Raw genomic sequence first — 72,089 nt, 5'->3', positions numbered from 1 at the left:
TATATAGGAATAGATCCCTCTGTGCGTAATGATTCTATATAATATATAGGAATAGATCCCTCTGTGCGTAATGATTCTATATAATATATAGGAATAGATCCCTCTGTGCGTAATGATTCTATATAATATATAGGAATAGATCCCTCTGTGCGTAATGATTCTATATAATATATAGGAATAGATCCCTCTGTGTGTAATGATTCTATATAATATATAGGAATAGATCCCTCTGTGCGTAATGATTCTATATAATATATATGAATAGATACCTCTGTGTGTAATATGACTCTATATAATATATAGGAATAGATCCCTCTGTGTGTAATGATTCTATATAATATATAGGAATAGATCCCTCTGTGCGTAATGATTCTATATAATATATAGGAATAGATCCCTCTGTGCGTAATGATTCTATATAATATATAGGAATAGATCCCTCTGTGTGTAATGATTCTATATAATATATAGGAATAGATCCCTCTGTGTGTAATGATTCTATATAAGATACAGGAATAGATCCCTCTGTGCGTAATGATTCTATATAATATATAGGAATAGATCCCTCTGTGTGTAATGATTCTATATAATATATAGGAATAGATCCCTCTGTGCGTAATGATTCTATATAATATATAGGAATAGATCCCTCTGTGCGTAATGATTCTATATAATATATAGGAATAGATCCCTCTGTGCGTAATGATTCTATATAATATATAGGAATAGATCCCTCTGTGTGTAATGATTCTATATAATATATAGGAATAGATCCCTCTGTGCGTAATGATTCTATATAATATATAGGAATAGATCCCTCTGTGCGTAATGATTCTATATAATATATAGGAATAGATCCCTCTGTGCGTAATGATTCTATATAATATATAGGAATAGATCCCTCTGTGCGTAATGATTCTATATAATATATAGGAATAGATCCCTCTGTGCGTAATGATTCTATATAATATATAGGAATAGATCCCTCTGTGCGTAATGATTCTATATAATATATAGGAATAGATCCCTCTGTGTGTAATGATTCTATATAATATATAGGAATAGATCCCTCTGTGCGTAATGATTCTATATAATATATATGAATAGATACCTCTGTGTGTAATATGACTCTATATAATATATAGGAATAGATCCCTCTGTGTGTAATGATTCTATATAATATATAGGAATAGATCCCTCTGTGCGTAATGATTCTATATAATATATAGGAATAGATCCCTCTGTGCGTAATGATTCTATATAATATATAGGAATAGATCCCTCTGTGCGTAATGATTCTATATAATATATAGGAATAGATCCCTCTGTGTGTAATGATTCTATATAAGATATAGGAATAGATCCCTCTGTGCGTAATGATTCTATATAATATATACGAATAGATACCTCTGTGTGTAATATGACTCTATATAATATATAGGAATAGATCCCTCTGTGCGTAATGATTCTATATAATATATAGGAATAGATCCCTCTGTGCGTAATGATTCTATATAATATATAGGAATAGATCCCTCTGTGCGTAATGATTCTATATAATATATAGGAATAGATCCCTCTGTGCGTAATGATTCTATATAATATATAGGAATAGATCCCTCTGTGTGTAATGATTCTATATAATATATAGGAATAGATCCCTCTGTGCGTAATGATTCTATATAATATATATGAATAGATACCTCTGTGTGTAATATGACTCTATATAATATATAGGAATAGATCCCTCTGTGTGTAATGATTCTATATAATATATAGGAATAGATCCCTCTGTGCGTAATGATTCTATATAATATATAGGAATAGATCCCTCTGTGCGTAATGATTCTATATAATATATAGGAATAGATCCCTCTGTGCGTAATGATTCTATATAATATATAGGAATAGATCCCTCTGTGTGTAATGATTCTATATAAGATATAGGAATAGATCCCTCTGTGCGTAATGATTCTATATAATATATACGAATAGATACCTCTGTGTGTAATATGACTCTATATAATATATAGGAATAGATCCTTCTGTGTGTAATGACACTATATAATATATAGAAACTAGCTGTAGTACCCGGCGTTGCCCAGGATAGTAACTGTCTCTCTGTCTCTCTCCCAGTCTCTGTCTGTCTCTTTCCTTGTCTGTCTGTGTCTATTTCTCTGTCTGTCTATTTCTATCTCTGTCTGTATTTGAATCAGTCTATCTCTGTGTCTGTCTATCTCTTTCTATCTCTGGGTCTGTCTCTATGTGTGTGTCTCTCTGTCTCTTTCCCCGTCTGTCTCTTTCCCTGTCTGTCTCTTTCTAGGTCTGTCTCTTTCCCGGGTTGTCTCTTTCCAGGTGTGTCTCTTTCCCCGTCTATCTCTTTCCCTGTCTGTCTCCTTCCCAGTCTGTCTCCTTCCCCGTCTGTCTCCTTCCCCGTCTGTGTCTTTCCCCGTCTGTCTCTTTCCAGGTGTGTCTCTTTCCAGGTCTGTCTCTTTCTCCGTCTGTATCTTTCCAGGTCTGTCTCTTTCCAGGTCTGTCTCTTTCTCCGGCTGTCTCTTTCCCCGTCTGTCTCTTTCCCCATCTGTCTCTTTGCCCGTCTGTCTCTTTGCCCAGCTATCTTTTTCCCCGTCTGTCTCTGTCTGTGTCTCTGTCTGTCTGTCTTTTTCTGTCTCTCTATCCATCTCTCCACTGACATCATATGACCTCACACATAAGCTTCAACTAACAGTTTATTTTGTTCCTATAGCAACCACTAACAGTTGCTATTAATAACCTATAGCTCCCATCTCCATTCAGTTTAATGGCAGCAGGATTTTAGAGACTAAGGGGCACTTTGCACACTGCGACATCGCAGGCCGATGCTGCGATGCCGAGTGCGATAGTCCCCGCCCCCATCGCAGCAGCGATATGTGGTGATAGCTGGCGTAGCGAAAATTATCGCTACGCCAGCTTCACACACACACTCACCTGCCGTGCGACGTCCCTGTGGTCGGCGACCCGCCTCCTTGTTAAGGGGGCGGGTCGGGCGCCGTCACTGCGACATCACACGGCAGGCGGCCAATCGGAGCGGAGGGGCGGAGATGAGCAGGATGTAAATATCCTGCCCACCTCCTTCCTTCCGCATAACCTACGGAAGCCGCGGTGACGCCGGTAAGGAGATGTTCCTCGCTCCTGTGGCTTCACACACAGCGATGTGTGCTGCCGCAGGAGCGAGGAACAACATCGGACTGTCGCGTCAGCGTAATTATGAATTACGCCGACGCTGCACCGATGATACGATTACGACGCTTTTGCGCTCGTTAATCGTATCATCTAGGCTTTACACACTGCGATGTCGCCTGCGACGCCGGATGTGCGTCACTTTCAATTTGACCCCACCGACATCGCACCTGCGATGTCGCAGTGTGCAAAGTGCCCCTAACTGTAAAGCGCGGGTTTAAATTTTTCTGTCAAAACATAGTCTACGACGTTCCCTGGGTCACATGAGGCGTCTGTGCAAAATTTCGTGATTGTAAATGCGACGGTGCAGATTCCTTTAGCGGACATACACACGCACACACACACACACACACACACACACACACTCAGCTTTATATATTAGATAGATTCCTCTGTGCGTAATGATTCTATATAATATATAGGAATAGATCCCTGTATACGTAATGACTTTATATAATATATAGGAATAGATCCCTCTGTGCGTAATGACTCTATATAATATATAGGAATAGATCCCTCTGTGCGTAATGACTATATGATATATAATAAACACCTGAACTAGATCCCTCTGTGTGTAATGACTCTATATAATATATAATAAACACGTGAAATAGATCCCTTTGTGTGTAATGGCTCTATATAATATATAATAAACACGTGAAATAGATCCCTGTGTGTGAAATGACTATATAATATATAGCACAGCGCCACCTATTGGAAGTAGCGATCCTAAAAGTCACAAGTGGATTTTTAACAATCCTTTGCATATGACTTTGCATATATATGCCAGATCAGCATCCCAATTTGCAGACACGGTGTTTCGGGGTGCTTGCCCCTCGTCAGTGCAAAATATGGGGTGTCTGATCTGGCTCTGAGAAGCATAGGAATAGATCTCTCTGTATGTAATTGTGAAGGTAGCCTGGGCTATAAATTGTTTGTTCAAATGTAATAAGATTATCTGTGTATGTAAATAATCAAAATATAGATGTCATTTCATAATTTTCATAATTAGCTGTGTCTCTATATGACAATTGCACAGATGCCATAATATGGTTCTAAGCTGTATATTCAAGAAAGAGTTAACCAAGGTACAAATGAACAAACTATGAACAAGGGAGATATTCATTAAGTTAATTGGGAGCCTTATCAGTAAAATTCAAAGGAAAAGGAATGTAATATTTTTAGGATGAGGCGGGTGATCCCATACTCCCATGCATCACTCCTACAGAATCTCATCGTCGCTTACCGTCTTCAAAGTGTGAGAAAGGAATGTTTTATCTGGGATGATGTATGATCTCATGCATTCCCCCAATGCTACCTATACGCACTCCCCCCTAATTATTCTTTATCAGTATGTGTGAGCAAATGGAGAAGTTTTGTAAATATGTTTCAAGGCTGAAATGATGTGTTAATATTTGAGCAATTGAATACTTATTGAGTCTCATAATATCTGTATAGATGGCTAATTTGGCCCGTACCTCTGGATTTGTCCTGAACTAAGACTCCATTAGCAGTCTTACCCAAATTTCTCCCTTGACAGATGGCGCACCAGCATGGAGCCCCTCCAAGGATGCATTGCCGACCTGGAAATAGAGATGGTTTGGACGTCACGGACTGAGACCTCCCTCCCCTCCAATTAGGCTGATCACCTACAGTCCTCGGTAAGTGTTAAATACTTTATATTCACTGCCGATGTGGTTGTTCTTGGAGAGGAGGGAGTGACGGGCTGTGTGTCCTTATCGGTGTTAAAAGGTACCTGATTGTGACTCAGGGGTAGTGCCCGCTGGGGCTCAGTAGCATGATCCCAGCCCTGAGGTGTGGCTCGAGAGTGTCACACGGGATCCAGAGGACGGTTGTTAGGGCAGGAAAGATGGTGGTGGCCGGATATAGCTAGTTAGACTGACCCGGCCTGTAATTAAAGATACGGGGAGGGTACACCATTGATTTGCTGTTTTTGGAAGATCAGTGACCTACTTTTTAGGAAGATCTGTGACTAAGTTTTTGGGCAAGTTTTTGACCAATCTATGAAAGATCAGTGGGCTAATTTTTAGGAAGATCTGTGACCAGGTTTGGGAGATATTTAGCTGAGGAAGCTGCTAGTGTAAAAGTGTGGCATTAAGTTCCGGCCGGACTATAACGCACACCGCATAGTCATAAATTAGTGAAATCCGGACACCACCAAGATAGCAAAAATGTTCAGACAGAAAGCTGAGAGGCCTGAAGGTAACAAGAGATTGTTGATTGATGCGGAATTGTTTGGCAGAGTAACGCAGATATTGCAATCAGAAGGATACATGAAGGTCGAAGATGAAGATGAGCAAGGGAATGTTGTGTTTTACTATAGGTCACCCAAGTCTGAAGATGGTTTTAGGGGCACTCGGGAAGGTTGTTTTGTTGCTACTTCGCAGCCTGATCCTGGATAACTCTGGAGCTACTCACAGATGCTGCGGTCCTACCCACTGGCCAGAATCCCTTAACTCTTTCTGTACTGCCCACACCAGTTTTGGTTCCCTCTGTCCCAGCACCCACCTCACAGTTAGTAGAGCCACCCCCCACAACCCGACATTGACCCCGCCCACTCCTGCCTCTATTTATCCTGAAGCACCAATTGAGAAACTGTTTCCATACGACCCAGCCCGCTGCACATGTTACCAGTGTGGCTACCAAAACATAGACTGAAGAGATGGTTGTAATAATTGTGCAGCTCACTGCCCACACCTAAGTCATGGCCATAAGCCTGTCCCAATCTTCCCTGTCTTAACTGCGGAAGGAGGTTACTATGTGACTCCTCTACATCAGAGAACAACCGAGCAGACTCAGGAGTTGTTATCCACACCCATACCCCTAGCCTCTCCCATACCTGCAAAGCCATCTCTCCCCCCACCGACCAGTCTGGCGTCACGCTCTTCAGTTACCAATCCCCTCTCTTTGGATCCCCTCCTTTCTCTAGGACGCACAGTGAGCCTTACCGCGAACCTGATGAGGATCAGCCCTCACCCAAATATGCCCCCTTCAACCCCACCCAGTCAGCAGCATTAATCCACCCCCTTTATTGGAGGTCTGCAAACAGATCTTAAGGACATGGTGATATCCACTCGACCCAAGGTCATAAATCTTCCTACCAAAGATACTATCCTGGTTGTTAAAATTTAGATAGCCTGGTAAAGCATCTGTCGCGGGCGGAGGAGGGGACGCTGCGCTCTCCCACTGCTCGGGTCCGGCTGCCGCTGCTGCTGCGGCCTCTGCTGCTCGGTGGCTCGAGCGATGGGCCGGATCCCGGGGACTCGAGCGGCGCTCCTCGCCCGTGAGTGAAAAGGGGATTGGTTTTGGGGATTTATTGTCCGTGACGCCACCCACGGTTGTGGTGATTGTGTGGACACCACCGCTGCTCTGTATGGGGAGCAGATTTGTTGTTATTTCTCCCCTCCGTGGGTAGGGGGTTGGTTGTCCCGGGGCCCGGTGATGGGGTAGGGGTGGAAAGACGGTTCCCACGGACGGCTGCTGTTGCTTTTCCCCGGTAGTTAACGGTGACTGTCTCTTTCCCTGCACCTATGATCAATGTTGGTAGCGATGGGTTCCCACCGGTAACCCGCTCCCCGACTTGGATATGGGCCGGAGGAGCCCCTCTTTGCCCGGAGGCGCTGGCCCTGAGAAACTGGTGCCTTGGCGGTGGCAGTGTCTCTCTCATACGGTTGGACGGTTGCCTTCAATCGGGACTTAGTTGTTTGGAGACCAGGAGGTCCCCTTCACTGACGGATTTGGCAAATTCACGGCGACTCCAAGCCTTGCCGGGATCCGAAAGGCCCCTGCCAATGGTGCTGACTTCTCTTCGTATACCGGTCCGGTACCGCCGGGCCACCACCTGTCCACGGTCCTTTCGGCAACCTCCGATCAGCCTCCACTGCAGACGGTCACCGCCGTCTGCTAACCTTGCTGTCTCAGTCCAGGGCACACACCCGGACCAACTTCAGGCTGCTCTTTTACTACTTTCCTAGCTTCACTCTAACTCCTTTTACTTCCTCCTCCAAACTCTATCTGCCTGTGTTTTCCCTCCTCCAGGACTGTGAACTCCTCGGTGGGCGGAGCCAACCGCCTGGCCCACCCCCTGGTGTGGACATCAGCCCCTAGAGGAAGGCAACAAGGATTTCAGGTTTAGCTTAGGTGTACCTAACCGGGGTGTAGGGTGTGGTGGTGTCATTACCTGTGACCCCTGGCTTGCCCAGGGCGTCACTCATCCAGCCCCAAAATCCAAAAATAACGCCCAAATATTGGTCTATACAAACACGCCGGTGCAGCCCCCACCACAGCCCATGCCCCAACAGGGCCCAAACCCCGTATATGTAGCTCCCAATCAACAAAACCAGCAGAGCTAGCAGCGGAATTGTTGGCATTGTGGTCAGACCGGGCACTTCCGGAGAGGATGCTGTGCCCCACCATCCAAGTCTCCTGTCCCTGTCCCAAAACCAAAGCCAACCGCCCATAAATTTATGCCGTGATAGTCAGATTAAATAAGTATTGCAGGGGTCTTTTTCAAATATATAGTTAACACTGTTGTAGCCAATTCCATTGATAAAGTGTCTGATGTAACTCCCGACCATATTTTGCTATTATTGCCCCAGTGGGAGTTGCTGGTTTGCCCACTACTCATGCTATCACCATCCATTTATTTTTAATTTTTTGGTTTTGATTCTCTGTTTTTTGGTATATTGACTCCGGACCGTGACGTAACAACGCTTTGTTTTTTCCTTTGGTTTCTGATATGCTCTCCTGGTATCTGATTTCGGAATGTTTATGGAATGTTTAACTACCTTCTATCACGGTTTATCTGAGAGTAGTATATTTGTGTTAATGTCGAGTAATTCGCACGGTACTCGTGTGTTACTAATTATTTTTCTATCTGTAGGACCCTTCCCGGAAATTCATAATCAGTCCGTGCTGTTAACATCTTCCCCACCGTGCTACTCTCTATACCCTGTGCTAATGCCACTAATATAGACCATAATGTAGTTTTTAACAGTCCCTGATAAATTATGGTCAAAAGGGCCTAATGTTGTGGGTAAACTCCCTGTAGATCCAGTAATGATCTACCTGAAGTCAGGTGTGCCTTTTCCCAGAATATCACAGTATCCCTTTAAATCAGTCCCAGGAGATCCCCCAAGATACCGCCCACAGTCCGGGCTACACCCACGGGTCTGCTCCAACTTTCCCTAATGAAACAGAGGTTAGCCCCGGACTGCTTGCCCCCCCTCCTCTCTGCCCCCCTGTGGTTCGCCCGTTAGCTCCAGTGATCCCGATCCCAAGCCACCCGTCCTAATGATGCCTTCCATTCCACCCCATCCATGTTAAAGCTTCTGTGATATATGTTTCTGTAATGAAAGTTCTGCCCATGGCCCCTCTTGTATCTGTCTCTCCCCACCAGCCGTGCTGACACCATGCACCCTGACTCTGGCTGCCGGCAGCGAGACGTGGGAGTGACAGGGAAAGGTGGGCGCTAAGTCAGCTCCTAAGAAGAAAAAAAACTGACGAAGTAGAGAAAAAGGAAAAAAAATGGTTTCAGCAGAGATTTGCAGGGCTGCATGTGTTTCACTCCTTACTGATGAGTGCTTTTCTCGGCTGGTAGGGTGGGTTTTGTTTAACCCTTAAAGTTCAGGATTTCACCAGACATTATTAATAGTGTCCTGCTAATACCTAAATAATTAAATTAATTTTACAGGAAAAATTAAATTTCTTGAAGTATGCAAATTATTTTTTTTTGTTTTTATGGTTATATTTTGATTTTGAGTTTCTGCATACAGACTGCCCGTATTAATTGGTTTTCCTATCTTTTATAGAACTGTGTTATCTATTGTAAGGTTTCAAAATTCCCCAGTAGTGTACATGTTATATTTATTGGTTGTTTAATTATATTGTCTGCTGTTATAAAACGATACATTTTGCCAAATTGATATATAAAAACAAAAAATAAAGGGGGGGGGAAGATATATATTGAAGAAGATATCAATTCAGTCTCCAGGCTCCTATCCTCCTATCCTCTTCTCGACCTACCACTTGCCCTACTGATCCCTTCCCCACACCTCTACTCCAGTCCCTCTCTCCGGTTGTCACCACTTGCCCTACTGATCCCTTCCCCACACCTCTACTCCAGTCCCTCTCTCCGGTTGTCACCACTTGCCCTACTGATCCCTTCCCCACACCTCTACTCCAGTCCCTCTCTCCGGTTGTCACCACTTGCCCTACTGATCCCTTCCCCACACCTCTACTCCAGTCCCTCTCTCCGGTTGTCACCACTTGCCCTACTGATCCCTTCCCCACACCTCTACTCCAGTCCCTCTCTCCGGTTGTCACCACTCACCTAACTAAAATCTTCAATCTCTCTCTCTCTCTTCGGGTATCTTCCCCTCCCTCAAACACTCTATTATTACTCCATTATTAAAAAAAACCTTCTCTCGATCCGTCCTGCACAAGCAACTACAGACCAGTCTCCAATCTCCCCTTCATCTTCAAACTCTTGGAGCGCCTGGTCTACTCTCGTCTCACCCACTACCTTTCCACCCACTCGCTTCTAGATCCTTTACAGTCTGGCTTCCGCCCCTTACACTCAACAGAAACTGCCCTTGTCAAAGTGACCATTGACCTATTGACAGCAAAACGTAACGGTGACCACTCTCTACTTATCCTTCGTGACCTCTCTGCAGCCTTCGACACTGGTGACCACCATCTCCTTCTATCTATGCTCTATTCTATCGGCCTAAAGGACACTGTGCTCTCCTGGTTCTCTTCCTATCTTTCTGACCGCTCATTCAGTGTATCATTTGCTGGCTCCACATCTTCTCCTCTCCCTCTCACTGTTGGGGTCCCTCAAGGTTCAGTCCTTGGCCCTCTTCTTTTCTCCCTCTACACTGCCCCAATTGGACAGACCATCAGCAGATTTGGCTTTCAGTCCCATCTTTATGCTGATGACACACCGCTATACACCTCATCCCCTGAGCTCACCCCCGCTGTACTACAGAACACCAGTGACTGCCTGACTGCAGTTTGCAATGTCATGTCTGCTCTATCTGAAACTTAGTAAGGAAATGGTATCTTCAGCTCACCTGCTGCCCGGACTGCTCAGCCTTGCGGGTGCCTGGAATCCTTCGGTCTATCCCAACCGGTAACAAGCAACGTAGAAAGAAAAAAAGAGGGCGATCCGGCACAAATCCTCCTTATGTTAAAACATCCAAGACTTTATTAAGACATTGTTAAAAACATCGTGAAGGCCGAAAAATCCACTTAGATGGTAAAGGTAAGGGTCATGATAGCTTAACGCGTTTCGGACTATTAATAAAAACAAAACAAGTCCTTAATCATAAGTGTCTCATGAACACGGCAGAGCTACTGAAATAGAGTTGGTAAGAGGGAGGGGTAAGATTATGTTAATTACATACAAAAAGGCAGGTGAGTATCTGAGTCTATATTGTCCTCCTTCAATTGTAATTAAAAGTAAAAGATTAACAGATAGAACTTAATCATACATGACAAATTCTGTATAAAGATGAAAATCAATGTCAGTTGGACCGATATATGCTACTACTCCCAAGTATAAGGTTCCTCCGTTCAAAGAGTTTTATATATCCCCATCCATATGTATTTAATCAATTTATAATAAACAAATTGTTCTTCATGAATATACAATATATATCCTATTTCTCCACACAGAGAGGATACAAGCAAGCACAAAAATCCATGCAGTATCAATCATATTAATTATATTTATGCGCTAAAGGTAAAAAATAAATAAATAAAAAACCCCTTTTACTCTCTGTCTTATAAATTGAGTAAATGTAGAGAAAGGCTCATCTTATAACTTATTGTGTATATTATTTTTATTTTTTATTTTTTATTTATTTTTTATTTTTCATACTTTTCATATATAGGCAAATAAACCTAAAGATGAAAGGTGATGTTCTTTAATGGAAAAAATATGCATAGATCGCTAAATAGCATTACACATGCATGCATAGACACGATCTCAGTCTAAGAACAAAGGAGCCTTGTTCCCCATATTAGTATCAAATAAAAGGGTGGATATAATCCCTAAGGGAAAGAAGAGGGGGACGGAACGGGGGAGGGGGGGGGAAGGGGGAGGCAAAGGAAATGGAGGAAAGAGGAGTGCATGTGATTTTGATATCCCCTATCAACTGACATCGAATTATATGTCAGAAAATGTAGATCGCATTAGATGAGAAGCCTATAGTGTCATCCACGGTGGCAGTGTCTCACTATGTATATGCCACATAAGTCCTGATGTCTGTTATCAAAAAATGAACCGTAGGTCAGAGCGATAATTGGATCCATTCGGATATCTAGAGTCTAACTTTAAGATCCATTTGGCTTCTGCCAATAACATGGTTTTAAACCAGTCACCTCCACGTGGAGGTCTGGGAATGTATTCTAAGCCTGTGATCCTCAATGTTGAAAAATCCGCAGCATGACACTCGATATAGTGCCTGGTTAACCCTGATAGGGAGCGTTTTCTAACTAGTGTAGCATAACCCAATGAGGTTTTATCCTGGGCAGCTGAAGGGATACGGATATGTTCTGAAATCCTGGTTCTTAAAGCTCGGGAGGTGCAACCTACGTAATTTTTACAGCAAGAAATGCATGTAGCTACATAAATTATGTGTGTGGAGGAGCAATTGATGAAAGATTTGATATCAAAGCTCTCCCCATTATTTCCTAGGATGGATTTATTGTTTAGCATGAATTTGCAGAGCCCGCACCTGCTAGATCCACATTTATAAGAACCTTGGATATTAAGCCAGTTCTTATTTGATCTACCCGAATTCTTAGGGGCATATCTACTAGGTGCTACTAATTTCCCTATGGTGCAAGCCTTCCTGGCTACTATATTAACTCCTGATTGGAGAATGAGGTTCAAAGTGACATCTTGGCATAGTAAGGGGACAAAACGTAAAATAGCTTGTTTAATCTGAAAAAAGTCTGTGCTGAAGGGTGTGGAAAATGTTATACGATCTTTACACTTGGGGGGTGTGGGGCGATCCTCTAACAGTGTGACCCTAGTCCGATTTTCAGCAATGGAGGAGGCCCTCCTAAGGGTCGATTCTGAGTAGCCTCTTCTACTGAGTCTCCCCTTAATGCAAGCAGCCTCTTTTTGGTAGGCATCATCTGTAGAACATAGACGTTTGGCTCGTAAAAACTCCCCCACAGGTAAGTTTTTCAAAGTGTGGGGTGTATGACAACTGGTGGCATGAAGGGAGGAATTCCCACTGATAGGTTTTCTATATAAGGTGGAATGTATAGAACCAGTAGTTGGGTCCCCAGATAGCAGGACGTCCAAGAAGGGAGCTGCTTCCATGTATAAATTCATTTTGAACTTCAGATTGAGGGTATTACTATCAAAATAGATATTAATGGTTTCCATGGCCTCCTGGGGGGTACTAGATTGACTTCTCTTGCAGATTAGTATCTGGTCGTCTATGTACCTAGCATACCAGACCAATGTATCCATAAAAGGATTGCTGTCTATATAAATGTACCGTTCTTCCCAGTAGGCCATGTAGATATTCGCCAAAGCACAAGAGAAACTCGCCCCCATCGGACATCCCGCTACCTGGAGAAAGAAATCACCATTAAATTCAAAGAAATTATGGGTTAATAAGAAACCCGTCACCATGAGGATGAATTCCTTAAATGTATCTTCTAATGGACTATATTTTTCAAGATGATAGTAGAGGGCTTGAATGGCTTCTCTATGTGGAATACTAGGATATAGTGACACCACGTCACTCATTATCCAATAGGAGTCTTCAGTCCATGGAATTTTTTCTAAATTTTGCAATAGACTTTTAGTGTCTCTAATGTAGCCTACAGTACGCTTCATTAAAGGTTGGATCTGGTGATCTAGCCAGTCACTCAGATTACTCAATAGGGATCCTGTACTGGCTACTATAGGTCTAAGCGGAGGAGGAAACAGATCTTTATGAACCTTAGGGAGACCCTGAAAAATGGGGCATATAGGAGAATCTACATGAAGGTACTCTTGAATTTTTTTGGTAAGAATACCCCATTCAAAGCCTCTCAGTAAGAGGGCTTGCAATTTAGATGAAATCTCTGTCGTAGGGTCGCATGATAGCTTCTTATATGTGGATTCATCACTCAAAATTCTATTGATCTCTATTTCATATAAGGCGCTATCCAGCACCACTACTGCACCGCCTTTGTCTGCCCTGCGGATGACAATGTAATCGTTATTCCTCAGATCTTTTAGAGCTTTTCTTTCTCTAGATGTAAGATTGCCGTAAGCTTGGGGTTTCTTGGTTAATATATTCCTAATCTCTGACTCCATAAGGTCTTGGAAGGTGTCCATAATGGGAATTCTTGAGGCTATAGGGTAAAAACTGGGGTTCTTGGTGGTAAAGTTCAGGGGTTCCGATGTTCTAATGCAGGTATTACCCAATTCCTGCAAATGTGTAATAGCAATTTGCTCCTTTAAGCTCAAGGATAAAGGTATATCCGTAAAATTAGTGGTTAGAGGTTCTGGTGATTCATGTTCTGGTTCTACATTTGCTTCTTTGTCAAAAAAATGCCGTTTGACTGTGAGGTTCCTCATGAATTTATTAATATCAGTAATGGTTTGAAATAAGTCCGCTCTGTTACTGGGTGCAAAATTTAACCCTCTTTGAAGGATACTAATCTGAACGGGGTCCAAAATCGAAGCTGATAGATTCACAACTGTAATCTCTAGGGGATCCTGTTGTTTTAGTTCCTCCAATAGCGGCGTTTTCTGGATCTGAGGTAGTATCTCCTCCCTCCTCCGTCTATGTTTCCTACCGCCTCTCCGTGAGCCGCGTTTCTTGTTGGCAAGTTTTTTGATAAGTGTGGAGGGTGGCTATTTCTACTAGATTCATATGAACTGGTACTGTCATTAGCTGATTCATTTTCCGTAGAGGAAAAGTAAACAGTCTTCCCACTATGTTGTACATGACTCTGTTTCTTCAGAATAGACTTGGATTTAGTATTAAGATGCCAGGTATAAACCTGGTTAGATTCGTAGTCCTTGGTGTCTCTTCTATATTTATTTTGTTTTAAATCCATTATGTCTGATTCTACTTTATCGACAGCATTTCTGAGTCGTACATTAAGTCTATCAAAGTCTGTAGGATCATGTGTGTGAGGTAAATCCGGAGATATGACGATAAATCATGATATTCAAGTATGTCAGGAAGCCCTCTCCTGGTGTCCCCCCCCCCCCTTTCCTTCACACAACTGGTTTAGCAACAAATCCCATGGCCATGTCCTGTGATATGGAAATGAGGTGGTGTGGGAACAATGGACACAGGATGACTCCCTGCCGTCACCCTGTAACAAGAGTTGTATCTCATTAGCAAGGCTATGGAAATAGCCAGACAGAACGACTCCAGTAAAAAATGGTTCATATCTCGCAAGCCATATTTCCGATAAATATGGCAACCATAAAAATGGTGTCTCCGCATGCAGACGATGCCGGCACACCCTTTTTATGGGAGCAGGACATTGGGAAATGCCCCAGGCGTGATATCAGCCAATGGGGAACTGGCAGACAGGTCATGAGTCCCCTCGTTCTGTAGCTAAATTCATAACTGTCACAATGAGAGCATTGGCGTCCGCCTACGACGCTCCCAGGCAAAGTTATGGCCAATATCCCCTTTGCTGGATAATTCTGATCCATGCAGGGGGAGTGGCAGTGCTTCCCTGTGAGGTCACTAAGGTAGGAGGGGACCTGGATCTGCCCAGGTTGATAACCCTACTTCGGCCATTTTCCAGTGTTCTTCTGCTCGGGGGCCTGGTTGGGAAAGACCTGTGAGGGAGTTCCTGGAAACCTGGTCTACAGCGCCCCCCTGTGGCCAGACGCAACAAGGTAACTGCTGGAACTGTGTATGCCTGTTTGTAACCCATGCTTTGATTGTAACTGTACTCTGACATATGTATATTCTGTAGATTCCCTATTGTATATATTGTAGTTTCTAGTGTGCTTTAGGCTGATTAAATTATATAATTAATCTTGGGCTGTTCTGTTATCTCGATCTTGAATCCCACGTCTGTGTGTTCGGCTAATAGGTACCGTGAAGCGGTTGGTGGCAGCGAGTTTGTGCCAAGGATTATTGTGGGGAGGCCAGTGAGATTCGGGGAGATTTTATATATTCCGCCCGCGGAGGTCGGGGGAATATATACCCTACTCTCACTGGGGACCCTTCAATAATCGGCATACGTAGTATAGCGGCCTCCTTGCTTATTGTCGGGCAATTCCATAATTGGCCTGACTATAAGAGGGGCGCTAGAGAGCGCGTCACGTGCTCTGTCGGTCGGGAGGTATAAAGGAGGGGTGACCCCCACTTGTTACCCCCCGATTGTGACGTACTGGTAGCCAGCGCGGGGGATTTCTGAGTGACCCCCCCGGTGGTTTGTGACATATTGGTGGCATAGCGGTGGGATCGAGATAATAGTGTGTGTGAGTGTGAGACCCATACTCCCAGACACTAAAGACTGCCTGCAGCAGCTGTGGCTGCTGGGGTCTTCAGACTAGCTCAACACTAGAGTGTCAGAGTGCAGATACTGTAAGGTGTGTGGAGGCATCAGGTGTCAGTTCTGTGTCAGTGACCAAAAGTCTGCAAGAATGGCTGATGGCACCAGGAGCAGAGCTATGCAACTGGCCAATGCTAAGGCAGGAGCCGAAGAGAGGGAGGACGGTGCTGTGGACAGCAATGAGGAGGTTGCCCACGAGTCCTCCAGGAGCTCGACGCCAGAAAACCGTTCTGCCGAGGACATTGCGCAACCTGGCACTGCTGGACAAGATGAGGAGGAGCGCACCCAAGGTTCCTCAACGAGCCAGATGCCAGCCCTCCGCTCTGAAAGGGACAGTGAATCGCCTAGCTCTGCAGCGTGCCGCAGATCACCACGTGCCATTCCACCGAGCCTGGGAGGCTCGGATAGCCTTCTTCAAATGGCTATGGCCCTTCTCCAGGCTGGAGACCAGAAGGGCTACAAGGAACTCCTGGCAGAGCGCAGGGCAGAGCGGCAGGCAGCGCGTGACGCTGAGGCTGCGGAGCGGCACGCAGAGCGTGAGGCTGCGGAGCGAGAGCGGCAGGCAGCGCGTGAAGAGCGAGAGCGACAGGCAGACCGTGACTACCAGCTGCAGCTAGCTCAGCTCCGGCCCTCATCAGCCACATGTGACCTTCGAGACACCAAACTTCCAAAGGTCCGTGTTGAGGACTTCCCAGTGCTGGAGAAGGATGGAGACTTGGACTCTTTCTTGACTGCTTTTGAACGGACTTGCTTGCAGCACCATCTGGACAAGGACCAGTGGGCCAAATACCTGACCCCCCGTTTAAGGGGTAAGGCCCTGGATATCCTTGGGGACTTGCCTGCTGAGGCAGATCAGGGCTACGACACCATCAAGCGGGCCCTGATCCAACAGTACAACCTCACTCCAGAGTCCTACCGCAAGAAGTTCCGGAGCCTACAGAAGGGACCAAAGGACTCCTGGGCTGACCACCGGCGGGCACTTGCCCGAGCTGCCGACCACTGGACCCAAGGCCTGCAGCTTTCCACCGGACCGGAGATCCTGGACTTGTTCATCACGGAGCAACTCTTGTGGAACTGCCCTGAGGATCTCCGCCAGTTCATCCGAGACCAGAAGCCAAAGGGGTCCACGGCTACAGCTGCCCTGGCCGATGACTACACCAACAATCGGGCTCCGGAAGCCAGGAGAGCAGCCACCAGCAGCACCTGGAGAGGGGGTAAGATGAATTCTGCGACTGCCCCACCTGCCCCTAGACTGCAGGGGGTGTCCCCCTCAACTCCCCTCTCCAGGCCCGTGGCAGAACCAAGACGGTGCCACCAGTGCAACCTACCTGGACACTTCAAGGCCATGTGCCCTCAGCGTCCCAAGGCCCCGGCTCCGTCCCCGTCCCAAGGGCCGCCCAAGGTGTATTGTGTGGGTGGGGGTGGTGGTAGGTCCCTGGACAGCTTCCAACCTGTCACCGTCGGCCGGTCTGTGACCATAGGACTGCGAGACAGCGCCTCGGAGGTGACTCTGGTGCGGCCTGAGATGGTGTCCCCCCAAGACTTGATCCCTGGAAAAACCCTCGCTGTCTCCGGGATTGGAGGCACTGACCCGGCGCTGCCTGTTGCTGACATTTATGTGGACTGGGGCGCAGGGCGAGGGGTGAGGGAGGTGGGGGTAACTGATCGGATCCCTGCAAACGTGCTACTTGGGACAGATTTGGGGCAGATAACCTCCCAGTTTGGGCCCCAACCAAGGGCTGAACCTTCAGCCAGTACGGACATGACTCCTGACAATGTTAATGTGTTATCTATGAATGATGTGAGAGAGGGGGGAGTGAACTCTGATATTTCTGCTTGCACAGACACCATAGACACACACACAGCTGCAGCTGTGACAGGGGAGGGGGTCAGAGAAAGGTGTGACAATGCCTCTACAAGTAATCAGCCTGTGAGCTGGGATCTGTTGCCCTCTGCAGGGATAAGCAGAGAGCAGGGTGCTGCAGGGGGAGGACCAGTGTGTGGGGTGGGGGCTACCACAGCAAATGTGGGGTCCCCAGAGATTTCACAGCGGGGTTCTGTTGCTGCAGGAGGGGAACAGGCAGGTGAGATTGGGGCCGGTCCAGGAGCGGAAGTGCTCCCAGGTAAGATCTCGGTGCATGGTTCCCCCACAACCGGGGTGTCAGGAAGCCAGGTAGGTCTGCCTGAACCGGCGACTTGGTCAGGAACGGAGGAGGAGCAGGCACGACCCACGGTCGCAGCAGCTGTGGCCGCTGTCACCCGCAGTGGGAGTGCTGGAAGCCAAGGGGCCTCCCGGAGGTCCGATAGCTCTTCCCCTTCTGACCAAGTGGCAGCCGAGTCAGGTGGAGGCCAGGACACAGGTCCCGGGGTACTGACTGAAGATGTGACAGTCTCGTCGATTCTGGCCACATCTAGTCAGGGGTTTCAGGCAGCGTTAGAAGCTGACGACAGCCTGAAAGCTCTTAAGGAGCAGGCGGCACAGCCTCCCTCGGACTCGGACCCGGAGCGAGTGGTCTGGGACCAAGGACGGCTGTACCGGGCCACGGTCCAGCAGGGTTCACCGGAGGCGTGGCCCAGGGACCGACAGTTGGTGGTACCCTAACCGTTCCGGACGGAGTTGTTGCGGATCGCACATGAGATTCCGATGGCCGGACACCTAGGGATCGCTAAGACCAAGGCCAGGTTAAACCAGCATTTCTACTGGCCAAAAATGGGGGCCGATGTGGCTGCCTACTGCCGTTCGTGTGAAACCTGTCAGAGAGTGGGGAAGGCGGGGCCACGCCCCAAAGCCCCACTAGTATCTCTGCCAATCATCGATGAGCCTTTCAGGAGGGTGGCTGTGGATCTGGTCGGCCCGCTGGCCATCCCCAGCAGCTCCGGGAAACGCTTCATACTGACGGTAGTGGACTATGCCACCCGGTACCCAGAAGCAGTGGCCTTGTCGTCCATTCGGGCTGACAAGGTGGCCACCGCATTGCTGGAGATTTTCTCCCGAGTGGGATTTCCCCAGGAAATGCTCACTGACCGGGGGACCCAATTCATGTCCCAGCTGATGGAGGCCCTCTGTAAGCAAGTCCAGGTGCGACATCTGGTGGCCAGCCCGTACCATCCACAGACTAATGGCCTGTGCGAGCGGTTCAATGGCACCTTAAAGCAGATGCTTAAGATGTTGGTCGACTCCCATGGGCGTGACTGGGAGCGGTATCTCCCACACCTGTTATTTGCTTACCGGGAGGTTCCACAGGCCTCAACAGGATTCTCACCGTTTGAGCTCCTGTACGGGCGACGTGTGCGGGGCCCCCTGGCTCTGGTGAAAGAGGCTTGGGAAGGGGATTTGGCCACCCCTGGAGTGTCGGTTATCGAGTATGTCATGCGCTTCCGGGACAAAATGCAGGCCTTGACGCAACTGGTACACGACAATATGGCTCAAGCCCAGGCCGATCAGAAGCGTTGGTACGACCAGAACGCTTGTGAGAGGACCTACCAAGTGGGTCAAAAGGTGTGGGTACTGGTCCCCGTACCACAGGACAAGCTTCAGGCAGCCTGGGAAGGCCCATACCTCGTGTACCAGCAGCTCAACCCTGTAACGTACCTGGTCACCCTGGACCCTGCCCGTGGAAGGCGGAAGCCCTTCCATGTGAACATGATGAAGGCACATCATGAGCGGGAGGCATGTGCGCTCCCCGTGTGCAACCTGCCCGAGGAGGGAGAAGCGGAAACCCTCTTGGATATGCTAGCCCAGGTTAGGGCAGGCGGATCCATTGAGGATGTGGAGGTTGGCCACCAGCTCTTGGAAGACCAACGGTCCCAGCTGTGGGCCACCCTCCTCCCCTTCCGGGGGTTGTTTACCAACCAGCCCGGAAGGACTGACTTGGCTGTCCATCACGTGGACACTGGGGATCATCCCCCGATCCGGCGTTCAGCATATCGGGTCTCCCTGGAGGTGCAGCAACACATGCGCCAGGAGATTGACGAGATGCTGAAGCTGGGGGTGATCCAGGCATCCAACAGCGCTTGGGCCTCGCCTGTAGTCCTCGTCCCTAAGAAGGACCGAACCACTCGGTTCTGCGTGGACTACAGGGGGCTCAATGCGGTCACGGTCGCCGATGCGTACCCAATGCCACGCATCGATGACCTGCTCGATCAGTTGGCCGGGGCTCAGTACCTGACCATCATGGATCTGAGCCGGGGATATTGGCAGATCCCCCTGACTCGCAAGGCCAGGGAACGCTCTGCCTTTATTACCCCATTTGGACTGTACGAGTCCACGGTGATGCCATTCGGGATGAGGAATGCCCCTGCCACTTTCCAGCGGATGGTCAACACCCTGCTCAAGGGACTTGAAGGGTACGCGGCCGCGTACCTGGATGACATTGCCGTCTTCAGTCCCACCTGGGAGGACCACCTAGAGCATCTAGCACAGGTGCTCAGGCGGATCCACCGGGCAGGTTTGACCATCAAGCCGGGAAAGTGTCAGCTGGCCATGAGCGAGGTCCAGTACCTCGGTCACCGGGTAGGTGGGAGAACACTGAAGCCCGAGCCTGAGAAAGTGGAAGCCATCGCATCCTGGCCCACCCCCAGGACCAAGAAGCAGGTGATGTCCTTCTTGGGGACCGCTGGGTACTATAGGAGGTTTGTTCCATGCTATAGTAGCCTGGCAAAGCCCTTGACGGACCTCACCAAGAAGAAGCTGCCCTCTGCAGTCGATTGGACAATGGACTGCGAGACAGCCTTCCGGGCCCTAAAGGACGCCCTGTCCAGCCCGCCCGTGCTACAGGCAGCCGACTTCACGCGGCCGTTTGTAGTACAGACCGACGCCAGTGACTTCGGCCTCGGTGCGGTGCTCAGCCAGGTGGACTCTGCGAGCCAAGAGCACCCAGTCTTGTACCTGAGCAGGAAGCTGTTACCAAGGGAAGTTGCCTATTCCACGATGGAGAAGGAGTGCCTGGCCATAGTGTGGGCCCTGCAGCGTCTGCAACCCTATCTATACGGGCGCCACTTCATCGTGGAGACGGACCACAATCCCCTCAGCTGGTTGCACACCGTCTCTGGGACGAATGGGCGATTGTTGCGATGGAGCCTTGCGCTCCAGCAATACAACTTCACCATTCGCCACAAAAGGGGCCGTGACCACGGTAACGCAGACGGGCTGTCCCGACAAGGAGAGGTCGCGGACGGGCGCACGGGGGAACACCGGAGTGTGCTGCCCCCTAGCGCCCTCAAAAGGGGGGAGGTGTGAGGTAAATCCGGAGATATGACGATAAATCATGATATTCAAGTATGTCAGGAAGCCCTCTCCTGGTGTCCCCCCCCCCCTTTCCTTCACACAACTGGTTTAGCAACAAATCCCATGGCCATGTCCTGTGATATGGAAATGAGGTGGTGTGGGAACAATGGACACAGGATGACTCCCTGCCGTCACCCTGTAACAAGAGTTGTATCTCATTAGCAAGGCTATGGAAATAGCCAGACAGAACGACTCCAGTAAAAAATGGTTCATATCTCGCAAGCCATATTTCCGATAAATATGGCAACCATAAAAATGGTGTCTCCGCATGCAGACGATGCCGGCACACCCTTTTTATGGGAGCAGGACATTGGGAAATGCCCCAGGCGTGATATCAGCCAATGGGGAACTGGCAGACAGGTCATGAGTCCCCTCGTTCTGTAGCTAAATTCATAACTGTCACAATGAGAGCATTGGCGTCCGCCTACGACGCTCCCAGGCAAAGTTATGGCCAATATCCCCTTTGCTGGATAATTCTGATCCATGCAGGGGGAGTGGCAGTGCTTCCCTGTGAGGTCACTAAGGTAGGAGGGGACCTGGATCTGCCCAGGTTGATAACCCTACTTCGGCCATTTTCCAGTGTTCTTCTGCTCGGGGGCCTGGTTGGGAAAGACCTGTGAGGGAGTTCCTGGAAACCTGGTCTACAGCGCCCCCCTGTGGCCAGACGCAACAAGGTAACTGCTGGAACTGTGTATGCCTGTTTGTAACCCATGCTTTGATTGTAACTGTACTCTGACATATGTATATTCTGTAGATTCCCTATTGTATATATTGTAGTTTCTAGTGTGCTTTAGGCTGATTAAATTATATAATTAATCTTGGGCTGTTCTGTTATCTCGATCTTGAATCCCACGTCTGTGTGTTCGGCTAATAGTTACCGTGAAGCGGTTGGTGGCAGCGAGTTTGTGCCAAGGATTATTGTGGGGAGGCCAGTGAGATTCGGGGAGATTTTATATATTCCGCCCGCGGAGGTCGGGGGAATATATACCCTACTCTCACTGGGGACCCTTCAATAATCGGCATACGTAGTATAGCGGCCTCCTTGCTTATTGTCGGGCAATTCCATAATTGGCCTGACTATAAGAGGGGCGCTAGAGAGCGCGTCACGTGCTCTGTCGGTCGGGAGGTATAAAGGAGGGGTGACCCCCACTTGTTACCCCCCGATTGTGACGTACTGGTAGCCAGCGCGGGGGATTTCTGAGTGACCCCCCCGGTGGTTTGTGACAATGTGTCTCTACCAAATAAATATGTACTTTTTTAATTTGGTCATCAAGACTCTGAATGCATTTCTTTTCCTCTGTAATGATCAAGTCCATTAATTTCAACGAACAAGATGAGAGGACTGAATTCCAACTATCCATGAATTCATCTGAGAAGGGAAAGGTGGGAGACTTTTTGAGCCGTAAACCCCTTGGAATCATATTTTTCTCCATGTATTTGTGTAGGGTCATAGAATCCCACCAAGTTTTCAAACGCTGGATGGAAAGTTTTTCTAAATCCCAGAAGGTATATGTTGATTCATTCTGCTGGCGGTTAGTCTGTGTGTTACTCGAGTTTGTTTGTCCTGAGAAAACATCCTCCAACCTCTTTTTTCGTTCCTCACAATCGAGGAAACCCAAAGTGTCCATATTAGGAGTAATGGATTTATTTAAATGATTCTCAAAGTAGCTTGCAGAAAAACTTTTACTTAAAAAAGTGTATATGTTCTAAATATAATATTATAGAAAGGTCTTCACAATTAAGCAAAAAGGAGATTCAGTAGGATATACTGTGTATTACCGCAATAAAGGCTCTAAGTATATATAAAAATATTCTTGAATATACTAGACACAGTCCTTTCTAAGGGCTGCAGGGAGCACTTCTCCATTTGAACTGATTTATCCCTCTCTTGCGTGCTCCCTGCAGCCCTTAGAAAGGACTGTGTCTAGTATATTCAAGAATATTTTTATATATACTTAGAGCCTTTATTGCGGTAATACACAGTATATCCTACTGAATCTCCTTTTTGCTTAATTGTGAAGACCTTTCTATAATATTATATTTAGAACATATACACTTTTTTAAGTAAAAGTTTTTCTGCAAGCTACTTTGAGAATCATTTAAATAAATCCATTACTCCTAATATGGACACTTTGGGTTTCCTCGATTGTGAGGAACGAAAAAAGAGGTTGGAGGATGTTTTCTCAGGACAAACAAACTCGAGTAACACACAGACTAACCGCCAGCAGAATGAATCAACATATACCTTCTGGGATTTAGAAAAACTTTCCATCCAGCGTTTGAAAACTTGGTGGGATTCTATGACCCTACACAAATACATGGAGAAAAATATGATTCCAAGGGGTTTACGGCTCAAAAAGTCTCCCACCTTTCCCTTCTCAGATGAATTCATGGATAGTTGGAATTCAGTCCTCTCATCTTGTTCGTTGAAATTAATGGACTTGATCATTACAGAGGAAAAGAAATGCATTCAGAGTCTTGATGACCAAATTAAAAAAGTACATACTTATTTGGTAGAGACACATGATCCTACAGACTTTGATAGACTTAATGTACGACTCAGAAATGCTGTCGATAAAGTAGAATCAGACATAATGGATTTAAAACAAAATAAATATAGAAGAGACACCAAGGCGTGGCCGGAGCTTCATGGAGTAGGACGCCTGAGGGTTGAGCTCCTCTCCCCGGGTGAAAAATAAGCACTTTTATAATAGCTTGAGAAGAGGAAGCCCCATAAGGCCACCAGGGACCCGGGAACCCCAGCACCGCTTACCATGGACGCCTTCCTGACGAGAGAGGGGTCCGGGGAACAAGATCAGGAGGACGCCCAGGCAGCCGGAGCAATGTCTCACCGGCCTTCACAGACGGCGGCAGTGCAAGGCGATACGGAAGGCAGAGGACATGGAGCGCCAGTTCACGCCGCAGATGGGAGGAGAGGTGAGGGGCCAGAAGAGACCGGCGGCGCAGATGAAGGAAGAGCCGGAGGTCTCGCGGGCGCCGGCGGGAGGGGAGCCGGCCTCGTGGACAAGATGGCGGCGGAGGAGAAGACGCGGGGCGACCTGCATTCCCGCGGGCGGGAGCGAGACTGCAGCGAGCTGGCCGGGAGTGTGAGCCCAGGAACTGCAGGAACAGACACAAGGTACGGGTTCTCCCTGGACGCGAGCTCCGGCAGTCCCATAGAGATAGTGGAGATGCCGGCCCTCCCCCCTCTGGAGATCCTAGAGAGAAGCGGCGGTTGGAGCCCATCGGCCCCTATGGAACATTCACAGGGGGAGTCTGGTGCCATGACCCGGCGCAGCGGGAGTGGAGAATGGGGGAGTTCAGATAGTGGGATGTTGGATGGCGGAGGGGGGGACTGGGGAGAAGCACAGGAGGGGGCTCGAGTGGCCAGAAATGAGGCCCTGCAGCCTGCTGCAATCCCCCAGCCTGTGTGGGAAGACCCTGGGTCTCCTGGGAGTACCCCCCTGACCTCCCCACTGGGACCACCAATATTGCAGAATGAATCTCTCCCCCCCAGACCCCAAAGAAACCAGAACCTGTCTGGAGATACAGGGTCAGGGAGCCCAGCTCCAGTGGCACAGCTTGCACAGCTTAAAGAGACCTCTGGGACCCCACTGAACTCGCCTGCTAGAGAGGCTCCCAGGAAGAGAGCCCCAGAAACCCTGATAGCAGCACCCACACAGCCTCCATGTCCTCCAGCAGATTGGTGGGAATTTGTACGTCAGCTTCCTACAAAAAAGGACTTCCAAGCACTTATTTCTGAAGTAAAGGACACCTGTAGGTCTGAAATAGCGTCAGTCCGCCAGGATGTAGTCTCTATCTCCAAAAGAATAAACCAGCTGGAGACCGACCATAATGATGCTAGAACAACCATTCGCCACCTCCAGTCCCACACCTCCTCCCATGCCGACGTCATAAGAGAGCTACAACGTCATATTGAAGATCTTGACAACAGAGGCAGACGTCACAATATAAGGGTCAGAGGTGTCCCTGAGGCCCAAATAAAGGAGGACGTTACGAAAATCCTGCAGACCATATTTACCTCGCTCCTCCAGCGCCCTCCTGATAGCCCAATTCCTATGGACAGAGCGCACAGGGCCTTGCGCCCCAAAAATCTAACAGGGAACCCGAGAGACATTATCTGTCATATCGTGGACTTTCAACTTAAGGAGGAAATAATGTTTAGAGCACGACCGCCGAAACAAGTGATGTACTGAGATACTAAGGTCCAGCTGTTTCAGGATCTCTCATGGTTGACGCTACAGCAATGGAGGGCCCTCCGACCATTACTGTCTTCCTTAAAGGCTAATAATATCCTCTACAGATGGGGGTTTCCGTTCAGCCTTTCTGCACGGCGGGGGGAGACGTCGGCCAGTCTTCGGTCCCCTGCGGACTTGGAGTCTTTTTGCCGGGCATTTGACCTTCCTGTTCCGGATCTGCCAGACTGGACTTTGCCCCAACAGATACCGCAACTCCGTCAGACCTGGCAACCAGCCACAACAACACGGAAGCGGCGACCTAGAGGCCCGGGAACAGAAAGACCTACCTGAGTGTTCTCCCCTGAGACTTTAAAGTCATTTTTGATCTCATATGGGAACCCTAAGGGGTCAGCTGGTCTGCCTATACTGCTTCCCTTTTTCCTGGGACTTTCTCCTTCTAAAAAAATCCCGGGGGGGGAGGTTTGGACCCCTAGTCCGGTTTGTGAGGTTCCGCCACTCACCCTTCTGCAGAGTCGTACCAATTGATTCGCACTTTGGTTTATAGTGCAGGGTGTATTTAGTTAGATACCTTTAACTTTAAATAAAAAAAGTAAGTCGACTCTGCGGGTGGGGTAGTGGACGGTCGGGGTTAGGTCCATACCCCTATTGCATAATTGAAGAGTTTCTATTTTGTAGTAGAACATAAGTATGTTTTGGTTTAATTTTTATTGTTCTGGGTGTACACACGGATATGCAACTTACTATAGTAGAAGCGCTCTGTCTCAGAAGGGCCCAAGGAGTATGTCTACCTTACATAATAAGCGACAGTTTCAGACATTAGTCCTTACACTAGCTTACTTTAAGGCATTGGGATGGCTACGTTGATGAGCCTTAACGTGAAGGGGTTGAATTCTGATATTAAAAGGAGGCTGGTTCTTCAGGAGATGAGAAAATCAAGGGCGGATGTGGTGTTTCTGCAAGACACACACTTCACGAAAAAAAGCTCTTTTAATTTTGCCCGCCATTGGTTTCCTCAATCCTTTTCGGCCACAAACACAAGGAAGAAAGCTGGGGTGGCTGTATTAATTTCTCGTACTTGCCCACTTCAAGTGAGTAAGTGGGAGGCTGATCACTCAGGTCGTTACCTGATCATCCAGGGCACGCTGAATGGGATGAAATTAATCCTTTGTAACCTCTATGCCCCAAACTCTAATCAGATTAGATTTGTCTCCTTGGTCCTTTCACGCCTCCCGTCAGACCGGGGGGTCATGCACATTATAGGGGGGGACTTTAATATGGTGTTTTCACATAGAGCTGATAAAATGCTAGCAACCTCACACTTCACAAGCCCGGGTAAATCTTCTCCTCTGTCTACGGGATTTCGCAAACTGATCCATAAACACCAACTATTTCATTTGTGGAGAATTGATAACCCGACAGCGAGACAATACACCTTCTTCTCACACCCTCATAATTCCCACAGCTGAATTGATTATTTCTTTGGTAATGTTCTCACTCTTAGAACACTCCGACAAGCACAAATAGGCAGTATCACATGGTCAGATCATGCCCCCTTACTACTACACCTTAATTTAACAAATGTTCCCTTAAAAAGAACCCACTGGAGAATAAATGAATCCCTACTCACTAACCCTACTTCTCAAGAATCTATCTGTAGGGCTGTACAGAATTACTTTGCGGAGAATTCTCAGACCCCTCCATCTTTCCCAGTGATATGGGAAGCCCACAAGGCGGTTATTAGAGGGGAGTGCATAGCTATTTCTTCCAAGCTCAAAAAGGACTCACAGCATCTTTATCATCAGTGTGAGACGGACCTCCGAGCAGCAGAGGAACACCTTCGCACCCACCCCTCTAAGACTCGCCTGAAAGCGGTAATAGATCTTAGAACTAAATTAAAAGAGATCTCACACGGGAAAATTGAAAAGCTATTACGTTACTCACGCCAGAAGTATTATGAGTATGGCAATAAATCACATACGATGCTGGCCAGAAGGCTCCGGGACCAAACAATAACTTCCGCTCCTTGCGCCATAAAGGATACTTTGGGTACCCCACATTATGATCCCACAAAAATTGCACAACTTTTTCACGCATACTACACATCCTTGTACTCTATCCCCCCGTCACTACCAATGTCCCACCCAGATAGAACAACAATAATGAATGATTATTTGGCTGAATGTCACCTACCAAAACTGTCCCAGGAGGCTCTGGAGGATCTCAATCGAGAAATAACTCCGGATGAGATCCATCAGATTGTTAAAGATCTCCCTAACCACAAGGCTCCGGGCCCTGATGGGTTTACTTAACTATACTATAAAACCTTCCTGGGAGAACTGTCGCCTCATTTGGCTCATCTTTTTAATCTTTTCATGAAGGGTGAGGACATCCCAAATTCTTTTTTACACTCTTACATAACTGTCATACCTAAAGCGGGTAGGGACCCCATGGAATGTGCGAGCTATCGCCCTATCAGCCTCTTAAACTCTGATCTCAAAATATTCACCAAACTGTTGGCGGACCGCCTAAATAACTGGCTCCCACAGCTGGTCCATAAAGACCAAGTAGGTTTCGTTCGCTACCGTCAGGCGGGGGACAACACCCGGAGGATCCTGGATCTGGTGGAGGTGGTAAATAGGGAGGGAGTGGAGGCACTTCTTTTGGGACTAGACGCGGAGAAGGCTTTCGATAGGCTGGATTGGTCCTTTATGTTTTCTGTGTTGGACCACTTCGGCCTGTCGGGACCATTTGTCTCAGCCCTGCGGGGTCTGTATTCTCTCCCCGCGGCGACGATTCGCCTTCCTCATGCACACTCTAATACCCTGCCCATTCGAAATGGAACTAGGCAGGGCTGCCCTCTGTCCCCTTTGCTATATGTCCTAAGCATTGAACCACTGGCAGCACATATCCGACTTAATCCGGACATTATGGGGGTCAAGGTTCGGGATAAATCCTTTAAAGTGGCCCTATTTGCGGACGACGTTCTGTTGTCCCTGACTAATCTCGTCATTTCCCTACCAAACTTACACGCAGCACTAACTCAATACGCTAGACTCTCGGGCTATAAACTTAACTCCGATAAAACAGAGGCCTTGCCGCTTAACATCCCAGACACTAAATTACAGATCCTTAAACAAAATTTCAAATATTCCTGGCGTTCAGATTCCCTGCGATATTTAGGAGTCAAAATAACCCCTAGTTATAAAACATTATACCAAGCCAATTTCCCTCCCCTGATACGCGAAGTGGAAAATAGTCTGAAAAAGTGGTCGTCACTTCAGATTTCCTTTTTGGGTAAAATCGCTACAATTAAAATGTCAGTTATCCCTAAATTTCTGTATATGTTTGAAACACTCCCGGTGCGGGTTCCCCTGGGGGTACTGAAAAAAGTCCAATCAAAACTCTTGCAATTTATATGGCACTCAAGTAGGCACCGCATCCCAGATTCAGTATTATCCACACCACGTACAAAGGGGGGCTTGGCGTGTCCTAATCTTGAGCTTTATTACTATGCCGCACACCTGCGTAGCCTGGTGTCATGGACGACTTTACCGGCTTATAACAGGTGGACGGAGATAGAGAAGCTTTGGATGGCACCTTTCCACCCTAGCTCTCTAATATGGGGACGTCCTAGTGAAACCCCATCCAGAGAGCTCCTGGGTCCGATGGCATTTACAAGGGAGGTGTGGCGGCGGTGTAGAATGAAGTTCCAGCTGGCCTCACAGTCTTCCCTGTTGACCCCTTTCTTGTTCACACCACATCTGACAAAGGGCATGAACCCGGGGGTGATGGGGCAGTGGGCGAGGGCGGGCCTCTACTGTTTTTGAGACCTGGTCAACCCGGCTACGCTGAAATTAAAGTCATTCTCAGATTTACGATATCAATATAACTTACCCCTTCGCCTGTATTCCTCATACCAACAGGTATCACTTTTTTTCACAGACATTATGGGACGGACGGGGGTGCGGCGTCCCACAGCATTCGAAATCCTTTGTTCAGGAAGGACTTCAACCAGGGGACTGATCTCGGCCATTCATAACATACTGATAGTCGGGGACCCGCCGGAAGTATTGAAGCACTCATACATGAGGAGATGGGAGGGATGGGTTGGACGCCCTATTTCAGATGCACTTTGGTCAGTCATATGGGCTAGGACATTTAGGTCCTCGATTTGCACTCTTTATAAGGAAAACCAAGTAAAGATCCTTATGACATGGTACCACACACCAGAACTCCTACACAAATTTAACCGTGCCTGTCCAGATGTGTGTTGGAGATGTGGCCGTGGGGGAGCGTCCCTGTACCATATATTCTGGACATGCCCGATCATTGAAGGCTTTTGGGAGGAAGTGGAATCCTTGATTGGTAGGTTGGTGGGGGGTAGCGTGACCAGAGACCCGGTAGTGTATCTGCTGAATGCCCTCCCGTCTTCTCTTAGCAAACCTGAACTACAGCTTTTACTCCATGTCCTTACTGCGGCCAAATGTCTGATTTCACTGTTCTGGAGAAGGGTAGCCCAGCCCTCTGTCTCAGATCTATATGCCAGAATAAAAGATGTTAGGAATATGGAAAGGCTCACGGCGCAGCTCCATAATACAATGGATAGGTTCACAGTGACATGGTCTCTTTGGGATGCTTTAGTGGACACATACCAGATGTAGGGTCGGATACAGGAATGAAGCGATGGATGTTCGGGGTTTAGACCGATATCAGGGGACACCTTCTACCTTCTATTTGACGCTTGGATCGTTGGTGATATAGTCCATTAATGAACATGCATGTGAAATGGTGTATCTATTCGTGTAACTGCATATCTGTGTGTTATTCTTTTCTTGTTTGCTGTACAATATGTTTTAAAAAAACCTTTTTCAAAATAAAAAGTTGAACAAAAAAAAAGAGACACCAAGGACTACGAATCTAACCAGGTTTATACCTGGCATCTTAATACTTATTCCAAGTCTATTCTGAAGAAACAGAGTCATGTACAACATAGTGGGAAGACTGTTTACTTTTCCTCTACGGAAAATGAATCAGCTAATGACAGTACCAGTTCATATGAATCTAGTAGAAATAGCCAACCTCCACACTTATCAAAAAACTTGCCAACAAGAAACGCGGCTCACGGAGAGGCGGTAGAAAACATAGACGGAGGAGGGAGGAGATACTACCTCAGATCCAGAAAACGCCGCTATTGGAGGAACTAAAACAACAGGATCCCCTAGAGATTACAGTTGTGAATCTATCAGCTTCGATTTTGGACCCTATTCAGATTAGTATCCTTCAAGGAGGGTTAAATTTTGCACCCAGTAACAGAGCGGACTTATTTCAAACCATTACTGATATTAATAAATTCATGAGGAACCTTTACAGTCAAACGGCATTTTTTTGACAAAGAAGCAAATGTAGAACCAGGGCATGAATCACCAGAACCTCTAACCACTAATTTTACGGATATACCTTTATCCTTGAGCTTAAAGGAGCAAATTGCTATTACACATTTGCAGGAATTGGGTAATACCTGCATTAGAACATCGGAACCCCCGAACTTTACCACCAAGAACCCCAGTTTTTACCCTATAGCCTCAAGAATTCCCATTATGGACACCTTCCAAGACCTTATGGAGTCAGAGATTAGGAATATATTAACCAAGAAACCCCAAGCTTACGGCAATCTTACATCTAGAGAAAGAAAAGCTCTAAAAGATCTGAGGAATAACGATTACATTGTCATCCGCAGGGCAGACAAAGGCGGTGCAGTAGTGGTGCTGGATAGCGCCTTATATGAAATAGAGATCAATAGAATTTTGAGTGATGAATCCACATATAAGAAGCTATCATGCGACCCTACGACAGAAATTTCGTCTAAATTGCAAGCCCTCTTACTGAGAGGCTTTGAATGGGGTATTCTTACTAAAAAAATTCAAGAGTACCTTCATGTAGATTCTCCTATATGCCCCATTTTTCAGGGTCTCCCTAAGGTTCATAAAGATCTGTTTCCTCCTCCGCTTAGACCTATAGTAGCCAGTACAGGATCCCTATTGAGTAATCTGAGTGACTGGCTAGATCACCAGATCCAACCTTTAATGAAGCGTACTGTAGGCTACATTAGAGACACTAAAAGTCTATTGCAAAATTTAGAAAAAATTCCATGGACTGAAGACTGCTATTGGATAATGAGTGACGTGGTGTCACTATATCCTAGTATTCCACATAGAGAAGCCATTCAAGCCCTCTACTATCATCTTGAAAAATATAGTCCATTAGAAGATACATTTAAGGAATTCATCCTCATGGTGACGGGTTTCTTATTAACCCATAATTTCTTTGAATTTAATGGTGATTTCTTTCTCCAGGTAGCGGGATGTCCGATGGGGGCGAGTTTCTCTCGTGCTTTGGCGAATATCTACATGGCCTACTGGGAAGAATGGTACATTTATATAGACAGCAATCCTTTTATGGATACATTGGTCTGGTATGCTAGGTACATAGACGACCAGATACTAATCTGCAAGAGAAGTCAATCTAGTACCCCCCAGGAGGCCATGGAAACCATTAATACCTGTTTTGATAGTAATACCCTCAATCTGAAGTTCAAAATGAATTTATACATGGAAGCAGCTCCCTTCTTGGACGTCCTGCTATCTGGGGACCCAACTACTGGTTCTATACATTCCACCTTATATAGAAAACCTATCAGTGGGAATTCCTCCCTTCATGCCACCAGTTGTCATACACCCCACACTTTGAAAAACTTACCTGTGGGGGAGTTTTTACGAGCCAAACGTCTATGTTCTACAGATGATGCCTACCAAAAAGAGGCTGCTTGCATTAAGGGGAGACTCAGTAGAAGAGGCTACTCAGAATCGACCCTTAGGAGGGCCTCCTCCATTGCTGAAAATCGGACTAGGGTCACACTGTTAGAGGATCGCCCCACACCCCCCAAGTGTAAAGATCGTATAACATTTTCCACACCCTTCAGCACAGACTTTTTTCAGATTAAACAAGCTATTTTACGTTTTGTCCCCTTACTATGCCAAGATGTCACTTTGAACCTCATTCTCCAATCAGGAGTTAATATAGTAGCCAGGAAGGCTTGCACCATAGGGAAATTAGTAGCACCTAGTAGATATGCCCCTAAAAATTCGGGTAGATCAAATAAGAACTGGCTTAATATCCAAGGTTCTTATAAATGTGGATCTAGCAGGTGCGGGCTCTGCAAATTCATGCTAAACAATAAATCCATCCTAGGAAATAATGGGGAGAGCTTTGATATCAAATCTTTCATCAATTGCTCCTCCACACACATAATTTATGTAGCTACATGCATTTCTTGCTGTAAAAATTACGTAGGTTGCACCTCCCGAGCTTTAAGAACCAGGATTTCAGAACATATCCGTATCCCTTCAGCTGCCCAGGATAAAACCTCATTGGGTTATGCTACACTAGTTAGAAAACGCTCCCTATCAGGGTTAACCAGGCACTATATCGAGTGTCATGCTGCGGATTTTTCAACATTGAGGATCACAGGCTTAGAATACATTCCCAGACCTCCACGTGGAGGTGACTGGTTTAAAACCATGTTATTGGCAGAAGCCAAATGGATCTTAAAGTTAGACTCTAGATATCCGAATGGATCCAATTATCGCTCTGACCTACGGTTCATTTTTTGATAACAGACATCAGGACTTATGTGGCATATACATAGTGAGACACTGCCACCGTGGATGACACTATAGGCTTCTCATCTAATGCGATCTACATTTTCTGACATATAATTCGATGTCAGTTGATAGGGGATATCAAAATCACATGCACTCCTCTTTCCTCCATTTCCTTTCCCTCCCCCCTCCCCCTCCCCTTCCCCCCCCCCTCCCCCGTTCCGTCCCCCTCTTCTTTCCCTTAGGGATTATATCCACCCTTTTATTTGATACTAATATGGGGAACAAGGCTCCTTTGTTCTTAGACTGAGATCGTGTCTATGCATGCATGTGTAATGCTATTTAGCGATCTATGCATATTTTTTCCATTAAAGAACATCACCTTTCATCTTTAGGTTTATTTGCCTATATATGAAAAGTATGAAAAATAAAAAATAAATAAAAAATAAAAAATAAAAATAATATACACAATAAGTTATAAGATGAGCCTTTCTCTACATTTACTCAATTTATAAGACAGAGAGTAAAAGGGGTTTTTTATTTATTTATTTTTTACCTTTAGCGCATAAATATAATTAATATGATTGATACTGCATGGATTTTTGTGCTTGCTTGTATCCTCTCTGTGTGGAGAAATAGGATATATATTGTATATTCATGACGAACAATTTGTTTATTATAAATTGATTAAATACATATGGATGGGGATATATAAAACTCTTTGAACGGAGGAACCTTATACTTGGGAGTAGTAGCATATATCGGTCCAACTGACATCGATTTTCATCTTTATACAGAATTTGTCATGTATGATTAAGTTCTATCTGTTAATCTTTTACTTTTAATTACAATTGAAGGAGGACAATATAGACTCAGATACTCACCTGCCTTTTTGTATGTAATTAACATAATCTTACCCCTCCCTCTTACCAACTCAATAGATCAGTCTATTTCAGTAGCTCTGCCGTGTTCATGAGACACTTATGATTAAGGACTTGTTTTGTTTTTATTAATAGTCCGAAACGCGTTAAGCTATCATGACCCTTACCTTTACCATCTAAGTGGATTTTTCGGCCTTCACGATGTTTTTAACAATGTCTTAATAAAGTCTTGGATGTTTTAACATAAGGAGGATTTGTGCCGGATCGCCCTCTTTTTTTCTTTCTACGTTGTCTATCTGAAACGTAACCTTTCCAAAACTGAACTTCTTCTTTTTCCTCCATCCTCCAACCTACCTAAACCTGACATCTCCATCTCTGTGTGCGGCACCATGATAAGTCCTAGGCCGCAGGCCCACTGTCTGGGGGTTATACTTGACACTGATCTCTCCTTCACCTCCCACATACAATCTCTTGCCCGCACCTGCCGCTTGCACCTCAAGAACATCTCTAGAATCCGCCCCTTTCTCACTATGGAAACGACAAAAACCCTCACCGTGGCCCTGATCCACTCTCGCCTTGACTACTGTAACTCTCTATTAATTGGTCTCCCCCTAACTAGACTCTCCCCTCTACAGTCCATCCTTACTGCAGCAGCCAGGGTCACCTATCTGGCTAACCGCTACTCGGATGCCTCTGCTCTGTGCCAGTCATTGCACTGGCTGCCCATATATCACAGGATCCAATTCAAACTGCTTGTTCTCACCCACAAAGCTCTCCACAGTGCGGCACCCCCCTACATCTCCACCCTCCTCTCTGTCTATCACCCCACCCGTTCTCTACGCTCTGCAAGCGACTTTTGACTAACATCCACACTAATTCGAACCTCCCACTCCCGGATCCAAGACTTCTTCCGAGCTGCACCAACCCTCTGGAACGCTCTACCCCAAGAAGTTAGGACAATTCCCAACTTACTCAGCTTCAGACGCACCCTAAAGATGCATCTTTTTAGGGCGGCCTATCACACTCCCTAATCAGATTCGATTCACATAGTCCCTCTACAACTTCTCAAAACATAACTCCACATCAAACTCCATGGCACCCAAAGGCATCTCAAGGCTCTGGCCCACTGGTCGAGGAAACCATTATCTATCCCCCATGTCCGTGAGATGGCTGGATTGTCATTGTAAATAAACACTTGAACCTTGCCTCCCCCCCCCCATCTCATTGTAGATTGTAAGCTCTCACGAGCAGGGTTGTGTTTTTTCTTTTTTTTCCCTCTAAATATTGTATTTATATAACTGTTACTTGTTTGTATATGATCCTCCTGAATTGTAAAGCGCTGCGGAATATGTTGGCGCTATAGAAATAAAGATTATTATTATTATCAATTATATTTTTCCAGCAGTAGAAGGCACAGCAGACATATTGGATAGATGATCTAATGTATACCGTATTTTTCGGACCATAAGACGCACTTTTTTCCCCCAAATGTTGGGGGAAAGTGGGGGGTGCGTCTTATGGTCTGACTGTAGCTGCGGGGAATGAGGGTGCTGCGGTGGAGCGGGTCATCGGGGGCACGATCAGGCTGTAGCAGCCTGCCGTGACCACGTGGGCCCGCTCATTTAATATGCGTGGAGATTAGCGGCGCGCACAGCGATGACGTCATCGCTGTGTGCACGTGTCCACACACAGCTGCCGGCACAGACCACCGGAGGACATCGCAATGCTGCAGGGGAACGGGGACGGTTCCACTCAGCGGTGCTGCCGCTGACATAGACGGGAGGAGGAGTAGTGCTGCAGGGAGTGAGGTGAGGTAAGGTGAGTATGAACGTTTATTTTTTTAGGTGCCACAGGATGCGGCCATACACCAGGATGATGGGGGTATATGAGCAGGATAGGGGTATATTATGAGCAGCATGGGGAGTATATGAGCAGCATGGGGAGTATATGAGCAGCATGTGGAGTATATGAGCAGCATGGGGAGTATATAGCAGGATTAGGGTATATTATGAGCAGCATGTGGAGTATATGAGCAGCATGGGGAGTATATAGCAGGATTAGGGTATATTATGAGCAGCATGGGGAGTATATGAGCAGGATGAGGGTATATAGCAGGATGGGGGTATATGAGCAGGCTGGGGAGTATATGAGCAGGCTGGGGAGTATATGAGCAACATGGGGAGTATATGAGCAGCATGGGGAGTATATGAGCAGGCTGGGGAGCATATGAGCAGGCTGGGGAGTATATGAGCAGGACATTACCCCATAACAGTGTCAGCAGCAGATCCTCGCCCCATAAGTGTGTCATGACCACATTTTTTGCTTAAAATTTTAATTTCCTCCTCTAAAACCAGGGTGCGTCTTATGGTCCAATGCGTCTTATAGTCCGAAAAATACGGTATTTCTTTTAGTTTTTGTTTTTATAGATGGAACAAGATGCTGGTCGATTCTGCACTGGATATGCTACAGTTTACACAACATGAGGTAGTCTAAATTTGAACTACTCTCTCCCCTCCTATCTGTACAGGAGAAAGTGACGTATTAATGCCTCTCTAGATGGGTGGAGCAGAAGTAGGTAAGATAGTCAAAATGTGTATGTAGGATGTAGATATTTCCTGTTGTCAAATGAACTAGGTATGCTAAAGATAAAGTCTAGATCTGGGCTGATGGAATCGGATGGAGATCCACGCACAGGTGCAGCTGACCAAGAAGCAGTGAACGTGCCTAGAGTTGAGGAGTCCTTTACCAATGCATATGGACCATACCTCCGTGGAACCTGTCACGTCATTGACTTCTGTCACTCCTTGTGTTCTTAAATCCCTACAGGAACAAGCAAATCAACAAGGAATGGAGTGTGAGAGCTGTGACCAGACAACATGCGGTCTAAGGAACTCTCAATTGAGGTGAAGCAGAACATCCTGAGGCTGAAAAAAAAGAAAAAATCCATCAGAGAGATAGCAGACATGCTTGGAGTAGCAAAATAAACAGTCGGGTACATTCTGAGAAAAAAGGAATTGACTGGTGAGCTTGGGAACTCAAAAAGGCCTGGGCGTCCACGGATGACAACAGTGGTGGATGATCGCCGCATACTTTCTTTGGTGAAGAAGAACCCGTTCACAACATCAACTGAAGTCCAGAACACTCTCAGTGAAGTAGGTGTATCTGTCTCTAAGTCAACAGTAAAGAGAAGACTCCATGAAAGTAAATACAAAGGGTTCACATCTAGATGCAAACCATTCATCAATTCCAAAAATAGACAGGCCAGAGTTACATTTGCTGAAAAACACCTCATGAAGCCAGCTCAGTTCTGGAAAAGTATTCTATGGACAGATGAGACAAAGATCAACCTGTACCAGAATGATGGGAAGAAAAAAGTTTGGAGAAGAAAGGGAACGGCACATGATCCAAGGCACACCACATCCTCTGTAAAACATGGTGGAGGCAACGTGATGGCATGGGCATGCATGGCTTTCAATGGCACTGGGTCACTTGTGTTTATTGATGACATAACAACAGACAAGAGTAGCCGGATGAATTCTGAAGTGTACCGGGATATACTTTCAGCCCAGATTCAGCCAAATGCCGCAAAGTTGATCGGACGGCGCTTCATAGTACAGATGGACAATGACCCCAAGCATACAGCCAAAGCTACCCAGGAGTTCATGAGTGCAAAAAAGTGGAACCTTCTGCAATGGCCAAGTCAATCACCAGATCTTAACCCAATTGAGCATGCATTTCACACTCCTAAAATGTGGAGTGTTTGTAAAGAAATGTGTACAATTCCTACAATTTCTATCAGATATTTTTGTTCAAACCTTCAAATTAAACGTTACAATCTGCACTTGAATTCTGTTGTAGAGATTTCATTTCAAATCCAATGTGGTGGCATGCAGAGCCCAACTCGCGAAAATTGTGTCACTGTCCAAATATTTCTGGACCTAACTGTACCTATACAGTCTCAGACCATCATTGCCAAAACAGTTAGAAGAGAGGACTTAGAGAACCTTAAGACAGGGGGAAAGTCCAACTACAAAGGGTGAGGACTCGCCTAGGTGTCCTTGGTCTCAAACCGGTGAAGAAAACCTTTCCCCTCTCCATCCATGCCTCAACGTTCAGTCAGGCAGGATTTCCCAACAGATCTTTCTTTCTCTTTTCCTAAGGGAATGCAGTACCCTTAGTATTTGGAAATGGCAGAAGTGAGTCTAAAGGCTTCTTTACACCTTACGATTTTGCATACGATATCGTATGCGATCGTACCCGCCCCCATCGTATATGCGGCATGTTCAATTTGTTGACCGTGTCGCACAAACGATTATTTCCCGTCACACGTACTTACCTTCCATACGACCTCGATTTGGGCGGAGAACATCCACTTCCTGAAGTGGGAGGGACAATTGGCGTCACCGCGACGTCACACGGCAGCCGGCCAATAGAAGCTGAGGGGCGGAGATGAGCGGGACGTAAACATCCTGCCCACCTCCTTCATTCCGCATTGCCGGCGGAGCCGCGGGACGCAGGTAAGCTGCTGTTCATCGTTCCCGGGGTGTTACACACAGCGATGTGTGCTACCCCGGGTACGATGAACAACCTGACGTTCAATTGTTAGTGATTGAACGACGTGCGTGCGATCAACGTTTTAACGTTCAATCGCAATCGCACGGAGGTTTCACACGCTACAATGTAACTAACGATGCCGGATGAGCGTCACTTGCGACGTGACCCCGCCGACACATAGTTAGATAAATTGTAGCGTGTAAAGCGGGCTTAAGGGGGAACTGTTGAGGGTACGAATTGAGTGATCTAAAATACTTACCGTATTTTTCGGACCATAAGACGTACTTTTTTTCCCCAAAAAGCGCAGGGTACAGTGAATCAGTACACTCACCCGTCCCCGTCTGTGGAGCCATTCCCCTGCAGCACGCGATGTCTTCCTGTCTGTGCCGGTCAGCTGATCTGTGCTGATCAGCTGATCGGCACAGACAGGAAGACATCGCGTGCTGCAGGGGAACGGCTCCACACACACAGGTCATTGCCGCTGAGAGGAAGATGATCGGTGCTGGAGGGAGTGAGGAAAAGGTGAGTATAAACGTTTATTTTTTTTCCCTGTGCTATAGGATACAGGCCATATACCATGATGGTATATGAACACGATGGGGGCATATAGCAGGATGGGAGTATATGAACAAGATGGGGGGTATATGAGCAGGATGGGGGTATATGAACAGGATGGGGTATATGAACAGGATGGGAGTATATGAACACGATGGGGGCATATAGCAGGATGGGAGTATATGAGCAGGATGGATGGGGGGTATATGAACAGGATGGGTGTATATGAACAGGATGGGGGTATATGAACAGGGTGGGGTATATGAACAAGATGGGGGTATATGAACAGGATGGGGGTATATGAGCAGGATGGGAGTATATGAGCAGGATGGGAGTATATGAGCAGGATGGGAGTATATGAGCAGGATGGGGGTATATGAACAGGATGGGGTATATGAACAGGATGGGGGTATATGAACAGGATGGGGTATATGAACAGCATGGGGGTATATGAACAGGATGGGGTATATGAGCAGGATGGGAGTATATGAGCAGGATGGGAGTATATGAGCAGGATGGATGGGGGAAATATCAATAGGATGGATGGGGGTATATCAATAGGATGGGGGTATATGAACAGGATGAGGGATTATGAGCAGGATGCTGGTATATGAGCAGGATGGGGGTTAATAGCAGGATCATATACAAGGCAGGAGGATCATTACCAGGATGGGGTACCTTAGTAGAGAATTTGGGGACATTAAAGTGTCAGCAGCAGATCCTCGCCCCAATACAGTGTGTCATGACCACATTTTTTTGCTTAAAGTTTTATTTTCCTACCTTCCTCCTCTAAAACCAGGGTGCGTCTGATAGTCCGGTGCGTCTTATAGTCCGATAAATACGGTAATTCAGCCATTTCACAAACCCAAAAATGTAGTCTAGTTGATGTAACCTAACAATCTATAAATGTTTTTGTTTTCTACTAACTCATATATGAATATTCAGTAATTTTCTTTAATACAAAATGCAAGCTATGGACTCTCTAATCTCGGGAAAAGTTTTGGAAGAGCCTATCCCATCAGGCTGATGTCTCCCTGGCCTAGTCTGCTGAGCACTGGCAGTGACACGCGAGTTAACGTCACATCTCAGAAACCAAGGACCTAAAACAACCGAAGCAGAAAGCGGCCGCTATTCTACCCATTATCCCAGAAGGTTTCTCTAAGTCAGTGCCACAAACTGTTCACATGAAGAATCATCATGTTTGGTACTTTATCAAGAGCAGATCACCAAGGTTCATGACATGGCCCTAAATGGACTAGCACTGACCAAGTATCCTCCTTTTTGTTTCATCTCCAGAAAGAAGAACCATAAACAATCTGTAGCAAATGTGTTTTGGTTACGTGTTAATTTTAAGATAAGATCTAAATTCAATTTTCCTTGGTCAGGAAAATGTGCCCTAATGAATGTAATAACGCCAATCCTAATAGCCCCTATAAATTATAAAGTTATTTTTAATAAATAAAATAAGTATTTAAGGGGGGAGCTAAAGCCTGTAGTAGTGTATTAAACAACAATCTCATGGAAAGCCCATATATATATATATATATATATATATATATATATATATATATATATATATATATAAGTTCCAAGGGGGGTGAGTCACAAGTAAGTTCCAAACAAAATATATCTAAATGGGGAAAATTTTAAAATTTAAGGTTAACAACATCCACAGATATCTTATTAAGGGGGGACTGTGAAGGTAGCCTGGGCTATAAATTGTTTGTTCAAATGTAATAAGATTATCTGTGTATGTAAATAATCAAAATGTAGATGTCATTGCATAATTATCTGTGTGTCTATATGGCAATCGCACAGATGCCATAATATGGTTCTAAGCTGTATATTCAAGAAAGAGTTAACCAAAGTACAAATGAACAAACTATGAACAAGGGAGATATTCATTAAGTTAATTGGGAGCCTTATCAGTAAAATTCACAGGAGAAGGAATGTAATATTTGTGGGATGAGGCGGGTGATCCCATACTCCCATGCATCACTCCTACAGAATCTCATCGTCGCTTACCGTCTTCAAAGTGTGAGAAAGGAATGTACCATCTGGGATGATGTATGATCTCATGCATTCCCCCAATGCTGCCTGTACGCACTCCCCCTAATTATTCTTTATCAGTATGTGTGAGCAAATGTAGAAGTTTTGTAAATATGTTTCAGGGCTGAAATGATGTGTTAATGTTTGAGCAATTGAATACACGAGTTCAGACGCTAGCCTGAGCTCAATCAGAGAACATGTCTTGTGTTTATTGATTATTGAGTCTCATAATATCTGTACAGATAGCTAATTTGGCCCGTACCTCTGGATTTGCCCTGAACTAAGACTCCATTAGCAGTCTTAGGCCTCCATCACACATCCATTTAAAACACGCACGTGCTGCGAGACACGTATTTTCCCTGCGTGTTGCGTGAGGTTAAGTACGTGTCTCCGGTATGTGCGGTCCATGTGTGTTCTCCGTGTGCTATCCGCGATAGCACACGAAGAAACGGTAATTTGCATACTCACGTTGTCCGCGCTGCTGTCCAGGGTCCTGATCTTCGGCTCCAGCCCCGCCCACTCCCCGCTGACACTGCTTCCGGCCGAGCGGAGGGGTGGAGATCAGCGCCCGTGACAGCACGCCCACCTCCTTTACACGCTCATAACGAGCGGCGGCCGGCAGGAACAGGTTGCAGCGGTAGAATCTGCGGGGCTGGTGGAGGTGAGTATTTGGTTTTTTTTATTTTTAAATTACTGACACGTGGACATGTCACCATGAGGAAATCACGGACGCACTTAAGTATGGAACCGACACACGTTCCATTCCAAAATACTTATGTGTGTCCAAACAATAATGACAACATAGGTCCACGTGTCTCCGTGCCGCCGGTACGTGAAAAAACTGCCAAACACGTACCGGCGGCACGGATGTGTGTTGGAGGCCTAACCCAAATTTCTCCCTTGACATAATGACTTTATATAATATATAGGAATAGATCCCTCTGTGTGTAATGACGCTATATAATATATAGGAATAGATCCCTCTGTGTGTAATGACTCTATATAATATAATAATATATAGGAATAGATCACTGTGTGTAATGACTCTATATAATATATAGGAATAGATCCTTCTGTGTGTAATGACTCTATATAATATATAGGAATAGATCCTTCTGTGTGTAATGACTCTATATAATATATGCGTTTCCCTTTTTGTATTGAATTACTGAAATAAATTAACTTTTTGATGATATTCTAATTTATTGAGATGCACATGTAAATCTTCATCGAAGTGAACACAAACCAACGACGCTGCACATTGGATGTGATATAAAATGTAGAGATGCAAAAAAAGAACGTTTCATAATTCTTTATTGATTTTCATCTAAAAAGAGCTCCCAGGAAAATGCATCAAATAATATCACATTCTTTATAAATTGCTGTCAGTAAGACCAGTTACAGAAAAGGCACAGAGGAATCTCGATGGGGACAGAGGAGTCTGGATGGGGACAGAGGAGTCTGGATGAGGACAGAGGAGTCTGGATGGGGACAGAGGCGTCTGGTCTGGATGGGGACAGAGGAGTCTGGATGGGGACAGAGGAGTCTGGATGGGGACAGAGGAGTCTGGATGGGGACAGAGGAGTCTGGATGGAGACAGAGGCGTCTGGATGGGGACAGAGGCGTCTGGATGGGGACAGAGGCGTCTGGATGGGGACAGAGGAGTCTGGATCGGGACAGAGGTGTCTGGATGGAGACAGAGGAGTCTGGATGGAGACAGAGGAGTCTAAAGGGAATGAAGCCATTGCCACCTCTGATACGTCTTAGATGTGAAGCCTGAGGAATGTTTGTAACCTCAGACCATCATTGATTTCTGGAAGGTTCCACATCTCACGTGTCTTTGCATCCTCTTGCAGTCAGTTTTAGCCCTTTTCTCATTAATCGCTCCTCACCTTCTGAGAACCATACCTTTTTTCGGTGCCTCCGTTTTACCACTTAGCTGCCATTATAGTTATCGACTGTAGAATCAAAAGAATGAAACCGCCAGGATCAGACTCATGTCCAATCCCAACTGATCCGCCAGGATCAGACTCATGTCCAATCCCAACTGATGCCGCCAGGTTCCCCCATATACTATAGCGGACACCTGCTGCAGATGGCGAGAAGCTGAGTGTGCATTGCACCGGAAGAAACCAGCATCTCCTGGAGACCACAGTGTCTCAATATTATAAAGGGCTTTATGCATTATTGATGTACTTCTTCTAGAGCAGAGGTCCTCAACCTTTCTGACCTTGAGAGCCACATCCAGCCCCCCCCCACAGTAGTGACACCCAGAGCCCCCATTTACTGGTATAATGGCAGCAATCACACCAAGGCAGTTCACCGAGATCCAAGAGTTCCTACCTTACCCCCTGTAGTGCCCAGGGAATGGGGTACTCGGTCCAGGGCAAAATCTGTATATGGGAATGTCACTTCTAGTGGCCGTTGCCCGTTTCCGTGCCCTGTGCCCCTTTTGTTAATGAGGGGGTATTTACAGGGGATAAAAGTTTTTGTCATGTGACGCCACCTGCGGGTTGCGGTTAAGGATGGGAACCGCCGCTGCTAAATGTGGGTACTCCCTGAGCTGACGGTAGATGACAGCAATGGTGTTGGGCCCTCCGCAGGCAGGGCTGAGTCTGGGAGATGTAGGGTGTATAATGATGGAGACCACACCAGATTGACTTTAACAGTCTCTACTCACATGGACCCTCGGTATGCTGGTTCTGGTCCCAGGAGTATCAGTGCCAATGTCGTGACCCAGGTTGCCTGTTCCCGACACTCTCTTGTTAGTTTAGGCCCCGTAGGTTGAAGCATCTGGGATCCCTGACTGTCCCTTTTGGGGTACAGCCTACTTCTCCGTACGTTGGGCAGTGCGGAAACCCTGCGGGGAGGTAAGTGTCTGAACCCCGATCCTAGTTTACTGCTGATGCCCCCGGATTATTTGGTATGGTGAAGTCTGTGAAGGTTTCCACATCAAGCAGGTATTAATTAAACCATTTAAAACTTGACATTTGATCTAGGGCCCTGTGCCCCGTTCGTGCTCCGGTCCCAGCGGTATCTCCGGTACCCATCCTGGCGACCTCTCTCCTGTGCCCCCGGGGTCACCGTTACACGGACCCAGTGCAGGCACGTGCGCACACATTCCCGTGCGCTCTCAGACTCTGACTACTGACTGACTAAATAACTCCTCCCACAAAGCTGGCTAAACTCTTCTGTTAACCCTTCTATGCCCGGTGTGGAGAGTTCATTAGGATTTGATTTGTGGTGGTCAATGGCACTGTTACTCCAGGTCCCAGGGGATAGGTCATGCATCGCCGAGAGGATGCAGTTCCTTGTAGTACCCTGATGTTCTCAGGGGTGCTACAGCCCCATTTAGATCTGCTCTTCACAAGATACTCACAAATTTCACCATCTGGAGACCTGACATGCTAGGTGTTTGTTAGACCAGGTTCTTATGCACCAAGTTGGGAGACAACCGCGAGCCACACATTACAGGCCCGGGAACAATATATGTTTCCTAAGCTACAGGTTTGGGACCCCTGTTCTAGAATGCTCTGGTTAGGCTGGGGACACACGAGGACTAATGCAATCCTCGCATGACACTCAGCTCGCGCTGGCAGCATAGCGGATGCCGAGTGTCATGCGAGTGTCACTGCGACTGAGGTCCAATCATATGATCGGACCACTGCTGTGGGGGGCGGCCAGCAGTGAGGAGGGGAGAGCCGGCACTGAGGAGGAATAGGCTGGCACGGAGGAGGGGAGGGATTTATCTCCCTCTCTCCTACGTTGCCGGTTATTGCCATTCTCGCCCTGCACTCGCAGTACACCGGTGGCAGACGGCTTTTTAGGGCCACAGGCGACAGAGATCCGGTTGCGGGAGACCTGAACTGGACCAGGGAAGGGTTGTAGCCTGCCGGTACCGACAATGAGAATTCGGTCCGGAGGCCATGCACAGGCGGGGTACCTGAACCTTAGGACGAGGCAAGCTTCAACCCCCTTGTTAATTGACCAGCGGGACAAGGTACCAGGCCTTGTTCCCGAAGAGAGAGTAGCTCAGATAGAGCAGATCGGCAGCCCAACGCGGGGGACAGGGTGTCCGCCAAGAACCCCTTGAAGTCCCACGGGTCAGCGTCTGCGGGCAATGGCTCCCTCTGTGTCCAAAGCTGCAGGGGAGCGGATTTCTCCCATTCCACGCGGGGTTAATCCACACACCACAAGACACGAGTGCAGGAGGAAGGGCCCTTACATTGTCAACCCGTGTGCGGGACCAGCACACCCCTCCAGAGGCAACCGGCATCCGGTCTTGGTTTACAACACGGACTTGGTGTGATTTCTTCTTAATTGTGAGTACACCAGGGTCATCCAGCTCAACCTGCCAACAGCGCCCCAGCCCTGCTCTTAACCATACCTGGACCCCGGGACTACACCTCTCCTACCCGTGGAGGGGATCCCATCTTGCTGCCCCCTGCTCCATCAGCCCTGGGCGCCCCATCAACAGGCAGCGGCGGTGCCACCATCCCATCACCTCAACCTACGGGTGGCATCACAGACAATCTCCCCTGTAAATACCTCCCTTTTTCATTGTGTGCGAGGACGGGCGGTTACACGAGCCCCGGGTCCGGTCACCACTCGAGCCCAAGACACGATCTTGGATCTGAGCGCCACTCAAGCAGCCCTGGTTGCCGCAGCGGAGGCGGCACCTGTCCGCGACAGATAAGAAGTCGCTGAGGATCTTGGAGCAGTAGAGAGGCTCAATTACTAAACTATGGCCTCTGGGAGTTTAGAGGCAGCCAGTGAATGTAAGGAGGCCTCAGGGTTTGTGATGGCAAGAAAGGAACCTTGATGAAGAGCAGCAGACCAGATTTATTGGGTTTAGAACTTCTCTTGTGACCTGGAACTAGGATTCAGACTGGAGGGAGCTCAGCTGTACGGCGCCAGACAGGTTCTGCTGTGGGTTAAAGGGATTAACATCTAGCCAGCCCAAAGCTGGAGAGGAGTTTCAGGTCAACTGGGGCAGTCAGTTCCTGGCTTTAGTCAGTTAGTGATTTGGTCACAGAGAAGTGCGGTTGTGCTCAACCATCGGTAGCCATACTGGGTGTGAGCAGAAGACCTGTAGGAAGGTAGTAAGTCGGGCATCACAAGTGTACCGCCCCCATGCACGCGAACAACCGGGTTGCTGCCGAGGCTTGGATCCGGATCCGCGGTGGCTCAAGGGGTCTCCAGACCCGGGGGTCGCGCGGCCACTCAATTTAAAAGGAGGGGTGGGAGATATGTACAGTGGGATTTTTGGAAAGTTCATGATGCCACCCACGGTGCGTGGTAATATGAGGGATCACCGCTGCCGTTGGGGAGCCCGGTGACTACGGTGTGGCGGCCCGATGTTTAACCCCTCCGTGGGTAGGGGATTGGTGTACCGTTGGTGTTGGTGTTGGTGTTGAGGTGCCGCTGGAGGATAGCTGCAGAGGGGGATTCCAAGGTACTCACTCATTCCCAGATTAACCACACCGAAAGCTGGTAAACCAAAGTTCTGAGCACCACTGTAGTCCACAGGGAGCACACCTGGAACCATGCCCTAAGTGTGGTTGTTGATCTGTGGCCCTATCCCTGGCACTTTAGTCTCACTTGGACCCGTTGGTATGAAACTCTCCGGGTCCCGCTCACCCGTATGGCTAACGGAGTGAGCTTGCTCTCAGGGTTCACGAGTAGGATTTCTTTGGACTGTAGTGGGAAAGTCCTATCCCATCGGTGCGCTAATACCCTGATTTTGGAGCGGGTTGGGTATGACACTTGAAGTCTTCACCCCGTCGGGTAAATTACCGGAATGCGTGAAGCTACTTTCCAGCCTAGGGTCCATGTATCCCGTCGTACCCTGGCCCCTGTCCGGTGATAGCTCAAGGCTGCCGGCTGTCCTCCTCAGCAGTCCGTGCCCCTTGACATTGTCCCCTGCGATCGAGTTCCAGCTCCTACCAGGTACCAGACCAATGTCTGCCACCAAGTACACAGGAGCTCTCCTCTGTGGCCTCTCCTCACGAGAGCCACTTCACTTCCTCTCTCCTCCACTCTCAACTGTCAACTGTCACTGTCCTCACTTTCTCCTCACCAACCCCCCCATGTGGGCGGCCCTATTCCCTTCAGGCCCCCCAATGGTGTGTCTGGTAGGTTCAAGTGGGAAGTGTTCCTAGGATTTTCATTGGACTAGCTGTTAACAACACCAGAGGACTGGGATCTGTTAACCAAGGAGGGTGGATACTGTGCAGAAGGGCAGGTTGCTCAATACCCTGTGACGACCTGATAGGCCAGGGCGAAAGAAAGTCTGCCAGACCTGGAGATCTTAAGGCCCCGTCACACACAGAGATAAATCTGCAGCAGATCTGTGGTTGCAGTGAAATTGTGGACAATCAGTGCCAGGTTTGTGGCTGTGTACAAATGGAACCATATGTCCATGATTTCACTGCAACCACAGATCTGCCAAAGATTTATCTCTGTGTGTGACGGGGCCTTTAGTGAAGGAATACGGGATCTGCAAGGCTGGGACACATTCATGTAAGAAGTCTCAGTGCTACATATTGTGTCCTTACTGTATGTACCCAGACTGTGAGATGGCGTACAAGATGTCGCAGAGACACACATTGACTCAGGTGTCCTTGTGTCACCCCCGGTAGACTTCTGATGTCACAGTGTGGCGATGTGGTCGTACTGGGCCCGAGTGACAGGCTTTTGTAATGGGGGATAAAATAATATTAAAAGGGGAAGAGATAAATAAAAAAAAAAAAACACAATAAACAAATAAAGAGTTTGTGATGCCAGTTGGGATGTTTGGCTGTGGTATGGCCGGCACTGCTGAAAGTCCCCAGGGGTTAGGTGGTGGTGCACAGTGCCAGAGGGTTGTCCCCTCCCCCCACTAGGGCTGGTTCCTGGGGATGTTGAGGTAGGGATGGCGCAGCAGGGAATAATCAGCCAGAGACAGGACAGGGAACTTTTACCTTTTACTTGAGCTCTGCAGAGAACAGTCCAGTTCATTCCTTACAGCCTTCACAATGATGGTGGTCTGACCTGCTCCAATGAGAGTTCTCTTGAAATCCTGGGATTTTCAAGACAAGAAAACTCTGGATCTTCACTATTTCTTCTAGAAGATTCCAGACTCAAACATGTCACTGAGCTCCCAGGTAATTCACTGCTCCTTATAAAAAGGTTAATAGCAGTCTCTTAATTTTCCACTTACCTTGAAAGTCCTTGTGGCCTAGGAGCTGATACCCTGCGAATGTGTAGCTGCCCTTCCAGAGGGACAGGATGTCTCCATGTTATACTCCTCACTTCACCTCACACCGACTGCAACTCCAACTATCTACTGAATTTTACCTCAGACCTAAGCTATATTATTTTCTCAAGTGAACATCCCCAGTAAGGGAGTGTGGGCAAATGTGTGTATGTGGTGAACAGCCCCAGTAAGGGAGTGTGGGCAAATGTGTGTATTTGCTGAACAGCAGAGAAAACCGAATCTCATTAAAGCAGACAATAAATGTTATACAGATTGAAATACACATGTAGCTATTATTTGTGGCGACTCAGGCAGAGGGCGCCACATTTCCCCATAGGTAAGAGTAGTACGTCCTCGGACTACTTAACCAAACTCAAGTGCATGATAGAACAAAATAACATTTGTAATAATTTGGCTATGGATTACAGCCCAAAACCACTTTGATCATCCCCGAGTGCAGCTGTGGGGCACACAGAACATAATATAAAATTTCACTGCACTGGCTGTTTTCGATGGTTGCTAACATCTCTCATTTGTCCATTTGGGCACATCTTATCTTCTGCAACATTTTCATAAGTCAACTATAATACACATCAAACATATATATGTGTCGCCCGGGGACCAGGGGGTACTCAGATCCGGGCCACGGGGTCACTCCTGTGGGTATCACGGTGGCGTGACCCGGTCTGTGATCCCAGGCTCCACAGTAAAAGGGGTTTTGGTAAGGGAGATTGTTTATTGTCCGTGACGCCACCCACGGTTGTGGTGATTGTGGACACCACCGCTGCGATGAAGGTGCGGGACTCCCGGGGACGGTGTTAGGATGCAGCTTAGGATGTTAAACCCTCCGTGGGTAGGGGCAGTTGGTCCTGGGGCCCGTTCGGGGATAAGCAGGGAGCAGGGCGCAGTGCTGCGGTGCGGTGCCTGACGGCACGGGCGTACTCACAAGTAGTTCACACAGAGTCATTGGTAACTAGGAATTGCCGGTGTCCGCAGCCTTCGGTACGGGGTGTTAGTGTCCCACACACGGTACAGCAGCTTCTGTTGTTGGTTCTCCCTGCAGTCAGGTGCCTTTCTCTCCACTCTCTTCCTCCTTCTCCTCAGCCGGGAACGGGGAATCCACTCCCCCGCAGTGATCCGGGTCACCCAGGTACCGGGGGCCACTACCCTGCCCGGCTACCTCTGGCCCCTTCCTCACTCACAGCCTGTCCCGGCCCTCTCGGAGCACGCTTCACTTCCAGCCTGGGAGCTACAACTCCAGACTCCTCTTCTGTCTGCCTCTCCAAACACTCTGCTCCAGCCCCTCCCCTCTGCTCTGCTTTTCTCTTACCCTGGGGGATGTGGTTTGTCCTGCTGCACCGGTGTGAGATCAGGTTACCAAGGAGGATTAACTCTTTCTGTGACAACCTGGCTTTGCCAGGGCATCACATATACTCTGTAAATCAACTCTATAGTGATAAGAGGTTTGTCCCTGAGTACTACACAGTGATTTGTGCAAAATGGGAATGCCAGATAAAAGTCTACAACTCCTTAAACTTACCACAGGTACAGCAGGCTCACCGCTTGCGGAAGGCAAGTTTACTGGTGAGAGTTGTGGTGGGAACAGCATTACTGGGACTACTACCACATTGTCGACTTGCTGCCATGAACTGGGGAACTCACCTAGGATGGTGCGAATCTTTGTTTCTACTTCTTCCATTGGCTGAGGGACTTCTCTAGTTTCCACTCTTTCGAGCAATTTAGCTGGACATACTTTCAAGTTGTCTCTGGATACAGTAGTACATGTCTTTCCTCCATCTTTTACGATGGTGCACGCTTTCCTGTTGTCATGGTTAGATGGTAGTACAGTGAAAGGTTGAGCCTCCCATTGGTCATCCAACTTGTCACATTCTTGAACCTTATACTGCAGTTGTCTTTCTGTGTTCCAATCTGTGACTGGCTGGATATGGTTTCAGAAGTAATGACTCTCATTTCCAGGTCAATAGGGAGTTTTCCTGGCCGTGCTCGCATCAAGTCAGCTGGGATACATCCCGTTGAGCTGGTTGGAATATGCTTGTACATTTCAATCAAATTAGGCAGTTTCTCAGGCCATTGGTTCCTTTCTTCTAATGGTAGGGTCTGCAATAAGTTGCTAACCAGTAGAGTTGAGCGCGGTTCGTGGTTCGTGGTTCTCCAGTTCGCGGTTCGAGTGATTTTGGGGGCTGTTCTAGATCGAACTAGAACTCAAGCTTTTTGCTAAAGCTCGATAGTTCTAGTTACGTTCGAGAATGGTTCTAGCAGCAAAAAGCCAAGCTAATTCCTAGCTGGCTTTCCACTGTAATAGTGTAAGTCACTCTGTGACTCACACTATTATGAAATTTCAGTGTATAGTGTGCGGGAACAGCGCATTCAGTTCACTGCTGCTGGGATAATGGCGATCGCCATTTTTTTTTTCCTTGTCTTCCTTCCCTAAGCGCGCGCATGTAGTGGGGCGGGCCAGCATGTCAGCCAATCCCAGACACACACACAGCTAAATGGACTTTTAGCCAGAGAAGCAACGGCATGTGTGATAGGATGTCCATGTCACATGTCCCTGCATTATAAATACGGGCATCTGCCCGTCTGGACACCATTATCTCTTCTGCGTCTGGGTGTCAGTCACCGCTGGCGCAGCTCCTGTCTCCGATACTGCTGTGTACGCTCTATACACAGCGCTATACAGAATAGGGATAGAAGTTTCTTTCAGCCCTTGTAAGGGCTAATAACAGCAGGCGTAGAGCCATAGGTGACAGTCAGGTCCGTGAAAAGAGATTTTAACAGCTACAGAAGATAACAGCGTCTGTGTAGCTAAGGTCAGGGACTTCCTCGCTGCATTTCCCCATAAGGAGGGATAGAAAGTGAGGCTTCCTTTCCTTTACACTGACCCACAACCCGGCCACTGTACCCTCCTGCCCTTTGCACACTCAAGCTCATTGTTACTAAGCCATTATACTAGCACACACTGATTAAACTTAGTGGCATCCTAAAAGTGGCTGTTGGACTTCCATTAGTGTCCCACTAGTGCAAATCTATTTGCAGCACCTCTGCATTGCACACTCAAACTCATTGTTACTAAGCCATTATACTAGCAAACACTGAGTAAACTTAGTGGCATCCTAAAAGTGGCTGTTGGACTTCCATTAGTGTCCCACTGGTGCAAATCTATGTGCAGCACCTCTGCATTGCACACTCAAACTAATTGTTACTAAGCCATTATACTAGCAAACTATGCTACCAGTTTAAGGGCCGTAGTTGCATTGTCAGGGATAATTATTGTTGTTTATTCTGCTGTTAATAAAGCTAGACCACCGCTGCAATCTACACCACCTCTCAATTTTTACTAATACATTTTAAGTGCACAATCTTGTCGCAATCAAAATGAGTGGCAAAATAACAGATGCTGGTGGAAAGGGGAAGAGGCGTGTTGGAAAAGGAAAAAAAGGGTTTGTCCGTGGGGAAGGTGGCAAAGCTCCATTAACATCTGCTGAAGATAGACCATCTTCCAGCAAAAGTAAGATGTCTGCTACTTACCGTGGACAATCCGATGTGCTACCTTTTTTACGGACACGAACAACTGGAACAAAGGTAGATGATGGCCAAAAAAAGAAAATGCTTGAATGGATCTCAAGTGGTCCAACAAGTGCCCTCTCCGCCACCTCAACTACCGCATCCAAAAAACACCAGTCCTCTGAGTTGTCATCCCAATCACACTTGCTTTCTCCCAGCTCTGAAGTCTCCATCCGCCCTGCACAGTATGGTGGAACTGAGATGGCTGAGTCTGAGCTGTTCAGTCACACTATAGCCTGGGAATCAGAGGTGTGCTCCCAAGCTACAGTGAGTACAGACCAGGAAATGGTCTGCAGTGATGCCGAGAACCTTTGTGACTCTGATTCAGGCCGTGAGGACCAAGTTTCTGAGCATAATGTTGACCCTTATTCACAAACTGTAACACCTGTTGTTATAGACAATGAGGAACATAATGATGACGATGAGACGCAGATACCAGATTGGGATGACAACTTAAATATTCGGTCAGGGCAAGAAGAGGCTCGGTCCGAGGGTGAGGGGAGTGCAAACACAACAATTGATGAGGAAGTTCTAGATCCCACCTACTGTCAACCCACAGTCAGGCACTCGAGGAGGTCAACAGAGGTGGTGGAGGAGGATGCAACTGACGACGAAGTTACCTTGCGCCTTCCTGGACAGAGTCGGAGTACTGGTAGCATGTCTACAACTGCATCCTCAGCCACCACTCTGCCTCTGAGCACTAGTCGGGGTGGATCAGCAGGTCGCATGCCCTCTAAGCCTTGCCTAGCCTGGTCCTTTTTTGACATAGCAAAAGATTGCCCAAATAATGTGATCTGTAAAATTTGTCGTGATTCTGTTAGTAGAGGGCAAAACCTCAGCAGTTTGACAACTTCTTTCATGAATCGTCACATGAATAAATATCATATGTCCCAGTGGGAAGCTCACCGTGCTGCAATGCGGCCTGGCGGAGCGAACCATCCACCGCCTGCCCCTTCCAGTGCATCCGCGCGCTCTTCATCTTCTAGGACTGTGGGGACAGCTGTCACACCTGGTTTTCCACGCACAACTTCCACCACTGTAACCGCAACAGGCAGTTTGCTTGGTAGGTCATCAGTTGGTTTGGAAGGGGAAACAAGTGCGTGTGTACAGCTCTCTCAGACATCGATAGCACCAACGTTGGATGAAGGCAACATCATGTCTACGCCTGCACTTTTTTTACACCAGCATGTCGCACACAACACTTCCTTGAGAAACTCTGTGTGTGAACGGGTGCATTTCACCACCGATACTTGGACCAGTAAGCATGGACAGGGACGTTACATGTCGCTGACTGGGCACTGGGTAACTATGGTGATAGATGGTGAAGGGTCTGCTGCACAAGTCTTGCCATCCCCACGACTTGTGTGTCAATCCTCTGTCTGTCCAAGTTCCGCCACTGCTTCTGCCTCCTCCACCTCGTCTGGGTCCTCCACCTCCGCCCCAAGCCTGCCTGGTCAGGCCACCAGCGTTCTAACTGCGCAGAAGGAATCACGCACCCCTCATTACTATGCTGGCAGCAGAGCGCAATGGCATCAGGCGGTCTTTAGCTTGAAATGTCTTGGAAATAAGAGTCACACAGCGGCTGATTTATGGGCAGCTCTGGAGACTGAGTTTAATAAATGGTTGTCTCCACTCAACCTGCAGCCTGGTAAGGCCGTGTGCGACAATTCTGCAAACCTGGGTGCGGCCCTTCGCCTGGGCAAGGTGACACATGTGCCTTGTATGGCTCACGTGTTGAACCTTGTTGTCCAGCAATTTTTAACACACTATCCCGGCCTGGATGGCCTTCTGAACAGGGCACGAAAACTGTCTGCTCACTTCCGCCATTCAACCACCGCTGCTGAGCGACTTGCATCGCTCCAGAAGTCTTTCGGCCTGCCGATTCATCGCCTGAAATTCGACTCTCCACATGTTACAGCGACTGTGGCAGCACCGTCGAGCCCTGGTGCAATACGTCATGACGTATAGCCTGGGCCAACGAGATGCAGAGGCGGGGCAGATCACCCTGATGGAGTGGTCTCAGATCAAGGACCTATGCACCCTTCTGCACAGTTTCGACATGGCGACGAATATGTTTAGCGCTGACAATGCCGTTATCAGCATGACAATTCCAGTCATTTACATGCTGGAGCACACGCTAAACACTATTCGGAGTCAGGGGGTGGGACAACAGGAAGGGGAGGAACTACAGGAGGATTCATATGCGCAAGACACAACAACATCACCAAGGTCCAGACGTTCATCATCACCACCGCGGCAGGCATGGGACCATGGGGGACAGGGATCAACAAGGGTGCATGGTAGCAGGCGAAATGTTGAGGAAGGTGCAGGAGAACATGAAGAAATGGATGACGAACTGTCCATGGACATGGAAGACTCAGCGGATGAGGGAGACCTTGGTCAAATTTCTGTTGAAAGAGGTTGGGGGGAGATGTCAGAGGAAGAAAGAACAGTTAGCACCTCTATGCCACAAACACAGCGTGGACTTGGTCCACATGGCTGAGCAAGACACATGAGCGCCTTCTTGCTGCACTACCTCCAACATGACCCTCGTATTGTCAAAATTAGAAGTGATGATGACTATTGGGTTGCCACACTATTAGATCCCCGGTACAAGTCCAAATTTTGTGACATAATTCCAGCCATAGAAAGGGACGCACGTATGCAGGAGTATCAGCAGAAGCTGTTACTCGATCTTAGCTCGGCTTTTCCACCAAACAACCGTGCAGGTGCAGGGAGTGACTCATCCAGTTGTAACTTGACAAACATGGGACGGTCTCGTCATCTTCAACAGTCTACCCGTACCAGTAGCACCGTATCTGGTGCTGGTAACAGCAATTTTATTGAATCTTTTCATAATTTTTTTAGACCCTCCTTTGCAAGGCCACCAGAGACAACAAGTCTGACACAGTCAACGGCTGGAGAGGATGATACAGGAGTATCTCCAAATGAACATCGATGCCATGACTTTACAAATGGAGCCTTGCTCATTTTGGGCTTCAAATCTTGAAAAATGGCCAGAGCTCTCCACTTACGCCTTGGTGATCTTGTCATGTCCAGCTGCCAGTGTTGTCTCTGAACGTGTCTTCAGTGCTGCTGGGTGTGTGCTGACAGATAAGCGCACGCGTCTGTCCAGTGACAATGTGGACAGACTAACGTTCATCAAAATGAACAAGTCATGGATCCAGAAGGACTTTACTACCCCTGTGTCATCCTGGGGAGAGTAAATGCTTGTGGATTTGGAATGTGCTTGATGCAAATCTACCTGTGAAGTGTACAACTGGGTCACAAGTGCTGCCACTGAAGGGGTGGGTGTGTGTGGGGCCCAATTTTTGGACAAAAGGGAGACTCCACTTGGAGTAACCTTGCGGTGTTTTACATGATTTTAGAAGGGCATGCCATGCCTATATCTGTGTCTCCTCCTCTTTTTCCTTGTCCAGCTCTTTTGTTTTCGCATGAGTATATGTCCTTGTCACTTTCCCATGTGTTTGTGTTGTGTTGTGAGTTGTTTGTCACCTTTTGGACACCTTTGAGGGTGTTTTCTAGGTGTTTTTATGTGTTTGTGATTGCCTCCCATTGTTTCCTATGTGGTTCGAGAGGTTCGCCGAACCGAACTCGAACGAGACCCCCGTTCGGCGAACCGAACTCGAGCCGAACCACGACCGGTTCGCTCATCTCTACTAACCAGATGATTCATTTTTTCGCAAAGACCATTGCCTTGTGGGTGGCATGGTGTTGTTCTGATCTTCTTACATCCATATATGGAGCAAAGTTCCTAGAAGACTTCTGCATGAAAGGCTGGACTTCTATCTGTCAGCACTTGATCTGGGTATCCATGTGGTCTACAGAAATACTCCTGGAATGCTTTTACAGCTGTTCTTGCAGTTTGGTCTTTCACTGAAATGACCACTAGTAAGCAAGAATAGTGATCCACTATGGTTAAGGCATAGTTATAGCCCGATCGGCTTGGAGAGAGTTGCACATGGACTAAGGCCACAAGCTCTAGAGGTTGCTTGTTGACGAAGAGCTGCAAGGGGGCCATTTTATTGGTGGGGATCTTCCACCTCATATTACATGGACCACACTCTCTACACCACTATTCAATGGACCTTCTCATGCCCATCAAGAAGAAGTTGACGCAAATCAAAACTTCCAGCTTTTTCCAACCAAAGTGTCCTGCTTGATTGTGGTAACCTTCAAGGACAATTGGTACGTCTTTTCTTGGTACCACGATCTGCCACACAAGTGCATGTGTGCACGAGTTGATGGCTGTCTGAACCAACTTACCTTCAGAAGTGAAAAGCTAACTGTTGGATATCTGCAGGTACATCAAGAGCTGGAGATGAGTTAGCTGCACCAAGGATTTTTTTGTCAAGGCATATAGCCGGATCACTGCTCTGTGCCTCGGCCAAGCCATAATGAGGTAGTGGATTATTGGAGATCTCTTGAATAGCTAGACTCCTTCCTGTCACACGGTTGGAATCTTGAAATACACTCAGGCTGTGGAATGCCGGCATCTTAATCTCTTCTAGGCTTGCCAGATCTTCTTCTGAATCAGGAGGATTCGGCATGTGGGACAAGGTGTCTGCATTTGCATTCTTGGTACCAGCTCAGTATTTAATGACAAACTCATAGTTGGATAACCTAGCCATCCATATTTGTTCCAAGGCGCCAAGCCTAGCAGTTTCCAGATGCGTCAAGGAATTATAGTCAGTGTAGATAGTAAATTTGGAAGAGGCCAGGTAGTGTTTGAACCTCTTGCTCATTGCCCATATGATAGCCAAGATTTCTAGGTTGAAGGAGCTGTATTTGGTAGCGTTCCTCTCAGTAAGGCGAAGCTTCCAACTCGCATATGCGATGACTTTCTCCTTCCCTTGCTGTTCCTTAGATAGGACAGCTCCTAACCAAGTGTTGCTTGCATCGGTGTGTAGGATAAACGGCCGATCATAGTCTGGATAAGCCAAGATCTCTTCTCCGGTGAGAGCTTGTTTGAGGTTTCTGAAGGACTCATCCAAACAATCATCCCATACTATCAGGGGACTGTTACTTCTTACCTTTTTGTTCTAACCCACTAGGTGTTCTGGCCCACTAGGAGGTCTTAAAGGGGGGCTCCCAGTTTGGTGAAGTCCTTATTGTAGCGTGTGTAGTAGCCCACCAGTCCAAGGAATTGTCGGACTTCACGGATGGTGGTAGGTGCTTGTCAGTCTCTGATGACAGTCACTTTGTCTAGGTCTGGTACCACTCCTTGTGCATTCACGACGTGACCTAAATCTGTACTTTAGGCTTCAGTAAATGACATTTAGATGGTTTTAGCTTTAAGCTGAAGTTGGATAGTGCCTCAAACACCTCTGCCAGGTGTTGCAGGTGCTCTTCATAGGTCCTAGAATATACAATAACATCGTCCAGATACAATAGCACAGTCTCAGTTGTTATGTCCAAGGTAAGACTCCATAAGCCTTTGGAAGGTTCCAGGCGCATTGCACAATCTGAACGGCATTCAGTTAACTTCTCATAGCCCCAGTGGTAAAAGCAGTCTTTGCTTTGTCGGCCTCTGCAACAGGAACCTGCCAGTACCCGTTGGTTAAATCTAATTTAATTTAGTTAACCTTTCTGTAATCGCACACATGCGCATTGTGCCATCTTTCTTTTTAACCAACACCAAGGGAGCTACCCAAGGGCTGCAGCTATCCCTGATTACCCCTGCTGTTGGCACACTGATAATGAACGGGAGTTGTGGGACGATGCCTTTCCTTGATCGCCTGTGGGGATAATATGTTGTAAGTCTTTTACCTGCCAAAACCCAAGGGATGTTTACTCATAGTCTACTCGATACACCCCATTTTTTGGTGTGGAGTCAATAAAAACAATGCATCTTTTGGCATCAGTCCTCCAATTGGACTAAGGAGCCGTTGTCATCTGTCGACTCGGACGAAGTCAAGGGTCCTGCAGCCTAAATATCGTTGTTGCTCACTGCAAACAATTTGGCTACGGTGGAATAATGAGACAAACAGGCTTCTTCCTCCCCACAATCCAGGAGCCGTACCAGAACCCTGCCCTTATTGACATTGACAATCCCTCTAGCTCAGTGTTTCTCAACTCCAGTCCTCAAGACCCACCAACAGATCATGTTTTCAGGTTTTCTTCAATCTAGTTTTAAGAATTTCCTTAATTTTGCACAGGTGATAGAATTATTTCCTGTCTAATAATGAGGAAAACCAGAAAACATGATCTGTTGGGGGGTCTTGAGGACTGGAGTTGAGAAACACTGCTTCTAGCTGTCATAACAGTAGGTCTTCTGTGATGCCCTGGCGCCACCAGGTAGTCACACAACAATTAGGCCCCCACACAACACCTTCCCTCACAGGGTTACACCAAGCCGACAAAACCCTAATCACCCCCCCCCCCAGGGTAGGAAAGGCACACCAGTGGGCGGGACCAGGCGTATGGAGAACGCCCACCTAGGGTTTCTCGAGAACCCGGGGCCGGAAAAGAGTCAGTGAAGTTTTGAGTTGGGTTTCAAGTAGAGTGGAGTAGGAGGAGAAAGTGAAGTGGAGGTTCAAGTGCAAAGACAGAGAGAAAAGGCGTCGTGGGTGGAGCCCCGGCGTACTAGCTAGGTGGTAGACGGTGGTCCGTGTCTGTCAGGAGACGGGAAGATGACTATTGGAGATCCGAGGTGGACCGGGACAGGGTAGGAGCCCGCCAGTACTGACACCAGAGAACCGACCCATAAACCGTGCACAGATAGGGTACCTGGACCCTGAAACAGAGACCGGAACCACCGGCTTTATTAATTTACCAGTTGAGGACAGGATTACAGGTCCTGTCCCACCCAAAGTCCCAAAAGCAGACAACAACCCACTGCGGGGGATAGGGCATCCGCTAGGGCCCAGTAGATCCCAAGGGTCAGAGTCAACGGGCAAGGCTCCCAACAAAAGTACCGGGAGCGGATTCGCGTGTTCCATACCGGGAAGTCCACAAAGACCAAAAAGTGCAGAGGAAAGTGACACAGACCATCACCCCGGGTGAGGGACCAGAATACACCCGGCCATGACGGCCGGCCACCAGCACCTTGGTTTACCATTGGACGCGTGTGATTCATTTGACTGTGAGTACACAAGCATTTCCCGGTCGGACTGGGCGCAACGGCCCCTGCAATCACCATCCTCAGCACAGAGACTCTGGGCCCCAGGGGCATCCATCCCTACCCACGGAGGGGTTAACATACAGCTGCCATCCCATTGCCCCCGGTGCTCCCCAACAGCAGCGGTGGTGCTACACTTCACCACACACTGTGGGTGGTGTCACAGAGTACTTACGGCAAATCCTGTACATATACGTCCCCTTTTATTTGAAGTATCCGCGCGAATCCCCAGGTCCGGAAAATCCCTCGAGCCACACTGCGGATCCGGATCCGAGCAGCCCGACTACTGGCGTGAGGGCGGCACACTACTATCTGAATAGGCTGGTTCCAGCAGAGTTTGGTAATCCCGCACTCTGACGTCTATGGCCGCTCTGTACCAAATGAGAGTCTCACTCCTTGGGAGAAGTATAATGGATTCGGGATCACTCACCTTTACGCTACCAATCTCCCCACCTGTTATTTCAGCCTGCTGTTGCGGCACGAGGGCCTTGATTTCGTTATGGAGGGTGCGTTTCTCTTTGCAAAGGCTAACTTTGCTGTCCTGCAATATGGTGATGACCTCACAATTTTCAATCACATGTGTGTCCAGGGTCATAGTAGAATTATATTCTCCTTTGTCCTCGTCTACTACCACGAGACCTTGAGATTTAAATTCCACCCTCCCCACCTTAATGACAACCTCTTTGTACCCCACCTGGGTCAAAGGTTGACCATTACTTGCTATTAATGACAAGTCTGCATCAGGACAGTGGATAAAATCAGTGTCAGTCCAATATCGCTGGTTGACTCCCCCCAACTGGATATTGATGGCCACTGCTCTGGAACGCCCCTTATACACCAGTGATCTAATAATGATGACATCACACTCACCTCCTAGATACGCACAGTTGAAGTAGCTGCACAGTTCACCCGAACTCTCCAGAGTATAGGAGTTTCCATCTTTTGTTATGTTTCTAAATTTTTCTGCAACTGGAATTAAGATGTCGTGATGCCCCCACTTTAATAGATCATCGCTGTCTGCACCAAAGCAGGTGGAGATGTTGAAGAAAGACTTTGTCCCAGAGCTTGCAGCAGCATCTTTATCTAGAGATGAGGCTGCGAACTCCCCGAATCGGAGCTCTGAAGACACATTGTAGATCTGTCTACTGCCTTGATAGGTTACATATTTCTTGGCACAACCTCCGCTCAGCACCTGTAACGCTCGGGTCAGGTAGAAGTGAAGAGCTTTAAAGTGGAAATGTTGCATATAATAATCCCGGGACCTTCCAGCGATGGAGATGTTACCATTCAGCTGATTGCAGATGGGGTACTGGAACTCCAGGGTGCACAGATACACCGCCACCCCGTACTCATCCTTAAAGGCGCTCGGGAGATTCAGGTTGTCTCTGCTCCAATGTATGGTGGCTTCCTTCCACGTTTCATCAAACTGTTTGTTTTTTCTTTCTTCTTCCAGAATTTTTGGCATTAACTTCTCCATTTTGTCTTCACAACAGAGATATTGATCATCAAACGCATCGGGCATCATGTCCAGCTCCAGGGGCTGGAAGAGAAAGTGCGGATATAACAGCTAATGGCAGAATTACATTGTAAGCTTACACTACAGTATTAATATGCCTGCTGGGGGATTGTGCAAAGTGCCACACAAATGAACTGATGGAAACACCCGCACGTGGGCGGGCGATGGAGCCCCAGTCTCGCACTCCTGTGGGTACGGAGATTGGATGGCTTATTTTATGTCAATTTGTTCCATAATTTTGGCACATGATTGAACATTCAGCCAAATCCTTTTCTCTTTCCGCCATCAATTGAGGTGCATGGAGCATATTCCTTTGCCCCTTTTTTTCCCTTTGGAAAGTGGACCAAAATTTGGGGCCAAAATTAGCTTTGTAATTCTCCATTTACAGATAGAAAACTGCAGTGAGGTTTGTAAGGAGGTGAGAACAGTAATCAGCGGGAGAATGGTAAATCCTAGCGCACACCGGGAATGTCACCCGTCTACAAGTTCCAGGACAATAATCTGTATCCATATTGTTTATATTCTCCGTTTGTGACTTTTTTGATAACTTGACTTTTTAATTTCCTAAAAATGTAATTGACTCGCCCCAGGGCTGTGGGGTACTCGGTCTCGGGCGGTGTACTGCAGGGATATGTCACTGGGTGGCCATCGCCCGGTTCAGTAACCCTGGGGGTCGCTTGAAGGGGGTTATGTACAGGGGAAGGTTTGTAAAGTTTGTATCGTGACGCCACTTGCGAGTTGCGGTTATCCACATCGTATATATAGCCTGGGTCTCAGCCTCCCATACACGGTAAGTTTTTTAACTGCATGAGAGGACACACACAAGCTAGGGACCCCAACGTAGAGAAATACTTTGGCGTAGTGTTGGGGCTCTATTGCATTGATCAATTCAGTAGCTAAATTTCTCTTTATTCATATATTCATGGCAGTAATGCAGGTTCCATTTTTCACATTTCATTCTTACAAATAGCTATTGAATTTTTCATGTCAGTATTCACACAGCAGTTTCTGCTATTCCATGTATTCCCCTTCCATAGTCACTGGTGTGCATACCTTATCTCCCCATGGTTATGGAGATGGAACCGCCACTGCACAGTTTCTCACCACCGGGGCTTGTGTTAGGGGCAGTCTGGATGTTGGGCCCTCCGCAAGTAGGGCTGAGGCCCCAGGGAGTAGGTGATGGAGTTAGTGGGTCGTAGCCACCGGAGCGCGGGACGGTGTCGCCGGTAAATAATGAGGACGAGGCAAGAGCTCAGGTTCAGGTCTTTTACTCACTGCTTAGGAGATTGCCCGAGAGTGTCCTGGGTCACTGCTGGTAAGTCTCTGGTTATCCGGTGCAAGTTCCAGGTGGTGACCGGTGTCAGTGTAAGGCTATGTGCGCACGCTGCGTTCTTTTGACTCTGCGTTTTTGTGCATTTTTGGCTGCTAAAAACGCACAAAAACGCACCTGCGTCGAAAAAACGCATAAAAAAACGCATGCGTTTTTACCGCGATTTGGTGCGTTTTTGGCTGCATTTTTGATCTCTGCGTTTTGCTGCGTTTTTCCAATGCATTGCATGGGTGGAAAACGCAGAAAAACGCAGGAAAGAACTGACATGTCCATTTTTTTTTCAAGCTCAAAAACGCAGCTTAAAAAAACAGTTGTGTGCGGACAGCAAAAATGAAAACTCATAGACTTTGCTGGGGAAGCAAAGTCATGCAGTTTTGAGCCCAAAAACGCACTGTGCGCACATAGCCATAATGTCCGGTTTGTGCTCGCTGTCCAGTGATCAGCAGAAGTAACCTGGGCTGAGCTCCTGCTCACAAGCCCCAGGCTCCACAATGGAAAGATAAGCTGTGTGTCCCTCCAGCACCCAGTCTGATCTCAGGGGACGTCCTCTAGAAACCTCTGTATGTGTCATGGCTGCCTCCTCTTATACCCCATGTGGCACCAGCCCCCCAGTGGTTGTCCTGGTGACCGGGAAGTCCCATACTACTGGATGGCTGACTCTCCCTGCCCCCCCCCCCAGTCCACCCCCCCTGTGGGGAAGGCACCTAACTGCATGTGAAATGTGTATTGGTGTGAGCACCGGCAATCCACCTGCTACTTACTGCAGATAGATACTGCTCCTTAACTCAGGTGCAATACCCTGTAGCAACCAGAGCCTCAGGGGCGCTACATAATCAACCTTGGGCCTCGGTGAGGAGATGATTCTTCTGTCTGGAATGGGATGAAGATGGGAAAGCTTAAAGCACCTCTCCAGTGTTTGTTCTTCTATTTCCCTACAGCATTATGCAGGACTGCCCCGATTTTAGAGCTCTCTCCCGCACTCCCGCGGCTCACAGCTGATGTCCCGGCTCCTCCCCTCAGTGCAGGGAATAAATTAAATTACATTTTCATCAGCTCTGGATTATCGCAGCGGCCGGGACTCAAACCCATGAACCGTGAGCTCTTTGTCTATAGGCAGCAGCTCTAACAGTGAGACACTGCCCGTACTGAAAAACATAGGAAGATTTGGTAATATTGACCTCTGTATTGCAGGTGAGAAACCAGAAGCAGATTATTCAGCTGCAAAGATGGAGGGATGGAGGGATGGATGGAGGGATGGATGGATGAAGGGATGGATGGATGCAGAGATGGATGGAGGGATGGAGGGATGGATGGATGGAGGGATGGATGGATGGAGGGATGGATGGATGGATGAAGGGATGGATGGATGAAGGGATGGATGGATGAAGGGATGGATGGATGAAGGGATGGATGGATGAAGGGATGGATGGATGAAGGGATGGATGATAGGGGGATAGATGGATGATAGAGGGATGGATGGATGGATACATGATAGATACATACATGATAGATAAATTGATAGACATATAGATAGATGGATAGATACATGATACATGAGAGATATACAATAGATAGATAGAGGGATAGATAGATAATAGATAGATATGTGCCGCCCCCACGCCTATAGCAGCCGGGCTGCTCGGATCCGGACCCGCTGTGTGTCTCGAGGGATCCTCCAGACCCGAGGGTCACGTGGACACGCCAAATGAAAAGGGGGGACGTAGTTGTAGGGGCTTGGCTGTATTCAGTTTGTGACGCGACCCACGGTGTGTGGTGAAGTGTGGCACCACCGCTGCGGCTGTGGGGCACCCCGGGGGAGATGTAGTGGCAGCGAGTTGTTAACCCCTACGTGGTTAGGGATGGTTGCCCCGGGACCCGGTGACTCACTGAAGGGCATGGTTATGGCAGGGGTCAGCGCGTCCGGTCGTACCCCGGGGGGACGCTTGGTTACTCACGGTCGAATAAATCACGAGTCTTTTGGTAAACCAAGGTGCTGGTGGCCGGCCGCAGCGGCCAGTTGTACTCTGGTCCCCCACCCAGGCTGGTCGTCGCTGTCTCTTTCCTCTGCACTGCTTTGTGTTGTGTTGGACTTCCCGGTGTGAAACATGGAAGTCCGCTCCCTGTGTGTTGTGTATCTGAGGAGCCGTGCCCGCTGACGCTGACCCGTGGGATCTACCGGACCCTGGCGGATGCCCTATCCCTCTCTGTGGGTGGTTGTCTGCTTTTGGGACTTTGGTTGGGACAGGACCTATAATCCTGCCCTGAATTGGTTAATTAGCTAGGCCGTTGGTTCCGGTCCTTGCTTCAGGATCCAAGTACCCCCTCTGTGCACGGTTTCCGGGTCGGTTCTCCGGTGTCGTTACCAGCGGGCTCCAACCCTGTCCTGGTCCACCTCGGATCTTCGGCTGCCGTCTTCCCGTCTGCTGCAGACTGGGACCACCGCCGTTCCAACCCTGGCGCAGCTGCTCCTTGCACTTGAGCTACAGCCTGCACTGCCCTTGAACTAGGCCATGACTCCACTGTACACTTGAACTTAGGCTACTCCAAAACTTAACTGACTGTTTTCCCACCCCGGGCTGTCTAGACCCCTAGGTGGGCGTTCTCCATCCGCCTGGTCCCGCCCACTGGTGTGTCTGTCTTTCCCTGAGGGGGGGTGGCTAGGGTTTCAGGTCGGCTGATTTAACCCTGTGTGGGAAGGTGTTATGAGGGTGCCTAAATTGTGTGACTACCTGGTTTTGCCAGGACGTCACAGATAGATAGAATCATAGACAGACAGATAAATACTGTGTACCGCCCCCGTGCCAGCGGCCGAGCCGCTCGGATCCGGAGCCTTGGTGGCTTGAGGGGTCTCCGGACCCGGGGGTTCGTGACGACACTCGAATTTAAAAAGAGAGGGGGGATTTGTACAGAGGATGTGTAAGTTTGTGACGCCACCCACGGTGCGTGGTAATGTGAGAGACCACCGCTGCTGCTGGGGAATCCCGGTGGCGATGATGTAGAAGCTGGATGTTTAACCCCTCCGTGGGTAGGGGGTTTGTGCCCCAGGGCCCGTTGGATTGTTGGTGATTGGGGTGCCGTTGGGTAGAGGAAAAGGGGGCTTTCAGTGTACTCACTGAGTGTACTCACTCAGTCCAGGAATAACAACACCGACAGCTTGTAAACCAGAATTCTGAGCAGCACTGCAGCATGGAGGGAACACGCTTGGATCCGTGCCCTTGGTGTTGCTGTGTAATACTATTGTATGTTTTGAGGATTTCGATAGCGTTAGGGCAATGACAGCCAGAGACGAGTTTGTGGTACAAGATGTTTATGATATGTACCACGGAACAAACACAGCGGAACAAACACAAACACAGCGGAACAAACACAGCGGAACAAACACAGCGGAACAAACACAGCGGAACAAACACACGAAATACCTTCCCGAAACGGAGCGGAGTGAATTCCCGGGGCCACGCACCGGACTCCCCCAGGGAGACCACCAGAGCAAACCCCTATACAGGGACTGGCCGGCAATCAACCCCAGAAGGCCTAAATGCGCCGCAGCCGGGACACAAGGGGCAAGCGGTAAAGTCCAGAAGTGTCCGTACGGAATGAAAGTCCAGAATGGTTACGAACCGGAAGAAACTGGGCAGACGTGCTGACCAAAGACGGCAGACGGAGTCCGGGCACAGTTTGAAGAAACCGGGTGTGGTCCAGAGTCGGTCGGTAGATTTTCAGGAGGATCCAAAGGTAATCAAGTAGCAGCAGCAGTAAAGCAGGAGCACACAGCAAGCAGTATACTCAGGCACTGGACTAGGCTTAGAGGCGGCCTTTTAAGCAGCTGGACAGGAAGTAGGGCAACAGAACATAAAACTCCATGTTAACCGAGGGCAAGCTCTTTCAAAAGAGGACTGGAAAACCCGGAAACCTGACATTACTCCCCCCCCCAGAAACGGCCTCAGGACGGGTCAGGGCCCGGCTTGTCCGGGTACCGTCGATGAAACTGAGCGATCTTCCGGGGTGCTCGAATGTTACCCACCGGTTCCCAGGAATCGTCCTCGGGGGCGTACCCCTGCCAACGTACCAGATACTGAAGCCGACGACGATGGAGCCGGGAGTCAATAATGTCCTCAACCACGAACTGCTCCTCGCCGTCGACCATCACAGGCGGAGGAGGAGGCACGACACGACCATGAAACGTATTGGGAGAGACGGATTTGAGGAGAGAAACATGAAAGACCGGGTGTACCTTTAGATGGTGCGGTAACCGCAGCCGACAGGCCACAGGGCTCACGATCCCGGTGATCTTGAACGGACCGATGAATTTTTGTCCCAGCTTCTGCGAAGGGACACCCAATCTCAGGTTCTTGGTGGATAACCATACAGAGTCCCCTACCTTATACATGGGTGCCGGTTTCCGGTGAGCGTCTGCCGACCTCTTGTAACGCTCCTGAGCTGTAGCCACAGTGTCCTTCAGAACCTCCAGATTTTGTCGTAGCTCTGTCAATCTGTCCTCCACCGCAGGCACTGAGACCGCAACCGGTGACCTAGGCAAAATAGTCGGATGGTAACCCAAGTTAGCAAAGAAGGGTGTTACCTTAGTGGAGCTGCTCTGAGTGTTGTTATACGAGAACTCCGCCAACGGAAGCATCTTCAACCAATCGTCCTGCAGATGGCTGACATAACAGCGAAGGTATTGTTCCAGGGTTTGATTGGTCCGTTCGGTTTGCCCATTTGTCTGAGGATGGTATGCAGAAGACAAACAGACATCAATCTGGAGTGCCGTACAAAACCCCTTCCAGAACCTAGACGTGAACTGCACGCCCCGGTCAGAGATGATCTCGTCTGGTACCCCATGCAATCGGAATACGTTCTGGATAACCAAATCCACTGTCTCTGCGGCTGAGGGAAGACCGGCACACGGAATAAAGTGAGCCGCTTTAGTCAACCGATCCACCACCACTAAAATGGTATTGTGACCGTCTGAGACGGGCAACTCCACAATAAAATCCATTGAGATAGACCCCCAAGGGCGAGATGGCACGGGTAACGGTTGGAGGAGTCCTGTAGGAGCCACACGAGGGACCTTGCACCGGGCACAAACCACACATGAGTGGACATAGTCCTTTACGTCCTTTAAACAGGTAGGCCACCAGAAAAAACGGTTCAGAAATTCCTGCGTCTTCTGTACCCCCCTATGACCAGCCAACACGGAGTCATGGACCAACTTGAGAACCCGAAGTCTTACGGCCTCCGGGACATAAATGCGTCGCTCTCTCAACCACACACCATTCCGAAGAACAAGAGTTACATCATTCGGGGGGGCAGCAAGAAATACGTCACCATCATAGGCCAGCTTGATGTCCTTCCACAAGTCCTGGTCCTGGATTACTCCAACGAAATTGGCATCCGATAACACAGTCTGAGACGGGGTTCCAGGCACGGAGTCCACGGCGTGGATTCGGGACAAGGCATCGGCTTTCCCATTACGTGAACCTGGACGGTATGTAACGACAAAATTGAACTGGTTAAGGAATAGGCTCCAACGGGCTTGCCGTGGAGACAGGCACCTGGCAGACTTAAGAAATTCCAGATTACGATGATCTGTGAGTACTATCACTTGCTGCGCGGCTCCCTGTAAGTGGTGTCTCCATTCCTTGAAAGCGGAAATAATCGCTAACAATTCTTTGTCCGCAATGTCATAGTTCCTTTCTGCAGGGGACAACCGGCGGGAAAAGAAAGCACACGGATGTAAGAGACTCTTGTCCCCAGTCCTTTGAGAAAGGATGGCCCCTAATGCGTAGTCGGAAGCGTCGACTTCCACGATAAAGGGAAGTGCGGGATTCGGATGTACCAATATAGGCGCTGAGGTAAAACAAACCTTGAGACGATGGAAGGCTTCCTGGGCCTGGGCGGACCACACAAACTTCTGTCCTTTCTTGGTTAACAGAGTGATGGGACGAACGATCTCTGAAAAATTACGGATAAAACGTCGGTAAAAGTTGGCAAAACCGACAAAGCGTTGTACCTCTTTGAGGGTTCCCGGTTCCGGCCAGTCTAGAATTGCTTGTATTTTGCCAGACTCCATGTTCAGTCCCTGAGGAGAGATGACATAACCTAAGAATTGTATCTGTGAGCAATGGAATTCGCATTTCTCCAGTTTGATGTACAGGTGGTTTTCCCTCAGCCGGGTAAGTACGGTCTTGACGTGCTCCTGGTGTTCCTGTAGGGAATCAGAAAAGATTAGGATATCGTCCAGATAAATCACCATGAATTGGTCCATGATATCCCTAAAAATATCGTTAACTAGATGTTGGAAAGCCGCGGGAGCGTTACAAAGTCCAAAAGGCATCACTAGGTACTCAAAATGTCCATACCGACATCGGAACGCGGTCTTCCACTCGTCTCCGGGACGTATGCGGAGTAGATTGTATGCCCCACGGAGGTCCAATTTGGTGAATATTTTTGCCTGTTGGACCCTCTCCAAAAGCTCAGGAATCAATGGTAACGGATACCGGTTCCGGATGGTTATTTTATTCAGTTCCCGGTAGTCAATACAGGGTCTTAGAGTCCCCTCTTTCTTTTTCACAAAAAAGATGGGTGCCCCTGCTGGTGAGGTAGACAGACGAATAAATCCCTTAGCTAGACTTTCATCAATGTAGTTTTTTAGTGCTTCTAGCTCAGGTGCCGCCAACGGGTAGACATGACCAAACGGGATCTCCGCCCCTGGGAGTAAGTCTATGGGGCAATCATACGGTCTATGCGGGGGAAGCCGATCGGCTTTTCTTTTGTCGCATATGTCCGCAAAGTCGTTATACACCGGGGGTAGAACAGGTACCTGTACAGTGCCCTCCGCATTCGGTGTTACTGGAACCGGAACAGTTGGACTAATGGTCGGAATACTCTGCGGTGGGAAGGATATTTCCTTAGTTTCCCAATCGATGACCGGATTTGTAGACCGTAGCCACGGAATACCTAACATAAATCGGAAAATGAGGAGAAGAAATTAGCATGAAAACAAGGGTCTCCTGCTGACCTGGCTTCATGACGCATTCTAGCGGTACGGTTTCTCGATCAACTGGTCCAGAGATTAACGGAGATCCGTCTACCGTCTCCATGGTAACCGGTGAGGCTCTTTGCTGAGTCCGGATACCGTGTTTCCTGGCAAAAGAGGAGTCCATGAAATTTCCCCCTGCCCCAGAATCTATCATTGCAGAGGTAGGTATTAGCTGTCCCTCCCACCGGATCTGAATGGGGAGCGAGCAATGGGTATATTTCCCTTCCGAGTCCTTCGGTGAGGTTGACATTACAGTCAAGGGAAATACCGCATCCAAGTGTCCACTTGCCTCAGAGATATCGGACTCTGCGTCCGTGTTGTCACACTCTGCCATGGCTGCCAATACCTTATTTGGGCGATTCGGACGTTTCGGGCAGTCGATCAAGAAATGGTCCGATTGACCGCAATAGAAACACAAACGCTCACGGAGCCGGTGTTCGCGACGTTCATTGGTCTCTCGCTTTTGCAGAGAGTCCACTTGCATAGGAACGTCCTCGGCCTCCCGTGGCGTCCTGAAAGCGGGATCTCTGGAAGGAAATGCAAAGTTGTTTACACGGTTTACAGCTGCCCATTTTTCCTGTCTACGTTCCGTCAAGCGGGTATCAATACGCACACAGTGCTGGAGAAACAGTTCAAAATCCCCTGGAGATTCAGAACGAGCTAACTCGTCCTTGATGGTACCGGACAACCCCTTTCTGAAAACAGACAAAGCATTGTTTCCCCAGTCGGTGTCTACCACTAACCTCTTAAATTCAGTGGCGTATTCAACGACAGAACGCTTTCCCTGACGTAAGGAAAGGAGAGCCGATTCAGCGGTAGCACGGCGATTCGGATCATCAAACATCTGCGCCATTGCGGTCAGAAAATCATCTAGGTGATTTAAACGGATGTCCCGGTTCTCTATCATAGGATTAGCCCAAGCCAGTGCTCGTGAGGTTAATAACATAATTATACATAACACTTTGGACCGGTCAGAACGGTAATAATCGGCATGTACATCAAAAAACAGTATACATTGGTTCACAAATCCACGAAACTGACTACGGTCACCATTGAAACGGAATGGGGGTAACCTAGGCATACCGGCAGCTGATACGGACGTAGTGGGGCCGGCTTCCTGAGCCTCCACTCTGACTTGCAAGTCCTGTATAGCCGGACCCAGTACCTGGTGATCATGGCCCAGCTGTGCCTCCACATCTCTAAGTTTAGTCTGCACCACCTCCATCTCCTGCTGCAAGGAGTTAATCATAGGAAAGAGCTGATCTACTCCTCGTGTCTCAGTCATTGCCCCAGCGAAATCCTCTTGTGGCCTGAGTATAATGTAATACTATTGTATGTTTTGAGGATTTCGATAGCGTTAGGGCAATGACAGCCAGAGACGAGTTTGTGGTACAAGATGTTTATGATATGTACCACGGTAGATACACAACGGAACAAACACAGCAGAACAAACACAGCAGAACAAACACACGAAATACCTTCCCGAAACGGAGCGGAGGGAATTCCCGGGGCCACGCACCGGACTACCCCAGGGAGACCACCAGAGCGAACCCCTATACAGGGACTGTCCGGCAATCAACCCCGGAAGGCCTAAATGCGCCGCAGCCGGGACACAAGGGGCAAGCGGTAAAGTCCAGAAGTGTCCGTACGGAATGAAAGTCCAGAATGGTTACGAACCGGAAGAAACCGGGCAGACGTGCTGACCAAAGACGGCAGACGGAGTCCGGGCACAGTTTGAAGAAACCGGGTGTGGTCCAGAGTCGGTCGGTAGATTTTCAGGAGGATCCAAAGGTAATCAAGTAGCAGCAGCAGTAAACCAGGAGCACACAGCAAGCAGTATACTCAGGCACTGGACTAGGCTTAGAGGCGGCCTTTTAAGCAGCTGGACAGGAAGTAGGGCAACAGAACATAAAACTCCATGTTAACCGAGGGCAAGCTCTTTCAAAAGAGGACTGGAAAACCCGGAAACCTGACATGCTGTTAGTCTGTGGCCCTTTCCTTGGCACCTGTTTTCCTCTAGTTGGACCCTTAAGCTTAAAACTTTTCGGGTACTGCTCACCCGTATGGCTAACGGAGTGAGCTTGCCCTCAGGGTTCACGCGTAGGATTTCTTTGGACTGTATTGGGAAAGTCCTATCCCATCGGTGTGCTTGTACCCCGATTTTAAAGCGGGTTGGGGATGAATATTGAAGTCTTCACCCCCGTCGGGTAAATTACCGGGACGCGTGAAGCTACTTCCCAGCCTAGGGTCCACATACCCCGTCGTGCCCTGGTCCCTGCCCGGTGATGGCTCAAGGCCGCCGGCTGACCTCTTCGGCAGTCTGTGCCCCTTGACGCGATCCCCTGCGACCGGGGTTCCCGCTCCTACCAGGCCCAGACCAACGTCTGCCACCTAGTAACTTCAGGAGCCCGGCTCCTAACCTGTGACCTCTCTCTCCCGGAGAGTCACCTTCCACCTCCTACTCCTTTCACTTCTGTTCACTTCCTCTGTCATTTCCCTCACCAACCCCCCATATGGGCGGCCCTATTCCCTTCAGGCCCCCCAATGGTGTGTCTGGTGGGTTCGGTGCAAAGTGTTCCTAGGATTTTGATTGACTAAGCTGTTAGCAACACCAAAGGACCAGGATCCGTAACCAAGGAGGATTGGATACTGTGCAGAAGGCCAGGTTGCACAATACCCTGTGACGACCTGATAGGCCAGGGCATCACAACTGCATCTCTTTGTAGGTGAAGGAAAGAGTCAGATTCATTTCTTCCCATAAAACTACTATAAAGAAATGAGGAAAAAAAATACAAAGACAAATTAATTTTATTTTCTCCACCTTGGACTCAAACCAGCAACTTTCAAACATGTGACCAGCAGCCTCCACTAGCTTTTCTACCTGACCTAAGCTGTTGAGCCGCTAGGAATTGATGATGTCAGAGGGAGGATTTTATAGGAATAAACCTATAATGCAGCCTCTGATTACACAGCAGATCACACAGGACACAGCTCCATTGTACAGAGCAGCGTCTCTGTGTCCTTTATTCTAGAGGGAGAGGAAAAGAGGTTTTTTTTTCTTCTAATAAAATTACTAAAAATAATAAAAAAAATAGAATAATGTAATTTTATTACACTTTTTTATAAAATAATAAACATCACAAATCAGCAAATAACATGGACATATTTGGTGTCCCTGTAATCGTAACGACCCGAACAAGACAGCGATCAGATTATTGATGGGGATCGGTAAATAGCGGGAAAAAATGGCGCAA

The sequence above is a fragment of the Anomaloglossus baeobatrachus genome, chromosome 2, assembly GCF_048569485.1.
Source record: "Anomaloglossus baeobatrachus isolate aAnoBae1 chromosome 2, aAnoBae1.hap1, whole genome shotgun sequence".
Taxonomy (NCBI): Eukaryota; Metazoa; Chordata; class Amphibia; order Anura; family Aromobatidae; genus Anomaloglossus; species Anomaloglossus baeobatrachus.
The sequence above is the reverse complement of the archived record's forward strand: the minus strand, read 5'-3'. Positions refer to the sequence as shown.